This window comes from Cupressus sempervirens, chromosome 5, assembly GCF_028749045.1.
Source record: "Cupressus sempervirens isolate cs-2001-9-10 chromosome 5, ASM2874904v1, whole genome shotgun sequence".
In the NCBI taxonomy this organism is placed as follows: domain Eukaryota; kingdom Viridiplantae; phylum Streptophyta; class Pinopsida; order Cupressales; family Cupressaceae; genus Cupressus; species Cupressus sempervirens.
The window spans coordinates 523,308,104-523,380,192 of record NC_143122.1 but is presented as its reverse complement, the minus strand read 5'-3'; the positions used below and the strand labels follow the sequence as shown (position 1 = coordinate 523,380,192).

General features: G+C 35.6%; 1 protein-coding gene and 1 long non-coding RNA gene across 2 annotated transcripts; both read left to right on the top strand.

Annotated features, from left to right (window-relative positions):
- Positions 1 to 32,541: 32,541 nt before the first annotated feature.
- On the top strand, positions 32,542 to 69,834 carry LOC149557004 (ras-related protein Rab11A-like). Its single transcript, XM_089831657.1, has 2 exons — positions 32,542 to 32,869; positions 68,633 to 69,834. The coding sequence occupies exons 1-2, from the start codon at positions 32,637 to 32,639 to the stop codon at positions 69,078 to 69,080; spliced, it is 681 nt and encodes a 226-aa protein (XP_089687783.1). The 5' UTR covers positions 32,542 to 32,636; the 3' UTR covers positions 69,081 to 69,834.
- On the top strand, positions 33,807 to 36,305 carry LOC149557005 (uncharacterized). Its single transcript, XR_016364827.1, has 2 exons — positions 33,807 to 35,828; positions 36,080 to 36,305. It is a non-coding gene; the product is annotated as an uncharacterized LOC149557005 (long non-coding RNA).
- Positions 69,835 to 72,089: the final 2,255 nt, after the last annotated feature.

Here is a 72,089-nt window from a genome sequence, read left to right as displayed (position 1 = left end):
ACCTTGCTAATTTACAAATTACTACCCAGTTGACCTTCATGTCTTTATACACTTTACAAAATACAAAATTATCTTTTGTTGACTTAAGGTTAACATCTGGGATTTTATCCTTAATTATTTTAATTATTTTTTTCATATAAAAAAATTCCTTGACCTAAAATAACTATTTCTTTGTTATACCTTCTTCTACCTGTATATTGTTGTAACTAGTAATCTGCACATAACTCTATATGTACTGTCCATACTAACCTGCACTCATGCATACAACATCATCATAATGTTAGGTGTCTATACCTAACTTCACACATATTCATGATATTTATGTGAATCTCGCCAAACAAAACTCCATCTATTCTAGTAGATAAACTATATGATACTTAGGCAATTTTCTAAGTATACATGCCAATGCTTCATTGTCATGATCTGCCCACTTTATATGACTACTATGTTGCCATGAATGAAAATATCAAAATTTATAACCTAGCCAAATTATCAAAAATCACCCCCTTTGGCAGTAATGGTGGCATATGGGAAAATTGGCTAATGCCCAAAATGACAAACTTCAAAATTGGCCTTTACAAAATTTCAAAAATTCAAAACTATGGATCATTGTATATTAACCATATTTCCTTGTATCTCCTAATTACCATAACTCCCCCTTTGATTATGAATCCAACTATTACACATTACTCCCCTTACTTGTACTTTATCTTTCCTCTTATGTGTGTGTGTGTGTGTGTGTGTGTGTGTGTGTGTGTGTGTGTGTGTGTAGTTTTCCTTATAACTCTTGCTTTGACATCAATGACAAAGGTGTCAAAAATTACATGAAAGTCAAAATTTGATGCATTACCTTCAATTTTGCCACTGACTGGTAATTTTTGTGATGCAATCATCAAAATTATGCTTCCGACATGGTGAATTCCATGTCCCATTTGTCTTTTACTGCATCTTCTACACTCAAAATTGCACATAGAGCATAAGATACAATCTCTACTACCTCTAGGTTTTGTGTAGGAAAACTTATCATAAGATGCCTTAACTGCCAAGCATTCTTCTAGTTGTCTTTGTACTAGATAAATCTTCAATGCAAGGTGTTCCCTTAGCAATGAAAATCTCTTCAGCTTCATTTCCTTTTGGAGCTCTAAAATTATGATATCATCATTCACTTTGTTGACTCTATTTTCAAGATCTGCAATCTTGATTAAGGGATCTTGCACTTCATTCCTTAGTGCTTTCAGTTCTCTAATTTTTTAATTTAATTCATTTATGATATCCTTGATTTGTGTGTGTGCATACAAATATTTTCCATACACTATCTTTCCATCAATTAGATATTGTCTCAACTCCTTTATCTTCTCATCAAGGTTCTTCAAGTCATTTTTGATATCACCACATATCTTTCTGAATATCTCTTCATCATGCAAAGTTTGTGCCTTTGCTGCTACTATATCAGAAAAATTTGTGAACTCGACATCAAAATCTTGGATTATAGTTTTTTCTCTATCTTGAGGATCTACCTCTATCATATGTACGTATATTTTTTATGTATTCTATTAGTCATTTCTATCAGTGAAATCTACAAACTAACTTATATGTCCTTCTCAATTATTTTTTTGACTGTTGAGATCAATTCAATTTGATCCTCATCATCAGATCCTGTTAGTGTTGCTAGTGCAAGGGGTGTCCTAGAAGAACTAGGTACACTTGCCTTCTTCTCTTCTTCCTCTTTTCTCATCTTTTCTTCTGCTACCTTTCTATCCTCTTCTTCCTTCTTCTTCCTTTCTTCCTCCTTCTTCTTCATCTCTTCTTCTCTTCTTTTATTTTGTTCTTCTTCTTTCCTCTTTTTCTCCTCTTCTTCCAATTTCTTTTTCTTTTCATCTTCTTCTAACTTCTTAGATGCCTCTTCATTTATTTTCCTTTCTTCTTCTAGCTTCCTTTTCTTCTCTACTTATTTTCTTTTTTTTTAATTTTGTTGCACTCCTCTTCTCTTTCTCATCATTGGAAGTTGTATAGGTGACCAAATTGTCAAGATTTTTACCATAATCCTTAAATGGGTCTTCTATTGTATCAATTTTAACATTAATGTTGTCAATTTACATTAAATCAAGACCAATTGTTACCTATGGGGTCTTTGTTGCAACTGCTAGTACTACTATAGTCTCTTCTCTCACCTACTCATAGTTACCACCCATAATCAGAATAGCCCTAGTCTTCTACCTTAGGAAAGGTTCAAGACTCTATAACAATATTTTCAAATGTTCTTCACTCTCAACTAGACACACTTTTCTAATATGATTTTCTTTGATCTGCTTGACTTCTTCCTATACTCTATTTTTTTTATCAATCTCTCATACAGATCATTTGGAATCTATTCTTCAATATCCTAAAATTTCTTCTTATTTAAGATCATGTATCTAATTGTAGCTTTCTCTAATTGTGTCTTATCCATATTGTTGTATAGATCATAAAAATTATTCAGGTAAACAAAGTTACCTTCATTAGTGATTGTGATGTTCAATTTCTCAACCTTAGGCTTTCATGGTTTTCTACCTTTTCTCGCAGACTCTACTTCTCCTTTCTTTCCTAGCTTAGTGTCTTTGATCTTCTCAGGTGACTTTACCTAACCTCACATCTTTTTCCCTTCATAGGTCATCAAGGCCTTTTTTCTTTTACCCAACCCAACTGCCATTTGCTTTACTATTTTGTGTTTCTATGGTTCTTCTAGTTCTTGCTTGATCTCAACTAATCTAGTTGACTTCCTCTTTTTTTCCACAATTTTTATTTCTTCTTCCTCTTCATTAAACTCCACTAATTAAATAGTGAGATCTCTTTATGGTCGCTCTTGTGACATAACTGCATAGGGAATAGTCGATGTTGTTGCTTGAGGTTCTAGAATAGTTATGCCTTTCGATGGTCCTGCTACTACAAGTGGTGGCACATACATGATACCTTGATGACCACTTTTCTTCATTCCAAAAACTATTTTTCTAACTGTTGCTATGTCTTCTAGGGTCATTTGTGCTTCCTCCATGATCTTTCTCATGGTTGCATCTATCTTCTTCTTTGATGACTTCTCAAGCTGACCTTGATTAGTCATTTGCATAATCTCTTCATAGGTTCCAAACCTATTGAATTCTTCATCTTGGGCTGATTTTAGTATGACTTCTACACATCCTTCAATTCGCTCCTTAGTGACTTCATAACCAAGAGGTTCCACATACAACATTCTAGGTTCAACTGGCTCTATGTAAGTAAAGTCAATGTCCACCATAAAACATATGTCATTTATGTACTTCCTTCAAATCGTAGGTGGGATCATGTACCTCTATTTCATTTCACCTTGAAAGGTCTTCACAACTAGGTCCACACCACTCTCTTCTATATAAATCAGTTATCTTTTCAATAGTGCACTTATCATTGTTAAGTAATTCAGTCACAAATAAGAATGGAAATATTTTAATCAAGTGGAAAAAAGTGTAAGTTATTTTAGGAGTTGAGAATCTAACTCTGGAAATGTGCCAAGATCACCTGCAATGCAAATAGCTTGCCAAAGAGAAACACAAGGAGCAAGAGATTGAAGCAAGAACAACACAAGAAAATATTTCACAATAGGAAATTAGAATTGCTATGTGAATGGATTGAATTTACAAGGAGAGAGAGGTCACTTATAAAGACCTCAAGGAAGCTTGTAGAACAAGCTTGTAAGGTGGTAGAAGATAAGGTTGACAACCAAGCGCACTTTCCACAAAAAAGGTGGAACATGCTAGAAGGGAACAAACTCCCGTGTTGTCAACAACTTATCTCTACAATTATTAACTATATGCATTTACCTAAGTAAGCTTAAGTAATAGAATAAATAAATAATTAATTATTTACTCTAACACCCCCCCTTAAGTGCAACTTAGGGGAATGCCTTAAGCTCACAAAAACTAAGATGAAATGTAGGATGGGTCCCGATAGCAAGGCCATGTTAGGTACCCATGTACAATGCAAGAAAATGCAACCTCTAAAAATGGAGAAAGAGGGAAAACCTCATGGGAAAAACCCTCCTCCAAAAAGAGGTAAAAACAACATGCTAAAAAAAACATGAAGTAAAGGAAGGAAGGCCTCAACCAATCCCCCCAAGGACAACTTCTGTAACCCTGAGCATAGACTGTAGCTAAAGATAGCGTGGCGATGCAAAAGGTCTAGTGAAGATGTCTGCAACCTAATCGGTGGTAGGAATGTATTCCAATGCAATAACACCATCCTAGATCAACTAACAGATGAAATGCATATGCAACTCAATGTGCTTGGTATGTTGATGCTCCACTAGGTTGTGAGAAATGTAGATGGCACTCTAATTATCACACCACAAAATAGTGGGATGATCGAGAGGAAAGCCAAACTCAGTCATCAACTGACGAAGCCATAAAACCTCCTGACTAGCAAGAACTGCAACCTTGTACTCAGCCTCTATAGATGAAAGTGCTTGAGCATCCTACTACTTGCACCACCAAGTGATAGGACCTGAGCCAAGGCAAAACACAAAGCCAAAAGTAGAATTTCAATCATCAACATCACTAGACCAATTGGAGTCAATGTTGCCAACAATGTGTGGAGTCCCCAAAGTGTAGTGAATGCCATACATGAGTGTGCCTTGAATGTAGCATAGAATATTCCTGGCAGCTTGCTAATGACTCTCATGAGGGTCCTAAAAAAATTGAGAGACAAGGCCAACCACAAAAGAAAGATCAAGGCATGTGTTGTCAGGTACAACAAGCTGCCAAACAACTACCAATATAAAGTAGCATCCACTAAAGGTGAGGAGTAGGAGGTAGACAAAGTAACGCCTAACTAAAATGGTGTAGGAGTAGCCTTACAATCAAGCATGTGAAAGCAACAAAGCATGTCAAGAGCATACTTCTACTAATACACAAAAATCCCAGTAGGAGACTGATCATTCTGAAGACCAAGAAAGTAGTGTAGCAAACCAATGTCAATCATCTCGAACTAGTCCATCAGTGCACGCTTTACATCTTGGAGCATAGATGATGAGCTACCTATAAGGATAAGATCATCAACATACAAGACAAGAATCAAAATCTCATCACCAAGATGTTGTATGTACTCTTTGGGATCGGAATGGCAGCAAGTGAAGCTTGTAGATAGCAGAAAGGAGTTTATCTTCTCATACCAAGCTCGAGGGGCTTGTTTGAGACCATATAATGAATGTTGAAGCTTAAAAACCAAGGTAGGATCTTGCACAAAACCTGGAGGCTGCTCCATATAAATCTCCTCAATGATATCACTATGTAGGAAGGCATTTTTCACATCCATTTGATAAATTGGCCATCCCTGTGAAGCTGTGAGGGATAAGAAAAGGCAGACAGAATTCATCTTGGTAATAGGGGCAAAAGTCTTAGAGTAATCAACACCCTCAACCTATGAAAAGCCCTTTGCAACAAGACGAGCCTTATGCTTATCAATAGAACCATCAACAGCATACTTAGTACGATAAATCCACTTACATCGCACTAGCTTTCTCCCCTTGGGAAGAGGACAAAGATCCCATGTGTGATTGTTCATCAAAGAAGAATATGCCTCCTCCATTGCACTGTCCCATTCATAATGTCCTGTCACTTCCACAAATGTCTAAGGATTTGCACTAATAGCATGACTGAGAAGAGTAGAACCTGCAGTGTGAGAATGGGTGCGATGGGAAGTGGATGGGTCACCAGCTAGAGATCTTGCAGCCTCAACTATAGCTCGAGCCCATTTAGGCATCTGAGGAGGATCCTATGGCAGAGGTAAATGGGGATCACCATGATCATCATCCATGGAACAAACTGGAAATGAAGAGGGAGTAGTGGGAGCTGAAGGAGGTGCTAGAGGTGAGGAATGAACTACAAGAGGGCTTTCATCAAGCTGGACATCCCGTCGAAATAGAACCTCTCTAGAATTAGGATCAAATAACCTATAAGCCTTGACATCCTCACAGTAGCCAACAAAAATCAGTGGTCAGCTCTTCTATTCCATTGCTTTTCTATGAGCATCAGGTACAAATGCATATGCTATACTACCAAAAACTCTGAATGATGATACATCAAGCTTGACATGGGACCAAGCCTCCTCAGGAGTCATATGTCAAAGTGCCTTGTGGGGCATCCAATTCTAAATGTAGTTGGCACAATTGACTGCCTCTACCCAAAAACATGAATCCATGGACCTAGACTGAATCATGCAATTTGCCATCTCCCAAAGGGTTCTGTTCTTCCTCTCGGCCACACCATTCTACTAAGGAGTGTAGGGCACTAAAAGCTAATGTTGAAGACCATGCTTAGAATAGAAATCTCTAAAAACTTGGTTCACATACTCCCCCCCATTGTTCTTATGTATCCACCAAATAGAAAGCCAAGACTACTTCTCTACAAATGCCTTGAAAACTCCAAATGAGTCAAAGACATCAGACTTTCCTTAAGAAAGTACACCCACGGGCATCTGGAGAAGTCATCAATAAATGTAAACACATATCTAGCACCTGAAAAAGGAGTAGGAAATGACATGAGGTCACTATGAATCAACTCCAAAGGTGCTAAAGCACGAGTGGCTCGTCCATGTGGAAAAGAATCCCTATGTTGCTTGCCAAGTGCACATCTCTAACAAACACCATCTGGACAAGAAATTTGGGGAAGCCCAAGAACAAGTGCCTATGTGCTCATCTACTAAAGATATATGTAATTGGCATGCCAAAAATGTTCATGCCAAAGTCTACTTACTGAATCTGCATGTGCAACTAAGCATGAACCTGTGTCATCAGAAGACTCAAATCCATCAAATTTGTAAAGGCAAGATGTAGAGTCAACACTCTCAATGGCCACAATGATCTATGGATCATGTAAGTCCCAAATAACCACATCATGTTGTGAGAACTCGACTATCTTCCCAGAGCCAAAGTGAGAAATCTGATAGATAGAAAGAAGGTTCATCAAAATATCATGAACACAAAGTACATCCTATAGAGAGCCCCCAGCCAAAGCAATAGTACCAAAACCCAAAATTGAAAGTTGTGAAGAGTTCCCAACTACAATCTGTGTGGTGGCACAAGGAGCAAGTGAAGTAAGAAACTTAGGAGTGTTTGTGATGTGGTCAGAAGCCCTGAAATCAAGAATCCATGAAGGCACTAAGGTCGTAGCTCGTGCAAAAAGAGCATGACCTTTCTCTGCAAGTGGAGATGAAGTCTAAGGAGCCAAAATTTGATGCTCCTTCATGGCTTCCTCTAAAGCCTCCAATCATTTCCAACACCTAGAAACTAAATGTCCATCTTTCCCACAAAAATTGTAGTTCTCACTCGATTTCTTCTTCGCCTTGGAGGTAGACTCACCCGACTTCGAAGAATCTTTACCCTTGGGAGGGTTTTTTGGAGGATTAGCTAGAGGCTTACAATCAGATTTTGATGTGTCTTTCTTTGATTTTCCTTTCTTCTTTGATTTCCCCTTATAATTTTGAGCAACCAATGCTTGCCTGGAAGAGCTAGAGGCATCCACCTGTTCGATCTTTGCCTGTTCCCTAATCAACCTATCACAAAATGTCTCAAATGTAGGCATCCTATGTCTGTCTCCAAGGGCATCCATGGTGGAGTAGAAAGTAGAAGAAAAAAATTGATACTGCCCCTTCAGCTTTGAGAGTATCAAGAATATGCACTCATCATCAGTTTTGTTCTTCCCACATCCCTGTAAAACTGCACGTAGGGATTTGAACTTGATCAGAAAGTCCTCAATGGTGGGAAAGTTGCTTGGTGACAAAGAAGTCAACTTTGCATCCAACTGAAGTGCCCAAAACTCATTCACCTGAATAAACAAAGTCTAAAATTTCTGCCAATAAGCCCATGGAGTAGTCAAACCATCCAAATGAAATAGTAGATTGTCTGAAATGTTGAGTACAATCAATCCCATGGCTTCATCCATTTTGTTCCTGTGCTATAGAACCTCAAGAGGTCACATAAGAATAGGTTGATTCTCATCCAAACAAGACCATAGACCTCTTAACATGAGAAACCTAGTCATTTGTGCCTTTCAGGTGTGGTAGTTGTGTGGTGTGAGACGAGTCACAGATGGATCCACTATTGAGAGAAAGAAAAAAGACGGAAGTAGAAGGGTCTTATCTAAAACAAATTATAGAAAAGAAAATACCCCCCCACAAACGTACAAGTATATCCCTCAAATACCACAAAAAATAACTATGAAAAGCAAAAAACTGGAAAAGAACCTGGATTTGTTGATGTAGAGAAGGAGGAAACACGCCTCTACTTTGACAACAAAAATGGGAGCTCAAATTAACTATAAATCTAATGAAACTAGCACCATTATCTCCATCTCTGAGTTACCTTTTTGATGCTTCTTTCAAATCGAAAAAAAACCTCTGTATGCTTAAGTTATGGCCAAAAAACTGACTGCTGCTCCAAAAATGCACCTTGCTGGAAAATTATAGAGATTGTCTTGAATTTGACGGTCATACGGATGTCACCAAAAAAAATCTAGTACCAGATTGTTGATGTTAGCAGACAAAATGATGATGTCACCTTGCTGGGAAATGATGTCAACACAGGGTCTGGCAGTGATGATGTCATTCGCCGAAAAGATAATGTAATCTGTCAAAAAGATGATGTCAGTGCATACGGTCACCATTAAATGATGTCACTCTATCAAAATCTGGGATCAATAGGTTGGAGTGGCCGCAGAGTGGTAGAGGAGCTGAAACTACCAATGGTGGTGACGCCTAGGAGGAGAACTCAACGACGTCACTAGAGCTGGTGGTGGCTTGGTGGCTCCCTGGCAAAGTAGAGGCAGAGTGGGCTCCAAGTGGCGCTACGGCCGCAAAGAGGGAGCTTCCACCGGTGGAGCAGTGTGTTGGAGGTTGGCCGATGGCCGGGCACGCAGTGGTGCTTCGGTGCTACTACGGCGGGTGCCTTTTTTTTATTTTTTTAAGCTCCTACGTTTGTACAGTCCATACGACTACAACCAGGGAGGGCTAAAAAAATTTATAAAATGCCCTGTGTCCAAAAATGAAAAGTTTTATATGAATCTTTCTATAAATAGCCTTTCAAATCCAATGGCAACGTCCGTTTGGCCCCAAGATGCTCTAAAAAACTGCTCTACCCCTAAATTGAAGAAAAATTTGCACAAACAAACTAGGGTTTGTGACTCCAATTCACAGCTTCAAAAAAACCATGAACAAGAAGTAGCTTGACCAAGATCACCTGCAATGCAAATAGCTTGCCAAAGAGAAACCCAAGGAGCAAGAGCTTGAAGCAAGAACCACACAAGAAAATATTTCACAATAGGAAATTAGAATTGCTATGTGAATGGATTGAATTTACAATGAGAGAGAGGTCACTTATAAAGACCTCAAGGAAGCTTGTAGAACAAGCTTGGAAGGTGGTAGAAGATAAGGTTGACAACTAAGCGCACTTTCCATAAAAAAGGTGGAAGATGCTAGAAGGGAACAAACTCTCATGTTGTCAACAACTTATCTCTACAATTATTAACTACATGAATTTACCTAAGTAATCTTAAGCAATAAAATAAATAATTATTAATTAATTAATTAATTATTTACTCTAACAGTTATTAGTCACCTAAATCTGAATTGACTATTCTTAACTTCATTTATCCTCTCTAGGTTTTCTAACAACTACAATCTTAACTCACACATATTTACCTTTACTTTCTCTACACACATCTTATAAGCTACACGTATAAAACTTGGTGCCATGTCATCTTCTCTAAAGCTTACAAAAATCTTGGATGCCATGATTATTCAAATGAATCAAACATCATGCTTCTTAATTTTTCATCACAATTCCTCTCCCATTGTACTTGGATTTAGTGTTCTCCAACACAAGCTTCTTCACATTCTTTTCATTTATTGGAATTGAACCTTTATTATACAATCTAGTTACTTCATTAATTAAAGGACCTTAGGGTTGCCTTCAAGCCCTTGTCTAGGGTCCATAACTTTGTTCCCCCTCTTAAGGACTCCAAGGACGCTCTTCTAGACTCAAGAGTCTACAAGTTGTTTTCTCTTGTGGTGTAGCCTACATAAGAGAAATGGGTTTCTCATTCTAGACTACAATTAGGGAGCATGGTGCAGACATCAAACATGAAAGGGTCCAAAAATCTACTCTAGCAGAGCACTCATCTGCAACCAAACACCATATTTGTCTCGAGAGCACCCAAATCCTTATCAAGGAACATAACTACTTCAAGAGAAAGTTAATGGAAGCCATTGAAATTAACCACCATCCCCTTAATCTCAATCGAGAGGATGGATGGTCCTTGAGCCAGTCTTGGCAACCATTATTAAGTTCGCTAGATAGTCATCACCATCCTTGAGCATCCCCCCTCCCTATCCTTTCTCCTCTCTTCTTCCCTAGTGTTGCTTGCTCCGCTGCCTCTTGTGTATCCTATCCTTTGTGTCGTGGCTCTCCCCCCTTTTGTTCTCTGCCTCAACCTCCCCCTTCTTGTCCTTTCTTTTCTTGGTTCCTCATTTTTTCGCTTTTTCTTGCCTTTTTCTTCCTTGTTAATTTATTTTTTTGTTGTTCATTATGTTTGGTGTCCTTTTTCTTTATTTTTGCGTCGTGCTCCTTGTTTGTTTTCTTTTTTGCATATATATATATATACTTTGTTATAATAGTATATATATTAATTCTATGCTATATTAGCATTCTTGCTTCTTCTTCTTCTTTTTTTCTTCCTTGTTAGTTTTTTGTTATTATTCTTTTTGTGGTTCATTTTGATTGGTATTTTCATTTTCTTTGTCTTTGCTTCATGCCCCCTTTGCTTATATATATATATATATATATATATATATATATATATATATATATATATATATATATATATATATATATACTTATGCCATAATAGTGTTAATATATAGTATTAATATATTTTTTATTATTATAACGTTAGTATTAATATATAATTTTAATATTATTATTTTTATAGCTATAATAGTATTTTTATTTATTTATTTTATTTTTTATTTTTTAATTTATTATTACGGCTATAATAGGATTAATATATGGTATTAATATATATATATATATATATATATATACTATGCCATAATAGTATTTATATATATATATATATTAATACTATGCCATAATAGGATTAATATATATATTATTATTATAGCTATTGTATTAATATATAGTATCATTATTATTACCACAATAGTATTATTTTTATTGCTATAGATACAATAGCAATAATATTTTTTGTTTATTTATATTATTATTATTATGCTATATTTGTATCAATATATAGTATTAATTTGCTATAATGGTGTGTGTGTGTGTGTGTGTGTGTGTGTGTACATATATATATGTACATATATATATGTATATATACATACATATATATATATATACATACATATATATACATATATATATATACATACATATACATATATATATATACATACATATATATATATATATATATATATATATATATGTATATGTATGTATATATATATATGTATATATATGTATGTATATATATATATGTATATGTATGTATATATATGTATGTATATATGTATATACATATATATACATATATACATATATATACATACATGTACATATACATATATATATATATATATAGATGTATATGTACATATATATATATATATATATATATATATATATATATATATATATATATGTATATGTATATATATATATATATATATATATGTATATGTATATATATATATATATATATATATATGTATATGTATATATATATATATATATATATATGTATATGTATATATATATATATATATATATATATATATATATATATATGTATATGTATATACATATATATACATATATACATATATATACATACATGTATATATATATATGTAGATATATATATATACATGTATATATATATATATATATATATATATATATATGTATATATATATATATATATATGTATATATATGTATATATATATATATATATATATATATACTATTATTATTAATTTATATATAATATCTCCTTTCATTTTTAACGCATTTATTATTCATTTTTACATGCTTTTGCCTCTCGATTGCTTTGTTCTTTACTATTTAATATCTATAATTCATTGCATGGGAGGCTTTTGCACTTGCTCTCGTTTAGGCTCTTTTAATTTTGTCTCTTATTTTTAATTTCCTAGGGGTAATGTCAATTTTTACTCCTTATTTTTTTGTTTCTTCTTCATTTTCTCTCCCAGGGGTCCTACCCTTATAAGCTTTTTTTTTTTTTTTTAAAATTTTCTTCTCCTATGTCCACCTCACTTTCTGCCAACCTTTTTCCTTTATTAACCCCTGCACTGGCTTGATCTGCTCACATTTTTTCATTCTTGCATTCTCTCATCCTGATGATGGATCACAGAGTGTGATCCAAAACGTTGATGCTAAAAAATGAACACAATCAAATCCAAAAGCAAAAGATAAAAAAGTCTAATGGATTGTGGAAATCTAATCAGATTGATTCATTAATCAAGTTAACTGATATGTCCACTATGTTATCTCCCAACCAGAACTGCCCATCATGAATTTAGCTTAATATTATCTTCATTGAATCCTCATTGTCAAAGTCATGTGAAAACACGAACTTAACTAACTCATTATGTCCCAAATGCTCATAACCATTCTTAAAGCTCGTATCTTGGTTTTAAACATGATAAAATTCCTATTTTATATTTGCTTCTCCTACTATTTCAAACTTACTCTTAAGGAAATTGCCTATGTTTTCCAAATACATAACTCTATCTGGGATAAATGAAAGTGTTTTCGTATGGTCCTATTTCAAGGGTTGAATAGGGTTTACCTTAATCTTAGGTTTTGTCTCTTCCTCAACATTGTGAATCAAATTTTTATCCATGTCTACTACAAATTTTTATCCATGTCTACTACAAATTTTGAACTTGAAATCAGAGATTAAACTTTTGAAATTTGTAAAATACCTCAATTACACATAAATAAGGTTTACTAGAGAATTTTATTTAATGATGCTTGGATTTCCTTTGATTCACTCTTAATTTTCTCCTTAACTCTTCACACATTCAAATGATACTCAAAATCTTGATTTTGATCCTTTAATCCTCTCAATTTACCTACTCCATCAATTGCACAAGTATACAATCTTCAAAAAGTTGTTTCTACTAATGAGGAGACTTGTTTTCTTTTGTGTATCCTCATACAAACTCTAAAACCTTTGCACTCTTAACCATAGCTTCAAAACATCATACTCTACCTCATATTAACTCCATAAACCTTAACTCACTTTCTATCATCATTTCTACCTTCCTAATGCTCAATCTCTTATGAAAAGTACTTAATTCAAATAGGATGAATCAAATGCAATTGTTGATTTTAATATGCTTCCAGATTCTTCATTAGACTATTTTTCTAACACCTCATGTGAAATGGATGGATTTTTAGCTTTGACAAATACCTCTTTGAATTCTTCTACATATTTTTTTATGTTGTCTTTCTAACTGTCATTGTTGTTATTTGTTCTTTTGTCATTCCTATTCATATTTCTTCTGAAGTTTGGATTCCTTGTATTGATCCTCGTATCCATTCTACAAAATCTTTCTATATGGCCAAAGTTATTACACAACTAGCATATGGTACATTGTTTCCAAATCTCAATCTAGGTTGGTTTATAGGTTCTCTACAATATCTAGCAATATGTCCAAAGTTGTTGCATTTGTAACATAAAATGATATTCTTTGCTCCATTGTTTCCTTCTTCAAATCTTTGTCCTACAGGGTTAGTACCTCTAAACATTCTACTCTCTCTATAAAACTTAGGTTTTTTACAATTTACTGCTCTATGACCAAAACCATGACAATTATAACAAAAAATATTAGTAGCAAGCTTGAATGACTTACCTATGCAGTTTCTTTTCATATGACCAACTTCATTACATGCAGTTTCTTTTCATATGACCAACTTCATTACATGCATAACATCTATCTTTGAATTCATATCTTACTCCTTTAGGTGATTCATTTTTCTTAGATTGCTTAGATTCATCAATTTGTTTAGGTTGACTAACTTGTTCAATCTCCTTAGGTGCATCAATAAATTGATTTGACACAATCTTGTTTAGATCTTCTTTTTCTTGCATAAGCTAATGAATTTCAGGATTAGGTTCCTTTCTAGTTTTAGATTTATTAACTGACTTTTCTCCAATGAAATAACCAAGACTAGTCTGTTAGAGCACTTTCAGTTCCCCTATATTTTTCAAACTTCTAGGATTAGGGTTGAGTCAATGTGATGTCATGTCTCTGTTAATCCCTTAAGGAACTTCCCCTCTCATCTATCCCTTTGTGTGCACCTAGGTGAGCATTCAAAATCAATCTAATGCATTTGTTCATAGTAGGTGATTAGGAAAGGGAGGGTAAGTCTATGCATTTCCTAGATGAGAGGGAAATTATCTTGAAACTCTAATGCTTTGATCAAGTGTTCATGGCGAAGATAGGTTCAATTGGAGAAAAATCACATGAACACAAATGAATTATGAGCAATTTTAGTGAAGAAAGTGGGATGGATCGATCAGATATGCAATAGAGCTATGGATTTAGAAACCTCACTCTGTGACTTCCCTTTATTCCATGAGAAGAGTAAGGTCAGCTTGAATCTAAGTCTCATATCACTATAGCATATAGTGATTGGGTTAATCATTGTGTGAAGAAGGCTCAATTTTGATATGGTGACTATTGATAAAGGAAGGTATATCATTGTAACTTATGGTGATCATCAATAGCTGGGATATCATGGATTTGGATGTGGCAATGACCGATGAGGTTGTCAATAATAGTTATGATGATGGGTAAATGATGCAGGAGCATCTAGAGGTATAAGGGCAATCCTGTGTCACCCAAAAAAATGTACTTAGATTTAGTTTCTATTTCATGTCTTTACATTTTTGGATACCCATTTGGCTCAAATAAAGGTTATGAATTTTTTGTCATATGTTATGGCAAAATGAATCATCAGAGATCGGAAAAATGACATTCTATTATAGCGAATAGTGATGAGAAATCTTATGTCACTATAGGTTTTGGTGATGAGGAGTTCGGTGGTCGAATGAGCTAGGTGATCGAAGGAAGCAATATCTTGCTAATTCGATAAAGGAAAATTTACAAAGGTGGTGTGGTGGTGAAAGGTTCATTATCACATCTTCATAGGATCAAGTTTGTACTTAAGCTTTATAATTATGAAGATATGAAGACAACTTAACAGTTAAATAAAATAGCTATCATGCCATCACAATCAACTCGCTAAACTCTCAACTTTAAGTTGTGAAGTAGTGATAATCCCTAATTCACAACTTTGTAGCTTATATTCCATATAATTAAAGTTAAGTTATCAAGATGTGAAAAGTAGCTTGGGTGATTAAGTGTGAAGATATCACAACAATGTGAATGAAAGAAATATTAATCCTCATATCTTAACAAAGTTACAAGGTAGTAAATCAAATAGTGATCGTGTGGTCATGACTTGTTCTTGGTTTGAAGGTTTTTAAGTTGTGATGGTGCAAAAAGTATAAAATGACAATCAAAGCTAATGATCGCAGTGTCACAAGGTCTTAATGTTAACTCTTAAAGAAGGTTGCAATAGTGCAAGGGATTGTAGCAGTTAAGTCATAAGAGTTATTGCATAATCACAAATAATCAAAGTTAACTTTGAGTCAAGGCAGCGAAGCTGCGAAAGCTAAAGATTGCATTGTCATACGGTTAAGCCATAAACAAAGATTTTGAGTTGTGCAACTACGAGGAGTACACAATAGTTAAAATAGCCAATGATCACAATATCACACAAGTTAAAAGTATTGTGTGATGGACAATTGCAAAGAGGTGATAAGGATTAAGATGAAAGAATTGTTAGGTTTTAATCATGATCATTGATTCAAGATCGATGATAAGAATTCAAACTTGATGTGACTATTGAGATATAAATTACATGGATTTGGCACCAAGGTGACTATTATAGATTAGAGAGGAATATGAACCATTTTGAGGGTTTCTAACCATTTTTGTTTTCTTTCTTTGATGTATTGAATTGTAATAGATGATTGTTGGATTTTTGAGCAAAAGTGCTTTGTTAATGTAATTGATGAATCTATAATTAGCCAAGGACCCTAAAGTGGGGCCTATATATGTAATTTTCCAAGTTAGTAGAAAGGATCAAAAAATTACCCTGATATTCTTCCCCCATAGAAAAGACTATTGAGTGAGACTCAAAGTGTTGCAAGGAGGAATTTGATGATGTTTGGTTACTATTTTTCCTATCATTATCTCTTGTTTGTCGAGCTAACATGCATGTGTCTTTCTAGAATTATAGGACAAGTACTTGTGAAGCTATTAGTATTTGGGCTACTCAAAGTGTTAGTGCAGTGTTAATAGTATGGAGGGTTAGAGTGCTATCTTTCATAAGTATTTCTGCTCTTTTCCATAGCTACATAACATTCTACATTTGTAATGTGAAGCTAGGACTAAAGTGAGTTGGGAGTTTTTTGTTGGGCAACCTTGACTGGTCAGAGAGCTACTTAGGGCCATGAATGTTCTTCTTCCATTACATCCCCTTCCATCCATAGTCTTAGATGCATTTAGGAGTAGGATTAGAGTTAGTGCTAGTGTTAGACCTAAAACCTCACCTAGGTTGCTTATGCCTATGAGCATCCTAGTTATCCTCTTCTACTCTCAGGTTAAGAGCATACCCCTAGTCACCCTTTTGATCTACTAAAAACATAATTCGTTGCACATCTTGTATATAGGGGAGATGTACCCTTCAATTTAGGGGTTAGTGACATCAAAATGCACTAATCCAATCTATTGTTGATAGCTTGTTTCTCATCAAGTTGGGCATAAGGAGTCAAGGTAAAGCCAATTCAAGGTGAGGGACAAATTGTTTACCAACATAGTCTTATCATAAGAAGGTCTTTGTGAAGACATTTTTTCATCAATCTTCTCATTGCTAGAATATAACCACTTAAGTTGTTGCTTAGACTAAGTTAACTCTCCTTTCATAATAATATTGTACTTGTCAAGTTCTGCATATTGTAACTTAGTAGATTCAAATTTAGATGTAACTTTTATAAGGTTAGATCTTAAACTTCCATTTGCAGATTTGAGATTTGATTCAACTTTGCTATTATCTTTCTTTTGGCTCAATTTCATATCAGTAATCTTCAGTTCATGCTTCAATATTTCATTTTCTTTCCTTAATCCAGAAACTTCATCACTATCCTTGATTTGATCTTTAGGCTCTTTCTTGGATTTGAGATGGTCAATCTTATCTTTTGTCTTTCCAATGTAGTCATTTGCATCCTCATATCTTTCTTTCAAAGCATCTCTTTCTACAATAAGAATGTCAATCTTCTCAAGACCTTCTTCTAGATTTTTTTGTAACTATTCCATATCCATAATCATATAACTCAAGTTGTTAAGCCTCCTCTAAGTAATTGTACTCTAATACCAATTGTTAGGAATAGGAAATATTGAGAGGGGGGATCAGTATTTTACAAACTTTAGCCCAAAAATAGATATTATTAACAATCTTATAACTTTCATTTGAGAGTAAACTAACTATGCTAAAAAGTAAACATAACTATGTAATAAGAGAACTCATAACACCATTTTTTTTTAACTAGGGAAAACTTTGCCGAGGGAAAACCTCCATGGGGATGGCACCCATAAAATGATTCACTAATCAAAAGTATCTTATGAAAGATATTAATCTTGGTAGGAGTCTATTACATGTGTATAGTGTCTCAGTCCTTTCTAGAGGACTAGGCCTTGTTAGAAGCCTCAGCCCTATTAGAAGTTGGAATATACAAATACAAAATGTATGCAAGATGAGCCCATTTCCCAAATATGCAATATACAATGTAGTTCTTCAATACAAAGAGATAGATACAAAAATCTCTTTTACACTTTTGTTGATATCTTCAATATCTCATATTGCCTTTTCTGGTCACAAAATTTGCATTCTTCTAATTATACATCAGATTTCACATATCACATAATACATACATACTTCACAAAACTTTGCATTCGTAAACTTTCATTTATACCTTGCTAATTTACAAATTACTACCCAGTCGGCCTTTATGTCTTCATACACTTTACAAAATACAAAATTATCTTGTGCTGACTTAGGGTTAACATATAGTATGTCATCCCTAATTAGTTTAAGTATTTATTTTGTAAATAAAATAGTTCCATAACCCAAAACACTCATTTTTCCATTATACCCTATTCTACCTGTACATTGTTATAATTGGAAATCTCCCCATAACTCTATTTGTACCATCCATACCAACTTGCACTTGCACATATGACATCATCATAATGTCAAGTATTCATACCTAACTTCACACATGTTCATGATATTCTTGTGAACATCACCAACCAAAATTGTATTTGTTCTGCCAGATAAATTATATGATACTTAGACAATTTTCTAAGTATACATGCCAATACTTCATCTTCATGATCTACCCACTTTATATGACTGACATGTTTCCATAAATGATAACATATAAATGCCTAACCCCACAAAATTGTCAACTATTGTAGTTTACCACAAAGCTTGATTGGAGAGAGCGAAGGATGACTTGAAGAGTTGAAGAGTTGAATGCTTGATTGAATGCAAATAATTGAATATATATAGATGGATTCTTGTACCAAGATCTTATTCATTAATTGTGGACTCTGTTTTTTTTCCTTAAATGAGGGAAAGAAAACTGATCCATGAAGAATGCTAACTTGAAAACACCTTAGAATTGATTGGGATCATGCTTAGTATTGTCGAATACTTTGTAACTTAATTTAAAATGTACATTTGACTCCATAAAACCAAAAGGAGATGCAACAAAACACCCACAATAGATAGATGTGGAAAGTTATATCGATAATTCTCTAAATATTAGAGGTACAACTCCCTAATGTAAGATATATAATGAATAAAAAATCCATGTACTTTTAACTAGAAAGAACATGTATATGATTATGCATATAAAAACAAACAAACAAACTACTAGAAAAGTGGAAGACTAATCTAAATGAAACACAATTCACTTAAAGGAAACACAACCATAGTATGAACAAGGGGGAAGTAGACTTGCAGAACATGTAGTTTTTATTCAAAGATAACACATTACACAAAAATTAATAATATCTAAAAGTAATCCATAGAACATAGAGAAATAGAGGCCCAAAGAGTGACAACACAAAATTTCTATTATATTCATATGTAAAACAAAAAGATCATAGTCATTTAAAGTATATAAGACCCAAAAAAGTGCCTTTACAAAAAACTTCCTTCTTTTCTATTCACCTCCTTGTTCTCTTTTTTTCATAGAAATTACTTTCTTATATAACCCCAATTCCTATTTCCATGATGATGGTTACAAAAGAGAACCAAAAATGGTTCAGTTTTTGTTATTAAGAAGAGTAACAACTTTAGGATCCAACTGGTTCCACTTCTGCATGGCTTTGTCTATGTCAGCGCAGATTCTCTCTCTCTCTCTCTCTCTCTCTCTCTCTCTCTCTCTCTCTCTCTCTCTCTCTCTCTCTCTCTCTCTCTCTCTCTCTCACACACACACACACACACACACACACACTCACTCACTCACTCACTCACCATAGGGTTGTGCTAAAACACCAATTTAGTTTCTTCGTTATTATATTCTTCTAGAATAGGGATTCCCATCTTGACACACCAGAAATTATAGTTGGTGTGGGTTACAAGATGGTGGTCAGAGAACAAGGTGACCAAGAAATGATAATGTACTTTACTTATAATAACTCTAGTTAACTCATTAATGATGATGACACATGACATAATTAAATATTGTACTCCCCAACCTCATGACAAGACTTAATTCCACCAAATTCAAGAAAAAGTATCCCATTTGAGGGATTACACAAGCATTTCTTTATTTAATGCAAAGGTAATATAATGGGGACCATGCTTTAAGAAGATCATTGTCGGTTAGGAGCCCACTTCTTAAATCCTCAAAGTTTAGTTAGAGGTTGCCCATTTCCAAGAACAAATGACTGGGTGACTATGTTGCTAGGTAGTAGGCACATCAAAGTATGAAAATATACTTGTAGCTTCCAATTTTTGTAGATTTTACAATGCAAAAATAATGGGGAATTTGATTTTGGGGAAGACAACGACTAAGTGACATTAAAACTACATAGAGGAAAGTTTCAAAAAAGAGGGTACACATACACTAAGGCTAACACTAGCTCTGAATGGGGACAAGGATTTGGAAGAACAAAGAGAATCCATAACTTAAAGAGGAAAATTTTAGTGCCTTATCTGTCAAACCATAGAGTCGTGAAGGGGAATGATAGAACAAACCATTTACAGAACGCATAGGTACAACCGAACATACACACCAAAAGCACAACAAAACCTTATTTAGACCATTTATAGGGGTAAAACCCCTTACCTCTAGAAATCTTCAAATATTTCATGTCAAACCATTGACAAGATCAAAAAAATATGAGTCACTCCTCAACAACTGATTGTGATTATGAAGTACAACCAATAATAGTAGTTCTCTAGCAATTGCTTCACTTTTAAGTTTCAGTCCAATTTTCTCCAAAAGATTTTTAAAAATGTATTCTTACTCATGAAACCATTTTTCATTAAACATTTATGAGTTAATTTCATTCTTATTCTAGGCTCATGTAAGATCAATTGACCCATAACCTATAATGCCTGTACTAAATTCATCTAAACATGGCATTGTATTTTCAAGGGTCAAACTTTCTTCCTTCAAATTGCACAAGAAACTAATTTATTTGTACATAGATAGTGAATGCAATTTTTTAAGATTATTTTCTATAGGCATAGGATCATATTTGGCTAGAGAAACTTCTCTTTTCTCACAAATAAATTTATGTCACCTAAAATAACATTCTTTTCACCCATATCAACAAACTTCATCAAATTATCAAATTCCTCCTACACTGGATCAATTTTGGTTACTAAAAATTATTTCTTTTCTATGCAAACAATATCAATATCATGAGAACAACCTAAAGAAATAATGATATCAAGTCCTTTTTTGGATCCAGTCAAATCATAAAAATATTGAAGTGTAAACATTGGAATATGCTCATAATCCTCTTTGTGGAGGATATTTTCATAAATGTTAAGGTGTCTTTCTTTCCATTGAGTATCTTTTTCTCCATTTTCTTGATCAATAAAACTAAAAGATAAATATTCAAGTTGAGATATATAAAATTCTAATTGATTTATTTAATTTTCCTTTATAAGATTTTTAGTTGCATCTTAAATTTCATAAAAAGAAAAAGCCTACATTTCTGGATCACAATCTAAAAATTCTTTTATAGTCTCATGTATTTTATCATTTTTCCCTTGATATTTTTCATCTTGATTAAAAGTTTATTATTCAAGAGGAAAAGAAAATGTAGAGTTTGCACCTTTCTTTGGACCATTAGGGTTGCACTTAAATTCATTAATCCCAACTTTAGTGATATTACCAGTTGCATCTAATATTCCACATTAGAGCTCCTCATTTCAAGAAATGACAAGGAACATAAAAAATTATGTATTCTTGTGATGATGCTTCTTCCATAGGTGAAATGGATGGTTGATCTTTATTGTCTTCTTGAATGCACACAAAGATTTCTCAAATCTATTATTTTTACCTTGGTGCAAATATTGTCATAACCTAGCATTTATCCTACTCAAGATATAATATCTCTGATGTATATAGTACAACAACCATGATTTGTGATCTTCCCAAGGTTCCAAATTGTTCCTTTTAGCTTCACATATCCTTTCTTTTCCAACACTCCAAAATACATGAATTATATGATCATTTATAGCCAATATCTCTTCAATAGTTGGTGGATATATCTTTTTAAACTAATTCAATTCTTTTCCTATTCATGAACCATTATTTTGAAATCTCCTAATACACAAAGTCGCTAACCTTATTTCCTAAAAAGGCACTAATATAACCAAGAAAGCACTTGATCTTCTCACATGTCCCCATTAGACTCACTAGAAAGTCTATTGGTGATACATTTATTACTTTAATCTCAAATGTACAATTGACTCTATAAAACCCAAAAGGAGATGTAATAGAACACACACAACATATAGATGGAAAAAATTATATCTACTTGTCTATAATTTTTAGAGGTAGAACTCCCTTAGGTAAGATATATAATGAATGAAAAATCCACATGCTTTTAACAAGAGAGTGAAGGTATATGATTATGTGTTTAAAACAAACAAACTACCAGTAAAGTGGAAGACATATATAAATGAAACACAATTCACTCATAGAAAATAGAACCATAGTATGAATAGGGGGGAGTAGACTTGCAACACATATAGTCACTATTCAAAGATAACACATTGCACAAAATTGAATAATATCTTAATGTAATTCATAAAACACATAGAAACAAAGCCCCAAAGAGTCATAACATAAAAAAATTATTATACTCATATGTAAAACAAAAATATCATAGTCTTTTACATTACAGATATAATACCCAAAAAAGTGTTTTCCTTTACAAAAACTTCCTTCTTTTCTATCCCTCCCATTCTGTTTTTTGCATAGAAATTACTTTCATGTATAATCCTAATTCTTATTTCCATGATGTCAATAACAAAAGAGAACTGAATTTTTTTTTTCAACTATCAAGAATAGTAATAACTTCAAGCCCTTGCTGGCTCCACTTTATCATGATTTTTTGCCTATGTCAGCATGTAGCAGGTTGAGGTGGTCCTCCATAAAGTCTGAAGCTCTTTTTTTACACTAAGAAAGTGCACTCCTCTAAACCCTTCTATCCTAGATATCCCATGTATTGGAACACTCAAATGTCAGCTTAAAGCTCCCTATCCATGGAGTGCAAGGGGCATGAAAGGAGCTCTCAAATAAGCTTTAGAGTTACAACCCTTTCTAGTAAACCATGCAATGGGAGATTCCTTAGACAAGAAAGAGAATGTAAGTGTCAAAAGGAGTTCTCAAGCATGCAATGCAAGAAATGATCTAAGCTAGAATGAAATGCACAATGCAACTATGCTAACAATATGATAATGTCACCAAGCCATGCTAATTAAACTAGGTAATTTAAGCTATTGCAAAAGGAACAAAACTACTTTAAAATGAGTCTAAGATAGTATGAGAATGGTGATGAGAGAATTAGACAAGAGGTAAGAAGTTCTCCACAAAGCTCTAAGAAACCTGTCAAGAAACCTGCAGCATAACAATACTAAAAAATGGGATCCTTAGAGAGGGAGAGAGCGCTCTCTTTTAAAGGTAGAAAAATAATTGAGGTCAAGATCAAGATCAAGAAGTAGATGATCAAGAGTGAAGGTTGACTTCTGGCATGATCCATGTGTAAGAGCAAGTCAGCCAATGAAAAAGGAGTTGACTTTTCATAGGAGACAAAAGCCTTTTCTTTTAATTAGTAAATAGAAAAAGGATTTTATATGTGCACATTGAGTGGGTTAAAAGAATGGGGTCTTTTATTTAATTAAAAGGGGAACATGTTCTTTTAATCAAATATGGACTTATATTATAGTCAAACTATAGGTTAAAATCAAATAAATTGATTTTTAGAAATTTGGCCTAAGTAAATGATTAAATAATTTGGCCAAAATGTTGAGAAGGGGGATAATAGTCTAGATGACCATTTTTAGGTGATTACATTTTCCCCTCTTTGACTAATGTGCGATCAATCTAGGAACACATTATGCCAAAGAATAAAGAAGCCAAGTAGGCAGCAATAGACAAAGAGATCTGATTCTAAAGAACAAAAATAGAAAGAGATAGGGAGTCCTGAATGTATAGCCTAATAGCGATAGTACTGAATGCTAGGAAATATACTATATCAAAACTCAAGAAGAGTACTAACACCAAGAAACATAGATAGGTCAAGAGAAAATGAAAAGAGAAAACATATGCTCCTAAGAAATAGATAGTTGTAGCAAGCAATGATAGAGTATTTATACCCCCTTGAGATCAAAGTTGAAATGAGGTAAAGGGAGTGCAGAAATGAGAAAGATATGAATGAATAAAGATATAGCAAATTCCATGATGACAGATATGAGATTAGAACCAAAGAGTGACCATAAAGAAGTGATAGGATGCCCCAGTTTGACCAAAGTTGACCAAGAAAGATAAAGCCTAAAGATTAGGTCAAATCAAGTAGAAAGATTATTTAGAAGTGAAAGATGTGAATTGAAGTAGGTAAGAAGTGTGTAAATGGTGAAGACATGGAGAAATGAAGATGCCCCAATGAAGATTCAAAGATTAGACCTCGAAAGGTCAGCTAACTCCATAGAAGATGAAATTTTGAAATACAATTTTGACTATCAAGATGAACTCAAATTTTGATTTTGATCCCGAAAATGGATCTAGGATGTCAAAATTAACCAAGGGTGCATTTTTTGCAGAATTCAAAGGAGAGTTTGAAAAATGAGTCAAAATGAGGTTGGAGGACTATATAAGGGGTCCAAGGGTCATTTTCAATTCATTTTTCTTTTGTGATTTTGGAGAGCTTCTGATTGATTTTGAGAGAGATCATGGCTCTTGCTGGCATTACGACCCACATACACCATTTTGAGCACAATCGATTGTACAACCAACCACCTAAGTATGGGCCCCTAGTAAGTCTTCAAAAATTTTGCACTTTTTTGAAAATTTAACATGTTTTTAATGTTTTTAAAGGGTTTTTGAAAAAAATATCGCACAATACTATAAAAGTATCACATTGATACTTTGAGTAAGTATCGCACAATACTTTTATCACACAAATTGTGTCACATGCTTTGCAAATGTTTATTGAATCATGTATACCCAAATGTCACATGACATGTTGTGAACTATCACCCAATAGGAAAATATCACCTGGGTGGTATAAAAGATATCACACGATAGTTGTTCAACAAATTGTATCGCCTAGTTATTATGAAAAGTATCGCACAAGTTATTTTTTAGCTTTTTTAAATGTTTAGTGTTAAATTTTGCATGTGTGAGTACTATTTCATGATGTTTTGGTCTATTGATGATGTTCTTGATCTGTGTATAGCTGATACTAATTTTTTCAAAGTTTGTTTGACTCGATTTTGTAGATTTTCTTTCCTACCCTTTTGATCAAAGCCCCCAAGGTGGTGGGGTTGCGCATCCTTCATCATCTAGAGGATGATGAGAAGGCCTCCATAGCTAGTATAAGATTGAGGTGGTTTGTACATATGCCCCATATATGGGCAAACCATAGTTTGTTGACAACATTAGCTAAGTGGTGGCACAGTGAGCATAACACCTTCCATTTGCCCACTGGCAAGGCCACCATCACTTTAGAGGATGTATATTGCATCCTTTGTGTACCATGCCATAGAGACCCTATAATTATGATCATTAGTTTTTTTTATGTTCATTTGTTTTAATTTCTTATATCCATATGAGGTGTATTGATATGAGCTTTTGCATGTCACGAGTTTATTACGATCAGACCCTGATAGAGGGGAGGTTGGCAGTGCAACAATTATTTCAAGATGTGACCATCCTAAATTGACATCTTAGATGGGAGAGGTTGATAGATGAGTATGGAGACTAGTATCCATTACCCTACCTTCTCTTCTCATTGGTTGCCCAAGCTTTGGTCACTGATAGGGGCCAAAAGGGCTTCACTCTAGGTTAGGGAAAAATTGTTGCAGACTTGATTGGGTAGCCCAGGAGGATGGCATGGGGACCTTCCATCCTTGTAGATATGTACCATGAGCTGCATGAGATAGTGTACTAACATGCGTAGACTTGGGCATGCAGTACAATGTTGGTCCAGATATGGGCATGGGAGCATATCGCAATGATACAACCATAGGTTAGCCATGGGAGCAGAGTGAGCCATTCATTTTTAGATACACAAGGTTCATCTATCATAGTCACAATGGGGATGTGATGTACTACTAATACCTTTTTGATAAGCTTACCTCTTTTATCTAGTAGTTGTATCACTAGTGTCATAGATGGTAAAACGCATGGGAGCTCAAGTACATGTGATATAATAGGCCACTAGTTGGTAGGCACTCAAAGATTGTGGAGACATTTGTGATCAGCTAAGTATGGCAATAGTTTTCTCAGAGACAGGTGATCTCAATGGAGACCACCACTTATGTTTGGTTTCATGAGGAGGAGGCATAGGTATGGTTGCCCATGTTGGACTACAAGGCAACCTTGAGAGATACAACAACACTGATGTCAAAGACTTGGGATTATCACCCAAACTTAGCAGATGCAGGGGCAGATCCAACATATTTATATGAGATGCATAGATATCCTTTCCTATGATTTACATGGCCAGATGCACCACCTGTGACAACAAGATAGGGGGGAATGGTGGAGATGACAATAGAGGTGGAGGCAAAAGGGGGAGATGGATGGAGGTTGGGAGAAGTTCTTGATCTTTTGGGATGAGACAGATGCGGACCCAAGCCATAAGAGAGGAGAGTGAGGGGGAGGAGGAGGAGTGTCCATTAAGATGTAGGAGAGTGGAGCGAGTAGAGCCATGATAGGAGAAACCTACCAAGGGAGATGGAGAGGATGATCAAGATGCTTAGATTTGGTCTTTGAAAGTAGAGATACAGGGGTTGAGGATGACCATAGTGCTCAGAGACAATAGCAAGTGGATTTTCGAGTAGAGGTGAATAGGCAAGAGTGATTATTGAGGGATGATTTAGCATAGGATAGGTGGGAGGTGGAGTGACATACAACTAGGGCAGCCTATTACCATGGGGTGTATATTGTTATGGTTCTTGTGGATCGACGGGTACCTATGTACTCAAAGAGAGCTAGCATATTAGATCAACAACTATTGAGGGCACCTGTGACTCCTCCTCAGGCAAAACCTACTCATAAGGGGGGGGGGGGAGCTAGTCTTAGGTCTAGGTTAATGTCTTTGTGACATTTTGTTGTACTATATGTATTTTGAGACAATGATCTAGGTTTTGGGTTGTATATTGTATATGTATTGTGGCACACTTGATATATATGAGATATTGGATTAAATTGATGTATTTGTGTACTCGTCTCATTTTTTGCTCATGTCATGGTTCGATATCTCAACATTTTATGTTCATATTTCCATGTCATGTTTTAGTTTCTACTCATGTTATATGTATGCTCAATTTTGTGTTCGTGTTTATATGCTCATGTATCTCTCTCATGGATATGTTTAGCTCTCATATATGTGATGTAGACTCAAGTTTTGAAAAATATGGTACTTGGATAGATTAGATGTGATGAATTAGACTAACCCCTTGCGATGATAGGTATAGAAGAAGCAAGAAAGTAGACATGGTTGATAAGAAGCGAAAGACATGATCAAGAGAAAGATTAAAAAGGGATGAACACAATTAGCTGACATGTCCATGAAGGACAAAGAGAGAGCCCTCTCCATATGAAAAATGAAAGACTAAGCTAGAATGAGACTATAATGCAAAATAGTATGAAAAATGGTTTACTTGCAAGGGACACAAAAATATTTAGACTCTAATTTCATCATTAAGCGTTATTAGAGACACTGAACGAGCATACAATGTTCACTAGTATAACTATGAGGATATGAATATGATCTATATCAAATAGGTATGTGGGATTCCAACCTAAACATCAAAGACATGTAAGTCAAGATGACTAATGCAGATTCCCTAATTTTAGTATAGCAAGATTACACATGTATCAAAGCATAATTAAGCATCAGGATAACCTCCAAGTGTGGTCTTGCAAAAATAGACAAGGATGTTACATTGTCGGTCCAAAGTGTCAAGTAGGACAAGCATGAATATTATTGTAAGAATTTGGTATAGCTTTGATACCATTTAAGAATTTTCCTTAGGGCAAAATAACACCAAGGTCAAGAAGCTCAAGCACTAGCACAATATGGACCAATAATGGATGATCATAATAACAATAATGAGAATATCATATGTGTACATACACACTAGAAGTGCCTGTATATAAAGGCATCTAGAATGACTAGGAGTTAGCAAAGTGATAAGCCTCACAACTAAGTACATGTTCACCAAGAGTGGATTATCCTCCATTGAGCATAGAAGTTAGTATGATGATGAGAGGATAAGCTTACATAGGTGTATCTTGTAAAGAGATGTTGTAGACACCATGTGCTTAATTAGAGTGCGAACAACTCTATTGTCTACATGACAACTCAATTGATTCTGCAAATTCCTGTGTTGTCAACAAGATAACTCATTTAATTATGCATACTTCTAGGTGTCTATATGATAAATAATAAAATAATGCATTTAACCTAAGTAAACTTAAGTAAAGTGTAATAATAATTAACTATTTACACTAACACCCCCCTTAAGTGCAACTTAGGGGAATTCACTTAAGCTCACAAAAGCTATGATGAAAACATATGATGGGTCCTGGCTACTAGGCCATGTTAGGTACCTATGTACAAATGCAAGGTTCAACAAACAATACGATGAAATCTCTCTGAAAATGGAGAAAGAGGGAAAACCTCATGGGAAAAACCCTCCCCCAAAAAGAGAGATAAGTACAATAAAAAAGAGAAGAGTCATGTGACCCCCCTTGGTGAAATATCTCGCACCCTCAAAAGATCTTGCAAATGAAGATACTTGACCTCAGTGAAGGGTTTGGTGAAGATATTTGCAACTTGCTCTACTGTAGGACAATACTACAATGCCATGACCTACTCATGTATCAGCTCTCTGATGTAGTGCATATGAACCTCAATGTGTTTTGTCTGTTGATGTTGAACTGGATGTTTTGAGATTTCAATAGCACTCTAATTATCACAATGTACCATTGTAGGTTTAGGTATGTCAAATCCAAACTCCTTCAGAATATGATGTAACCAAATAGCTTTTGTAGCCACCGTGACACCTCCTTGATACTCAGCCTTAGTTGAAGAAAGAGCAATAGTATTTTTTTTTTTTACTCTACCAAAAAATGGGGCCAAATACAAGGTGAAACAAGTAACCTGAAGTAGACTTGCGAGAATCAAGATCTCTTGCATAGTCTGAGTCTATATAACCAACCAACTTGGAGTCCAATACCTACTGCATAGTGTATCTCATGTGTATACCTTGTATGCAGTGCAAGATGCATTTGGCGGCCTTCCAATGAAGCTCATGTGGCTCTTGCATGAAGTGAGAAACCATGCCAACTACAAAAGCTATGCCAAGGCATGTATGTGTCAAGTAGATGAGACTCCCAACCAATTGCCTTATAATGTAGCATCAACAAGTGAAGTGGAACACTTGGCCTCTAACTTAACATGTGAAAGAAAGGGAGTAGGAGTAGGCTTACAATCACTCATGCAAAATAGAGCAAGTAAATCAAGAGCATACTTGGGTTGAGAAAGTGTGATCCTAGCTAAAGACTATGTGATTTTAAGACCAAGGAAATAATGAAGTAAACCTAAATCTGTCATAGCAAATCATCCTACAAAGAAGTCTTGACACTAGCAATGATGGATGAAGTACTTCCTGTAATGATCAAGTCATCTACATAAAGCACGAGTATCAAGTGTGATTCATCCCTCTAAAGAATGTAGATATTCAAATCTAAATGACACCTAGTGCATCCTACTGAGAGAAGAAAGGAATTCATCTTGGCATACCAAGCCCAAGAAGCCTGCTTGAGGCCATAGATAGACTTTTTCAACCTGCAAACCAAAGTAGTATCTTGAATGAAACCATGTGGCTGCTCCATATAAATCTCTTCAAGAAGATCATCATTCAAGAATGCACTCTTCACATCCATCTGATGAACAACCCAACCATAAGTTGTAGCAATAGCTAGTGTCAAATGAATGGAGTTCATCTTAGCTACCGGTGCAAAGGTCTTAGTATAGTGAATACCAGGAACCTGTGAGAAACCTTTGGCAACAAGTCTAGCCATATACTTATCCACACTTTCATCTACTACAAACTTGGTCCAATAGATCCACTTACACTGAACCAACTTTCTTCCCTTAGGAAGAGGAACTAAGTCTTAAGTATTGGTTTTCATTAAAGAGTTATATTCTTCCTCCATGGCCTTGTCCCATTCAAGAATCCCTGATGCTTCCTTAAATGATTGTGGATCAAAATTAATGGCAATATATGCATGTGGAAATGATTTGTGTTGTACCCTTGTCCTCATAGCATCTGAAGGATTCCCCACCAATGAACTTGTTGAATCAAGTGTTTGTTGTGCCCAATGAGGTCTAGTGGAAGAAGAAGAAGGAATATCCTCAACTATTTGTGGACCCTGCGAAGGTAGTTTCCTACGAGTCAAAGTTGAAGGAATATCATCTTCCAAGTCACTATCATTACTTTCCATGACGGGGGAAGGAGGAGTTAAAGGAGCCAAACTTGGACAAGTTTCTTCAAAGTGAACACTCCTCTCAAAGAAGATTCCATGTGTCTCTAGATCCATGAGTTTGTATGCCTTAATGTGGTTAGGATATCCAACAAATATACAAGGTTTGCTTTGAGGTTCCAATGCCTTCTATTTTTGTGGAGGTATCCTTGCCCATGCTGGACAACCAAAATTTTTAAAGTGTTTTGCACTTGGTTTTCTTTCACACCAAGCCTCAAAAGGTGTAATTCCATCTTATTGAGTATAAGACTTGACATCATAAAATTACACTACTTATAAACTAACTATATACAAATTTTATTCTAGTTAGAAAAAAAACTCCTTAATCAATTTAGAATTAGACCTAATATAAGAAAAAATGTACTTTTGTTATAGGTAACAAATTCAATCGTTAAGAAATAAGAAGAATTAGATGGTTGAATATTAATGTATCCTATGTAAACCCAAAACCAAATTAAAAATTTCATAATTTTTTAAAGAAATCGAAAACTACATCAACATAAATTCTATTTTGAGGGCAACATTCTTGAGGAAGTTGCAGAGTATAAATACATTGGGATTGGTTTCAACAAAAAGCTAAGTTGGGAATGTTGTAGAAAGAAAAGAGTATTAGGAGGATGGAAGACATTTTATGTGCTTCAAAATAGGTGTCGTGAGGCAGAGCTTTGGGATTGGAAAACTACTCAAACTTTATTTGGGCTTCTTGTGCTAGCGATTGTTCTCTATGGTTGTGAAATATGGGCTAGTAGCACTTCAGCCTTATAGTGGAAACAAATCGAGGGGTTCTAGAAGCATTGGATCATAAACAAGTTTAAAATCAAAAACACTGTTTCATATGATATTATGTTAAGTGAAGTTGGGGCTACACTTATTAAGGCAATTGCTATGGTTCGCCTCATTAGTTATCTAAATAGAATTGAAAAAATGTGCGTAGGTAGATGGCCTAAAGTGGTCTTTCATGATAGTTTTTGCAAACGTAAAAAGACATGAATGTAGCAAAACATCAAGTGGATGAGCAAATGGAATATTCATTTGTGTCCCCCAAATAATAAAGAAATACAAATATTTTTTATAGAGAAATTCTATTAGAGAAATTGGAGAAACGTGCTTGGGAGGACAAAACCTATTATATCAACGAGTTCAACCCCACATGTGATCAACTCCAAAAGACTTACATTGGGGCCAACATTTCTTGGAGAGCTAAAAGTCTTATTGTACAACTAAAAATCAATTCTCATCAACTGCGATGTGAAATAGGGCAATGGAAGAGGCCAAAAGTGTCTTGGGAAGAAAGAGTTTGGAAGCTTTGCAAATCTGGAAAGGTGGAAACCGAGCAACACTTTGTGTTAGAGTGTGATGCATATAAGCATAGATAGATAGATAGATAAAATTTTAACGTCCACGAGGCTAAAAATAGCCTATGGGACAGCAAGACAACTCAAGTAGATTTAAGTAGCGCTGTTCGCCTCTTGTGTAGACTAATGATGAGCCCCCCCAATTGCTCAATGTACTCTTCGTTGAACAGGTTATGCCAAGAACTGTCACATATAGTATCCGCAAACTTATCCCTGCTATCCTTGTAGGCCTCACATTCTAGAATAAAGTGCTGTTCAGTTTCCACTTTCCCAGAATTGCAAAATCTACAAATTCTCTCTTCCCAAGCCTCCTTTGGCCTCTTCCAACGCCCGGTCTCACAACGAAGTTGGTGAGAGTTGGTTCTCAGCTGAGCAATAAGAATTTTAGCTCTCCAAAAAATGTTGGCTCCTATGTACACTTTTTCGAGTTGATCACAAGTGGGGTTGAACTCATTTATTAGATTCAAATTTGCTGATTATATCTGACAACTCTTGGCACAACTTATTCAGCAAGGAGAACATTTAGAACTTAGGTGGGCTCATCATTAGCTTGCGAAAAAAATAAAATAGTTGGTTTAGTTGGAAGGCTGTCCCATAAGTTCTGTTTTACCTAATAGACATCAAAAATCATCCATCTATCTATCTAATAAAATAAAATAATATGTTAAACTATAAAAGCGGCACAAACAAAGGGCACGTGAGCAGTTTTCCGCATTCGGAATGGAAAGCAATTAAATCGACTGGAGCTCTCTTCCTCTAGCAGAGGCGGGCATTGAGCGAGAAATCTGGGTGAGATGGCGAGTGGGAGCGGGTATGGTGGTCCGAATCAGAAAATTGACTATGTATTCAAGGTGGTGCTCATTGGAGACTCCGCAGTAGGAAAGTCACAGATCCTTTCCCGGTTTGCCAGGAACGAGTTCAGCTTAGATTCAAAAGCCACCATTGGAGTAGAGTTTCAAACCAGGACTCTTGTCATTGACCACAAGTCTGTGAAAGCGCAGATATGGGACACTGCTGGCCAAGAAAGGTACAACGACATTTTATTCTGTCAATGCTTTTATCCATTTAACTCTAGAGATGACTATAATATGCTACTCACGTAAGAAAGCTGCCCCTCTCCTTCAAAATGCTTATCCAGACTGTGGATCAGGACCAAGTCCTAATCTATGGATCCTGTCACAATACCCTGCTGCTCATGAACGGGATGCTGTATTATATCTATTTTAAGCATCATTCAGTCATTATCGTGGACCGTGGAAACTCCAATTTTGTAGTTATATAACGTTTCCTTTGACTTGAGGTTATCATTTTTAACTTTCTGTCCTCTTAATGTAAATTTATTCTTGAAGCCCAGAAAATAAGTGGATTATAACTTGCACAGGCTAGTGTATCTTTTGACGGTAATTTTTGTTGAAACTTGACTATCAGCTAACATCGAATTTGCAAAATACCTTTACCATTTGGCCAGCTGTGGAAAATACTTGATTAATGAAGGTTAAGAGTGATTTGGATTAAGGCATAGAGTGGTCAAGTCGTCATTTATTTATATTTAGAAGCAACTTGAAAATTGGGATTGCCTAATACGAGAATTTGTGTTTATCATTTAGATCCACTAAGGTTTGCCAACAATAGTAGTTCAGGACCAGAATAATAATAGCCAAATTGCGCAGATATGGCTCTATAATTAAATTCATCCTAAACCAACTAGGCTGCCATGTCCAACAAGCTGCATTAACTCAAAGGCCTCTTGACGTGAGGGCACACTTGCTAGGTTATTGCAGTAAGTGCTTTATCATTTTGCTCACTGCAAGAGCACACCACAAAAGACAATCAGTTGAGGAATTTAAGTTTAATATTAGATACCAGCTGATATATTAAAATATCTCTAAGGATTCTGAAAAGAAATAAATTTTGTTAATGCCCTTGACTGATTAGTGTAAGTAAATCCTATTTAAGCTGCATTTCCAGAATCTCTGACTGTTTAAGATTTTCCCAGTCAATGAAACTTTTTATGGACTATCCTGATCTCTCCAGCTTTTTTGGTAAGATTTTTTTATTTTGTTTAATATTTGTATTTTATTCGAGCAGTTTTCCACTTGTCTCCCAATTTTTTGTGATCATTAACATTTAATTTCACTTCATGATTTCAGTAATGTATTGTTGAAAAGTCCTATCAACAACTTTGCACTGAGCGACAAAGATTTTTTTTTGTCTACTTATCTTGGTTCATATGGCTTAAGGTATTATGCTAAGCCACTCTAATTGAGATGTTTGGTCGTAAAGCTCAGCCGTGGAGACTATGTATAAGGAGCACACACTGGTCACTAGGACTCAAACAATTCCTGCTGACTTAAACGGGGCCTACACTTACAGAGGTTTTGTATTGTAAACCCGAAGACGAAGTAGTTGTAGGTTGCTGAAAGGGAGATTTCTATCTTTAGCATTTCACAATTGATTAATGGTACTATGATATTTTCTTGATAGAAATCTATAGCAAGCACTTAACCAAGACCTCCTGGGTTAAGAGAAAAGAAAAATCAGAAGAGAAAATGATATCCCAGGAGTTCACAGGGTTATGATATTGAAAATAATGACAATATCCAGAGTTTAACAGGGTTCACAAGGATTTATTGACCTATTAGGACTTAAATAATTTCAAGATCTTGTAGGACAGGGTTCTATGTATCATTGTCTTCTTTGGTTAGGTTGTTTCATGACTTTCACCCTTCAAATATGTTGTAAACATGATTATGGGAGCTATAGTAAGTTCCAGGACTATCTTACATCCTCCCCAAGTACATAATAACAAGAATTTTTGCTAATGAGTAGTTGAGGAAACTGAACTTGGCCAATCAGGCATATGAAATGGAAAGAAATAAGAAGGCATTATATGATATACCTTATCCTTCTGATCTCATATATTTGAATAGTAATGAGAAAAGTTATTGGAATAAATGCTTCAACACTTCAAAACAAATCATAGCAAGAGCAACTGACCAAAAGACCTCGAAAGGACTTTGAACAAAACATATCTCCATCAGGTTCCATAGGAATTCTTTTGAGATGTTAATTCGTCAACTGGAAAAGTATCTTGTAGGCTTTCCATATTCAATGAGTGTTGGGCAGGAAGTCATTATTGCTGTGGGTAAACAACTAAAGCCCAATAATTCTTGGGAAGTTTTCCGCACACGAAATATGATTTTCAAAATGTAGGCTAGTCACAAGCCCAAATCAGACTAAAAGACAAACTCTACAAGCAAAAATGGTTTGAAGAAACAGTTGAAGCTTGGTGGGAATATAGAGTTAAGCTGGGTGGCCTATGATTACAACCATTCAATTGTGAGCAATTGATTTGACTCCCTCTTGATAAAGAACACAACCAAGAAGGCACCTTTGGCTCTTTTGTGTTGGATTTCACTTCTAATGCGCTGGCACTGAAAGTAATCCTGAAGGTGGTGCAGAAACAAGGGGCATATGGTTTTGGGGCAGCTGAAAAAATATGTTGTCGAGGAGAAATCAGACATAAAGGGCAAGACATATGAATGCCATTATTGTTATTGGACCAAAGGGAGCAACAGATTAAACCAAAATAGGAGCGATTAAAGTTGCAATGTGATGTCCCTTGTCGGAATTGCAAAAATTTAGTTCTCTTGGCACTCACTTCCATCATAAAATAATATGATTAACAGCCATGTTCGGTAATGTATCTTTCTCTAGTTTCATGCTTGGTACATATTAACACTCTTATGAGTAGATATGTAATACTTTGTTCGGAATATATCTCTGCCCAAGCCATGATGTAATATTTCATTTTGATTTATATCTGATCTGTTATCCCCTGGTTATATGTGTTCCACTCGCTGCCTTACTAATACCTCTGTTTATTATCTGCATCAAGCAATTGATGATTCTCAAGCTGCTACGTCAGTCTACAAGCCTCTTATTGATGTTTGAATTACTGAGTGGATCCCCACATCCCACTGACGGTAATATGTTTGAAATGTCTCTGACTTTGTAATTATATTTATTGAATTTCTCTTTCTAGATAGAAACGCTGCCTTTGGACTTTATCACAAGAATAATATGTAAAGATAGTGCTATTGACCAGTTATTGCTTTATGTTGGGGACTTGGATATTATCACTAATAATACTAATCAAAACTTTTCTTTGCATTATAAATATTCCCATTGATTCCAGTTTCAATTGGAGTATTGATTTCTATCATTGATCTGACAGATTATCTCCCTGAAGCATTTTCAGAAATGTTGATTTCCTATATCCATTCGATGGACCTGCGCCGATATTCTTATAGGGATATTATTTTTCAATGTGCGTTCAGACCTATACATAATTATTTCTGTATTTGCAGTGTGGTGATGTGTGCATCTTTAAATTAGCCTTTGTGATTTCTTCATTGTCAGCTTGTAATAATTATCAATGACAATTACTTTCTGTTCCAGTGTGATCTTTCGTTGGTCAAGTATTAGTATGGTTGACTATTTTAAATGCTAACTATATATTCCTTAATCCCATTGGCGTTCATCATTAGCTGTAAATTCTTCCATCTGATTCCTCTTCTATTTTATATATTGTCTGTATCTCTGTGTTCCTTTCTATCACTTGTATTATGTTCTATGTGATCTTATGTTGGTTCTATCTTTCTCCGCATAGCTGCTATGCTAATAGTTATGAGGAGTGAAGGGTGTTATGGAAGTGGAATATCCCATACTAAAAAGCTTACAAAATAACCCCCTCCCCACAACAAGACAAACTAACTCCTATGTAATTGTATAAGGCGAGAAATCACAAAATTAAGAAATAAACGAATCTGAGACCACCTAATGCAAAATCTGAAAAAATGGATGGCTAATCTAGATAGAGTGTAGAACCAATTTTTTTTACAATAGTTGGTTTTAAAAAAACTGAGTTTGTATGAGCAAGTCAGGGGTCCAAAGGTGCAAAATGGAATATTTGACTTCATAGACTTGGTATAGAAAATATGTGAAGAACTTGGCAAAATAATCACCTGTTACAAGCTACGGCTGTTGTTGCATCAAAGGTTGGCTTGTCAATGCCCGATACAACCACTAGACTTATAGAACGCAGAGGCAATTTAGCCATATCACAAACCCCGATGGGCAATGTTGGCGATTAGTCTAGCAATCCCCCCCTTAGTGTCACCCGAGGAAATTCAAACTTGTGACTAAGCTCTGATACCACTTGTTACAAGCTATGGTTGTTGTTGCACCAAAAGATCGACCTGCAAATGCCTGATACAATCACTAGGCTTATAGAACATAGGAAGCAGTTAAGCCATGTCACATATCTTGAAGGGGAACACTGGCAATTAGTCCAACATCACCACCAATGGATTGACATTGAAACTAGCTTTTTGACGATATCTTGTATGTACAATTTTGAGTTTGTATGCTTAAATTATGGCAAAAAACTATAAGTTTTTCAAAATGTAAACAAGAGACTTGAGAGGGCTTGATGAAGTGGCATTCGTACGATGATGTTAGCATGACATCAACAAATGTGTTCAAAATAATCTGCTTGCAAAAAAAGTTGCAAATTATTAGAATATTCTAGACAATATTCTCTTGGAAACTTGGTAGGAGCAATTACAATATTCCTTAGAGAATATTCCCTAAGGGTTGGTGCCAATGTCACATTGATAGGCTTGCACATGCAAGACTTCCATATTTTTTACAAACAATGTTGTTGATGCAAATGCAAGTTGTGTATGATTCTTTCATACTATATGAAATGTGTGTAGAGAGATGCGTGCCCACCAATTTTCTTCCTTCAAAATTCAATTTTCTTCCTTCAAAATTCATGCCACTTGATTTGATGATTTGACAAGCATTTTTAGGGTTTTTGGGCATTTTGAGCATGGCGGTGATGTTTGTTCAGCTCTATGGTGTGCATATTTTTTGCCTTCCCCTAAATTTTGCCTCAATTTGTGTGTCCTCTTTAATGTCCCACCAGGGAACGTTCAAGAAGATGAGCAAAACATACATAAGGTTACATGCAACAGTTTTTTATGAAAAAATTCATCACTCAATCTACAAGAAACTCTTTCGGTTTTCCCTAGTGGATTGCATTAGTATCAGGTTAGATTGAATGTGAACCCTTAATATTAAACACGGGGAACATACAAAGATATTGAGCTCAAATCTCAAGATTAGGTTAGAAAATCGTTACACAACTTTGGACTAGCGTAAGTCTAAAGACCACAAATTCAAACAAGCAAAGGGAAAGATCCACCAACACGTTAGGCATGGTACATGGGGTCCTTAGACCCATCCAAGACCCTCCCTAAAGTTTGGAACATAACGTGTAAAATTTGGACCTTTTCTTAGGCCCCAAGTGTCATAGATGAGCTTTTTAAGAACTAAATTGTAATCTAACACCCCATACAACATCTAAACTAGCTCTAAACCTTCCTAAACCTCCTATTAGAGTTTTGTGACTTTCTTAGCTTTGCCAAAGTCAAATAGACACTTTGAGCTCCCTAAAAAGCTTGTCGGAGTGCATTGTTGGACATGGGTGCCAATAGAGGTTTATGGCACCAAGAAAGGGCTAAGGCATGTTTTTGGGACACTAGTTTAGATGCACTGTAGTTTCATTTCCACACAAATCTCCTATTTTCATGCTAGTGTTCTATTTTTGCGTTGATATCCTTTGGGTTGATAGGCTCACATTGTTGTCCTTGAGATGTGCATTTGTCTGTTGGCTTCATGGCTTCACTCTAGAACCTCTTGAAAACCCTAAACACATTGAAGACACAAGATGAATTCGACACTTGAAATTAGGTTGTCCCAAATGTGCTTAGATTGGCATCGATTAGCTCAAGTATTCACCAAACCAGTCAATAATGCATGACCAAACAAGGAGATGACTAAATCAACCTCTAACACAATACGAAGCTCTTCTAAATTCATTTGAAAGCTTAGTTACTAGATGAATACCTCGAGCTTGTGTGCTGGGGTTTAGATGCTTACCGGATTGAATATGTAGTCCAATTGCACTCGGGATGTGTCTAAGATGCACATCCTAGACTGTGGATTTGTCTAGATGTGTATACGTTATGCACCCACAATCCAAGATGCACATCCTGGATGCATTTGGAGCGCATTGGGACATGCTTAGGCACATCCATGGGACAAAAAACTTTTTTAATGAAAAACATAAAAGATTGTATTTTTAATATTTTTTTTGCTGGAAACCCTTAAAAAAATGTTTGTGAGGCTATTCAACTTGAAAACATATCATTTTGGTTGCTCTTTTTGTTCAAATGACCATGAACTTGTAACAGCTAAAGATCCAATATTTGATTTTTTTTTGATAATTCTTTTGATGATTGTTGAACTACATTGGACAATGATGATAGAAGACAAATACCATTTCTTATTGTCAATTTTGTAATTGTAATGATTTTCACTATTTGAATTGTGAACCTAGACATATATGATATGGCTATTTAAATATTTTCGAACTACAAATGTCATTTAGTATTTATCTTTGGCATTTTGCATTGATCAATGATGGAGTATCATACTATCAAATGATTTAGTTTTACAAATTTGTATGTTTCCTTAACTTTTTGTATATAACACACACACACACACTCTTACCCGAACCCCCAAAAACATTTTTTATGTACCCACACAATGGATTCTTGTACCCTTGCTTGTACCCAAATCGGTAACTAAGTTGTAAATCACCAATGGAAATCTTCTTACGGTAACACCATGGTACATCATTAATCAAGAAGCATAAGAATGCATATCTCGTGCTCAATCCCAACACTAGGTCATGCAAAACTATTATTGACAAATTTGTTAGATTACGTGGTTTACATCATCCTCCACTTGGAGTGTTCAATATACATATCATCAATGCTTTCAATGCTTATTTAGTAATACATTTGGGTTACAACTTGTAAGAATGAATAGATGAAAGAGAAAATGTGTAGAGGAAGGGAAAAAGGTGTTCGAGGTCAATCTCAATCCATGTCCAGTAGTCCCCAATAGTAGTTTGCAATGCCAACCCACCATGTGGAACTTGTTGGTCCATCCCACCGTGTTCATGGAGTGAGTCGCATAACTCATACAATCACACAAAATACACGAGGGCGGAATGAATGGCTCACACTCACAAGAAATGAAGTACGCACATCAAACATGATCAACATCACTAACAAGAGAAGCCAATGGATTAACATCTCATGATGGGTCACTACTCAAGCCTATATAAGGCATTAGATTCTAGAATGTAGAGAGGGACTTAATTGTGTGTCCAAAAAAAAATGCACTATACAAAACCAAGCATTCTCACATATGACTGAGAATGATGATTGCACAAGAATTGATGCCACACAAGCAAGCACGACTCTTCAGACATGTCTCATCACTCCATGTGCTAGCATCCCTTCCCAAGTCACCCATAGCCTCGTGATAGTGCTCATGTTTTTTTTGAGGGATCTCATTATCTTATTAGCGTATATGCCAAGTTTATTAATAAGTTATCACTTAATTAAGACTGCCCAACATGATTGCCTACGAGACATTGATGGGTTGGGAATGCATTTGAAGCTCTCTAGACTCACTCTAGGACCTAACCCTTGGCTTATGCCAAAATCAAATGCAAAACATCTCAATGTCATTAATTATCTCATTTGCATAATGCCATTTCCAATCATATAAAAGGCATACTCAATTGATCATAATACTAAGAGAGCAAATTCAAAATGATCCCACAATGACCTTTCCATACATATTGCCAATATTCCACAATATAATATCATGTTAAAATCATTAAAATCTACTCTAAAATGCCAAGTTGGACTGAAACTGGTCATGGAGGCCATCCACCATTTGATGAACCTCCAAAATGCCTAAACATTCAAACAATAAATGAAAAATGAGGAAAACCCATTGGTCTTCTCTGCTTAACATTATAAATATACGTTCAAATCGATATTTCACCAATCTGTGAAAACTTGGGCAGCATATCCGCATATACACACTAATTTTTATTTTTCCAACTTAGAAAACAAATTTTGCATCAAATGCCATTCTATAAATTAAAAAAAAAAACGCTTTACATCACACTACATTTCATTTTCAATTTACATATACTAAATCAAATGAGAAACACAAGAGAAATCATGGTTCTTGCCTCAAAACGTGATGAAATATTCAAACTTTTTGAAAAATCCACACACAACAAGGGGAAGCAAAATCCGAACAGCTCCAAAAACTCACCCAATCAAATCCTTTAAGGGAATACCCATAAAAGTCTTTCCAAAATCGCTCCCTCTCAACAATTCAAATTCCATCATGTAGGTTTTTTGAGAGCCAAACATAGACAAAGATGACTAAGTGTTCAAAGAACAAATTGTATTGCTGAAGCCTGAAATGCTTTTGGAAATGATTGTATGCCTATTTTTTACATCAACACTTCAGATCATACTCCATGACCCATCATCAAGATGAGAGAGTTCAAGGATGCAAAAAAATAGCACACAACCATTTCAAGAAGCATATCAACATTGTCGTGGATTCTTTTGGATCATACTCCATGATCCATAATCCGGATGAGAGAATTGAAGAATGTAAAAAATTGGCATACAGTCATTTCCAAAAGCATATCAGCATTGTCATGGACTGTGGAAATATGCTATCTCTAATGAACCAAATTTTCAAATTATCAAATTTTCAATTTACATATACTAAATCAAATGAGAAACACGAGAGAAATCATGGTTCTTGCCTCAAAACGTGATGAAATCTTCAAACTTTTTGAAAAATCCACACACAACAAGGGGAAGCAAAATCCAAACAGCTCCAAAAATTCACCCAATCAAATCCTTTAAGCGAATACACACAAAAGTCTTTCCAAAATTGCTCCCTCTCAACAATTCAAATTCCATCATGTAGGTTTTTTGAGAGCCAAACATAGACAAAAATGACTAAGTGTTCAAAGAACAAATTGTATTGCTGAAGCCTGAAATGCTTTTGGAAATGATCGTGTGCCTATTTTTTACACCAACATTTGAGATCATACTCCATGACCCATCATCAAGATGAGAGAGTTCAAGGATGCAAAAAAATAGCACACGACCATTTCAAGATGCATATCAACATTGTTATGGATTCTTTTGGATCATACTCCATGATCCATAATCTGGATGAGAGAATTGAAGAATGTAAAAAATTGGCATACAGTCATTTCCAAAAGCATATTAGCATTGTCATGGACTGCGGAAATATGCTATCTCTAATGAACTATATTTTCAAGTTATAACTCACTCTTTGAGAGACAAATAATAATAAAACCAACTTAAAGCCCCAAATACAAATGAACTTCAGAAGACCCCGAAGTTTAAATCTTTCATTTTTCATAAAATTGAACATACTTAAGGCATATTTGACAATTGAATATTATATTGCCCTTGTAGTATATAAATATCATTAATATAAGTAACATAATAGCAAAAATTCATAAACGATTGACTATGGGCACACTTGTTATTGGTATTCGAGAATCATGCATGACGGTAACTGAATGTTACCTAAATGGTAACCAGGGGTATAAACATCTGCAGTTTAGGAATATCATCCAAGTTAGGAACAGCGGCTAGGTTGGATAGTATGAATGGCCAATGTGCTATCTCTTATAACCATTGTCGATGATAAGGGCACATTTAGTCTTGTGGAGCCAAGTGGAGTTGATTCCAATACCTTCATCACTCACCAAACATTGTCGATACCTATACATGTATGAAATAGCTAAAGCATATACATATCAACATTCCTCAATTTGGGTCACATGATAACATGGTTAGTGACATAACATCCCAACAGTCCAATATAACATCATAAATAAACCACAAAAAACTTAGTATAATCGAAATATCTTCATAATATAATCCAGATATCATCACACAACATCATGTCACATCATCATAGTCATCATCCATATATAATCATCACTAAAACTGCAATTATAACCTATGGTCCACATCAATAGTGAACATGATCGAAATAATATAATTGTAATAAAATGCACCACATGGATGCCAATACAAAAGAATAACATACACTTGGTTGCACAATATAGCATATACAAGTCAATATTGGATCAAAATAAAGCAATGATAGAATGCAAACATGGGAGGCACTACACCCTCAACCAAATCGACTTAAAACTTCAACTACTCGGATTTTGACAAAATGACAATGGATCTGTAGATTTTGGGATGCTGCGAATGCAATGGCAACCTATGCTTGAGCCTAATGTGCATGGGAAAATTGCCCAAGGTCGATCTCTCAAGAATGTGGACAGAAACTAAGCAGATCATGTTCCAATACCATGTCGGAACAAAGATTGAGCTTTGATACCATGTTGCAATTGATGATTTCAACCCACAAGTTAAGAATCTTCTGCAAGCACACCACCCGTCACAAAGAGAAGAGCAAGCAAGATAATTTGCACAACCTAAGAAGTCTACATTGATTGCGAAAATGAAATTTGGATACAAATGGGATTAAATTACAATGAATACAATTAAAAAAAAAAAAATTAAGCATGCCTCTAAAAATAGAGAAAAAAAGCTAGGATATGCAAACTAAAGGTGCATGATATATGCACGATATGCAAACTGGAACCCAACTAGAATAAGCTAAACTAAATTAGGCTCAACTGAGTGAACTTAAGTTAGACATTCATGTGCCAACACATGGGCATGAGGATATTCTTCGAACATGTGGGCAATTAATCATGCACCAATACCAAATGTACTTAAAGTAAACATATATGTGCACACTCTAACATTTTCCTTTATAGCTGCTTTAAGTGTATCACGTACAACAATGCAGAAACCAATTTACTTATTGTTGTACATTGGCCAATGATGACAATATCATCATGTAGATGGCATTCAAGTGTCATGAAAGATTTTTTTGTATTAGGATTTGAATAGATATGAGCAATACACAATGTTAAAATAATGCATAAATAAGAGAGGACAAAAAATACAATAACACAGAATTTAACATTCACTTATTTTATTACCCAACAAAGAGCAAATTAGAATCTGATAATTTTTCACATTGTAACCACTTATTTATCAAGACGTTTTTTGAGGCAGTTTACAAAGTCAGTCAGCAAAATAAAGCCTAACCCTAATTTATCCCTTGGGGGTTGCACCTCAAACTACTGCTTTTGAGGGTGACACTTAGAGCTTGGCCTAGCCCCGAACATTGGCAAGTATATATGGTGAGTGTATGGTACTTACTTGATTAGTCACCACAAGCCAACAATCTTCCACTTGGAAACTGACTAGGCTTCACACTAAACAATCTCCCACTTGGAGACTGATCTTGTAGCAACATTGCTACCCATGAAGCTCCTAGTGGTTTGAAGCTCACAAACTTGTCTGTTTCTTACTTATGCTACAATCAAGCTTGAAGACCAATAAAAACTAAGTAGGAAGTTAGTTTCTCTCGAGTCACTACCTTGGTCAACATATCTGCAGGATTCTTGCTATTATGTATCTTCTTCAGCTTCAACTTGCCTTCCTCTAAAGCTGAGCTTATAAAATGACACCCGTTGGATTTGTTTGGCCTCTAAGTGAAGGGCTGAGTTCTTTGCAAAATGAATCACATTCTCACTGTCACTGTACAACCTGCTATTCTCTTGTGTCTTGCACAATTCCACCTACAGTAAAAACATGACTTGTAGTGCTCCTGCTATTAATATTTTGCGCTAAATCTAAATCAACATAGCCTTGTAAAGTGAAATGGGAGCGTCCAAAACATAGAGACTGAGTTGTTGTACCTCTCAAATACCTTAGAATCCACTTTACTGCATTCTAATGCTCTTTTTTAGGATTGTTCATATATACCTGCTCACAATTCCTAGTGCATGTGCAATATTTGGCCTTGTACACACTATAACGTACATCAAGCTGCCAAATTTTGAAGAGTATGGAACCTTAGACATATACTCCATCTCCTCTTGTGTGTTAGGGCTCATCTCCTTAGATAATTTAAAATGACTGGGCAAAGTTGTAACAATTGGTTTTGCATCTTGCATCTGAAATCTTTTGAATGCCTTTTCTATGTAAGTACTCTTAGACAATGTCAATGCATGATTTTTCTTATCCCAAATTATTCTCATACCAAGGATTTTTTTTGCTACACCTAAATCCTTCATAGCAAATGACTATGCTAATTTCTGTTTAAGGTCATTTATATGCTGTATATGAGATCTAGCAACAAGCTTTATCAATATATAATAACAAGATTATATAGCTACCATTATCCAATCTCTTGAAATAAATACAATGATCAAAATGACATCTATTGTAACCTTATTCATCCATAAAGTGATCAAATTTCAAATGTCATTGTTAGGGTGCTTATTTCAGCTCAACAAGCTCTTCTTCAACTTGCACAATTTTTTTAATCTTACCTTTGATCTCATATCCTTGTGGTTGTTGCATACAGATCTCTTCAATTCTCCATGGAGCAAAGTTGTCTTGACATTTAATTGTTCTAGATGCAAATCTTATGTAGCCCTAGGACTTAGAATAGTTTGAATTGAAGTCATTTTAACAACAAAAGATAACATTTCATCAAAATCAAAACCATTTGTATGTGCAAAACCTCCTCTTATCACAAGTCTAGCCTTGCATCTTTTCTTGCCTCCATGTTCTTCCTTTAACTTGTAAACCCATTTGTTAGGCAATGCTCTTTTACCTTCAAGAAATTCAACTGACTCCCCCAGTTTGAGTTTGTATCAAGGAAACCATCTCCTCTTTCATCCCTTACTCCCATTTTTGTCTAGTGACAACCTGTATTGCTTCTGCATGGTTCACTAGAATTAGTCAATAATGCATAATATAATGAATGAGAATATCGTTCAAGCGGTCTACTCGTCATGGAAGATCTTCATATTGGAGTCTGAGGAACTTCTTGTGATTCTAGTTCAATATTTCCTGACATTTTTGGCATTACATTTATTGGGATTTCATCAAGCACCGCACATTCAGTGTGTTCCTCTTCTTGCTTCTTTCCTTGTATCTTATCCTTTTACATGGCTTTTTCATTGAATATTTCATCTCTATTCCTAATGATCTTGTGATTCTCAAATTCCTACGAATGATAACCAAAATCATTAACTCCGTACCTAATAAAAATACATTACTTGGATTTTGCCTCAAGTGTTGATCCATTTTCTATATCAATATGGACAAATGGTTCACAACCAAAAGCTTTCAGAAATGAATAGTTTATCTATTTGCTTGTCCATGCTTCCTTTGGAGTACCTCCATCCAAAGAACTAGAAAGTCCTCTGTTTATCAGGTAAATAGTAGTATCTATAGCATCTGGCCAAAACTATAATGGCAATCCTACATGCTATCTCATACTTCTTGCATGCTCCATGATAGTTATGTTCATTCATTCAAATACCATTTATTTGTGGGGTTCAAGGAATTGTCTTTAGTCTACAAATCCCATTGTGTGAACAATTGTTGTCAAACTCCCACTGCATGACTCACCTTCATTATCTGATCTGAGACACTTCGACTTGTTTCCTATCTCATTCTCAAGCTTTCCATATCTTAAAAACTTTAAATACATCAGATTTCCTGAGAATGAAATAAATCCAGTTTTCCTAGTTCCGTCATCAATAAAAGTAACATAATAATAGAACCTACCAAGAGATGGTACTTGAGCTGGTTCCTATATATCAGAAAACACAAGCTCTAACTTTTCACTTTTCTTTTCCTTCCCAATTCTAAGAAACCCAACTCTTTTGTTTTTCATAAACTCATTTTTCACAAAAATTCAAATCAACTTGTTTCATAACCTGACAATAAATTCTTAGAATGGAGAAGCTTTATCCCCTTCACTTATCTGCCCAAGTTGATTGTGCCATAGAGTTGTATCCATTCTTGTGGAAGCTAGGGAAATAGAATAATTAGTATTACCATTACAAAAATACAATGCACCTACCTTTGCCCCCTTTACTATTATCAATGAGCCTTTAGTAATATTCCATGAATTGTCTGTAAATATGACTGTGCAACCTTCACTTCCCAATCGTCCTCCTGATGTTAAATCTCTTCTTAAATCAGGTACACGTCTCACCTCTTTCAGCAGCCATTCATTTCCATCTTGTAAGTTTATCTGAATGTTTCCCTTTCTGACAATTTTGCATGACTCATCACCTAAATAAACCTGTCCAAAATCACCTTGAACATAGTCGGGAAAATATTTTCGAAATGCTGTAGCATGAAAAAAAGCCCTTGAATCTAACACCCAAGAATCAACGATATTATCCGAAACAAGGATCAAAGCATCTTGTAACACATCACCTGCTACATTTGCTTCCTTGTTATTTTATTTATTCTGTCCCCTTGTTTACTCTTTTAAGACCAAAATTCTTTCTTCAGGTGTCCTTTCTTTCCACATTGTCAACATTCCACATTTACCCTAGGCTTGGATTTGTCTTTTCTGAAATTCCCACTATTACCTACAGTCTTTCCTATCTCCCTCTCTCATTCTTTCTTCTCAACAGTCAAAGCATTACCGACTATCTCACTTGTGATTTTCCATTGAATTTTCTTGCTAAGGGTAACAACATCACCACCATCAAACTTTAAGGAGTTTGTACAAAGACAAAATTACTTACAACCATGACCAAGCCATTCCAACTTTCAAGCAATGAGCATAAAACAAGACAACTTCAGCTTCAATATCAAAATTTACTTTTACAAAACTTAGATGACTAGTAACCATGTTGATCTCTTCCAAATGATCACTAATAGACCCACCTTTTGACATTTTCATATTAGATAAATGTTTCATGAGAAATACCTTATTTGAGGCTGAGGATTTCTCATACAGCTTCTCTAAAGTCTAAATTAGACTCTCTGATGTTGTTTCTTTTGCTATATTGAAAGCCACCGATGATGCCAAACACAACTGTATTGCTCCTAGTGCCCTCCTATCAAGAACCTCCAATTGTTCATCCTTAGTAGTTGTCAACTTTTTTCTTTTCCACCCAATAGTAAGAAAATATCCTTTTCATATAGATAATCTTCCATTTGCATCTTCCATAATTGATAGTTTTGGTTGTTGAACTTGTCAACCCAAAGCCTTAGATCCGCCTTTTTTTGGATTTCCCACTATTACCTTGTTATGTCCCCTTCGAAGGGATGGTGCTCTATAGACCCCACTTGGCCTATTCACTTACATCTTGATAAGCTCAGCCACTTGGAAAGGGATGTGGAGGTGGCCCAAGTTGTAACTTCATCCCAAACTTAATTTCTTTGGTAATCTTTTCCAGAATTAGCCCCTATCCAACATGGAGAATTAGACTCTTTTTTTGCACGCCTTATGTTGAATGGTAATGTCAGCTATGTGGAGATTATGGTTTTGTAATATTCCCCTCTAGTATCGAAAATAGTTGATACCTCTATTTAATAATTAAGTAATCAATCAAAGAATAAAATGATTAAATAATTTCTAAATAGATATTGATTAAATGTTGGTTGAATAATAATAATCAATGTATATTCAAAGCCAAAATACACATTACCTAAATAATTGTTTAATAAAATTAAATAAATTCACTATGAACTATAACCTAAAACATAACTTGAGGATCATTATTAATTATAAGGTGACAACAATTTAACTTTGAGGGGCGTAAGATAGTGCGACCCTTATAAGGATTGCGCCCACAACATGCAATCCCATATTAAATGGACATTAGAAAATATAATAGGTGCACCAAAAAAGGTCTAACAATATCTACCCTCATCTTGCAGATGATAGTCCACATGGACCAATTAATCAGGACGAAAAAACAAATCATACTAAAAAATGACTTCCTATTTGGCTAAACCCTATTGTAAGACAATGCAGATATACAAGGGAATAAACAAAGGTATATGTCCATATAGAATGTTGCCCATGCATTCCACATCAGCAATGTACCCTCTTGTAACTATTCACATGTTCAGTGGGCAAGTGTGTTCCACTATATACAAAGAAGCATTAACGGAATGTAATATTAGCGTTGGTCGTTGAAATGATAAGACAGGTCAGAAAGCATATTCCAAGGAGAACCCTTGATTTGACCCTAAATATGTTTAAACATGACCCATGATGGGAACAAATTCATAATGTCCCTTCCTAAGTATCTTTATCTAGTATGTCAACCAATAAAGGTAATAAGAGAGCCTTACAATTATATTCGCATACATTTTTAATGGAAATAATTATAGGCTCATTATGTAGTATTGATCTAATTAATTATTTAAGAGTATTTCAAGGTATCATTATAAATGATTATTAAAATAAAGTTGACCTAATATATCTTTATAATTGATTAACAATATTATAAGAATAATGATTATCTCCAATATTATAAGATTTATTCTTCTGATTATCATGATTATCTTCAATCTTGTCAATATTCAATTTATGATCGGAAGGATGAAATGTTACCAAGGAGGAGCTTGTATAAATCCAATCTAGTGTATCTTTTCCCAGTAAAGGGTAGGGGTCAGCATCCTGTAAATGCTTATGAAACGGGCTGGGACCTATAAATTTTGAGGGAGTCCATAGATTGTGTCTAGGCAAATTGGATAACATGTTTACACTTCGATTGTAAATCTAAATAATGACATCATTTGATAATTGAAATGAGTATTATAAATATTAGAATTAATTTAACGATATCATTTATAATAGACCCAAGAAGGGGACATTACAAGTTTGCCACAATTATTGGTCATATGTGGTGACAAAATCTACAACTGCTGCATGACTGAGCTTTTAGTAATGCTTCTACTCTTCTCATGCATGCTCGACTTGTTGGTAATGTCAACTCCCCAAAGATGTCTCGAAAGGGAACGATGGGTAGCATTTGAAGGTCATTGAGAAATTTGAAGAAATCACAGAGGATTGTTTTATTGCAGGATGCATATTGTGGCAGAGAGTCAAGAGGATGAAACCCCTTATAGACTCATCTACTGGTGTATAACCCGTTGTTTGCAGAATAAGCTCATCCAGAGTTTATCATTGGGCTGAACAAATAGTTTGATAGGGCCAAATGTGCTATAGAGCTTCACATGTATGAGTTTGCACTAGAATCATTGTTTCAGAGACTTTGAGGTCATTAGGTGTGAATGAGACTGTGAATTGAAATGGTACAAAAACTAAGGTTGCATCTAGACTAGTATTGTGCGGATAACATCATATAGTCGACATGACATTACTGTGTTGTAAGGTCGTCATTTCCTGCAACTAACACTGTTAAGCCCCTCCAATATTGACATTCTTACCATCTATGTGATAGTTACGAGGTAAGAGGCAGTAGTACCTTCTTGTGTGCGAAGAGTCATAAATAACTAGAATAGCTTGCGGATTGTGACTCTCCTATCGTTGTTGTCTAAAATAGTGACTTTTACCTTGGGTGAAATTCTATGCACTAAGTGCTGCTATTGTACATTAGCTCTACTCCCTTGTTTTGACATGCTAGATAATATCATGAAGTTTGTGTAATGAATTTAAAGATGTTTCTGTAGTTGTATATATCTTTACTTCATGTCCTCTTATGTATGTTGAAGATGTTGAAGCAACATTAAGAAGCAATTTTTTGATTAATGATACTTTTGGAATGCAATATTTATGGTTCATGCTATAAATTGTAACTCGGAGTTTTCATAGCTGCGAGAAATCTCTACTACGGTAAACTAGGTTCCAAAACCAAACAATGATATCAAAGTGCTCATTATTAATTAAGAGAAATAAGATTTTATTCAAGAAAGAGTAGTCGTGATAGAAGAAAGTGATCAATAAATAGTAGCATACTTTAGGCTGTTAATCCACAAAGGGGTATCTTTTACATACATGTAGTCTTTCCTCTTTCCCTCTCTTGTTCTCTATTCTCAATAGTCAACACATTACCAAATGTCTCACCTGTGCTTTTTTGTTGAATTGCTTGCTAAGGGTAACGCAAACAACATCATTGAACTTTAAAGTGTTTGTACAAAGACAAAACTACTTACAACCATGATCATGCCATTCCAACTTTTAGGCAATGAGCATAAAATCAAGTCAACTTTAACTTCATTATCAAAATTTACTTTTACAAAACTTAGATGACTAGTAATTATGTTAAACTCATTCATCACTAATAAACCCACCTTTTGACATTTTCATATTGGATTAATGTTTCATGAGAAATACCTTATTTGAGGTCACGGAATTCTCATACAACTTGTCTAAAGCCTTTATTGAACCCTCCGTTGTTTCTTTTGCTATATTGAAAGCCATTGACGATGCCAAACACAAATGTATTGCTCCTAGTGCCTTTCTATCAAGAACCTACCATTGTTCATCCTAAGTAGTTGTCATCATTTTTGCTTTTCCACCCGGCAGTAAGAAAAGATCCTTTTGGTATAGATAATCTTCCATTTGTATCTTCCATAATTGATTGTTTAAGTCGTTGAACTTGTCAACCTCAAGCTTGCCTTTCTCTGCCATTGCTTCCACTCAAATCTAGGATTTCTTGTGAATTTGCTGAGAAATACATTGCTCTGATACCAATTGTTAGGGTTTCAACATTAATGAGAAATAAACAATATTAAAATACTGCAGAAACAAGAGAAGACAAAAATATGATAATGCATAGAATTTAATGTTGGTTCCCCCAATATGGGCTACATCCACCAAAGAAGCAATCGTCCACTTATTTTATTGTCCAGCAAAGAGAAAATTACTATATGATAATTTTCACATTGCAACCACTTATTAATCAAGCCTTTTTTAAGGTGGTCTACAAAGTTGGTTAGCAAAAAAAAACCCTAACCTTTAGAAAAATTTCCTTGAGGGTTTTGCCTCCGAACCCCCGCTTCTTGGGCACTATTGCCCGCAAACCCCTGCTTTTGAGGGCTGCACTAAGGGCTTGCCCCAACTTTAAACCCCCACGAGGATACATGATAAGGGTATAATACTTGCTTGATCAATCACCACAAACCAACAATTTCCCATTTGGAGATTGATTAGGTTCCACTATATACATCTTGTTGGTATTGTTCACTCATTTTATCTTGATATTTTAGTAATATGCAATCTTTTAACATGCATTTCTTTTGTGTTTAGTACCTATTCCACTATCTTTTTTTCTTTTCAACATGTATTTTTCCCTATTTTCTTCCGTTGTTTTTTTTATATTTATAAATGGCCTAAATGTTTATATTGATGAATGAAATTTCATTAGCTCGCCAACGAAGGTCAATTGGCGTGTCCCACCTCAAGCCTGTTTTCGGTGCATCAACTGTGTCTTTCTCTAGACCTACTACCTGCTGATGCATACTCTTTTCCTCTCTTCTTTTGCCTCTATTTCCAATCCTCTTTCATTCCATTTTGGACCCTAGGAGCGAGTGAACAACCAAGTGGAAATATATTTGATATTTATTTATTCGGAGTTTAGAAAGGAAGGCCTTATAATTTGTTCTATTTGGGGATAGCATCTTGGATGGCTAGTGCAAAATGTACTTCCCCTACTCAATCATTGTTCATGCACATGCATCCTAAATACAATAGAGAGTGGGAGGACCCTTTTATGACTTATTTCAAATACTAAATTTACATGGATACGGTAGTTTTAGCAATTCTAGTAGCTACATTCTACCTTGCTTGACCTCTTCAAAGTGTGGTGGCTATTGAAATGCCGGTCTTAGAAAGATCATTGAGTAGTGAACTGTCTCCATCATAGTTACACTACCTTTGGGGACAAGGGGGGTAATGGAAGTGGGGGACAAGTTTTTGGGACGAGGGGACAAAGGGGCCTAAATTTGGGGATGGCGGGGGGCAAGGGGGTAGTATATCCTATACATATGGTACTTAAAATTCTAGTTATGAAAATATGTAATGCAATATAAGATATAAAGATGTAAAAGAGTAAATACTTGAACATTGCATTGAATTGGAACATCGAACATTGGACATAAATAGTCAAATCAACAAATATTCAACACCAAGACATCCCCCCATCCTTGGGGGAGGTGGCAGAATCTGGTGGCACCGTTGGGGACAGGGGGACGAAGTTCCCACGTCCTCGGTGCGTCCACGTCTCTGAGACGTGGGGCAACAAGGGGGGTATGTGTCTCAGTGTTACTATGGTGTCCATCCTTCTTCATGACCATGTGCATAGAACATAGTGTATGTAGCCTTCCATTTACATAGTATGGCAAAAATAGAAATGGAAAGTTATTACATAGGTTTAATACTAGACCAGATGCTCTGCCACATACTTTCTCTGAAGAACTAGAATGGGCATGAATGGTTGCAGAACAAAAACATCCATCAGGGATTAAGCTATGTTATAGATACATTCAGATCAGTAGCCTCTGTCTATGGGGGTCCATTACCTATACAGATTAGAGACTCTCAACTGCTCCTCTTCCACCTCCCGCATGCCTCTTGTCCGTCCTCAAAGCAAGGGGTGGGTATGTGGGCTTTACCATTAGTTTGGAAGTGCACTTCTCATGGAAACGAAGCCAAGTTCTGCAAGGAATGGAAGGGACAGGGATTCACTAAACTAATGGGAACCCACCCAGGCCAGGTCAGACAAGCGGAGGTTGAGAGCCATACAACTACGAGGGGAGAGGAAGGGCTACAGATGTTATTATAACGCTCTCCTGCTTGTTAGGCTGGGCAGTTATGCATTGATTGAAAGCAAGGGTCCAGATTCACTTGTATTCAGACTGGATAAAAAAGAATATAATCTCTCCCCATAATAACAACTGTGTTATTCAAGCCAAAGAAGGGGAAGCATGTAATGTCCCATTTATTTTGACCTTTGAATATAAGTAAATGATTAAAAGTGAAGTTGTCAAAAATTAAATAAATTTAATGATGACTTAGTTTATAATTTAATAAGGTCATAAAAGTGAGTTATTTTATGTCAACAGAGAGTTGGTTTTTGTATTTATGTATGAGGGATCCCTGCAACCTAGCCCAGCATCCAGCGGCCCATATCTCGGGTACCTGTGCAAGCTAGGGCGAGACTAATCCTCCTTCTGGAGAGATCCTCTACCCGAGAGCCATTTCAGCTCTTTAAACCAGGAGTAGAATCAAACCTGAGATCAGTGGGGAGCAAACCCACAGCCCAAGCCAACTTTGCTACCCATTTGGGCTTATGTCAACAAAGAATTAAAAGAGGGCCACTTTTATTATTTTGCATTTGCTGAAGTTAAATTTAAAAAGTGAGGGAAATCTGAATAGTCTTTTTGGAAGTTCTTCAGAGTTATAAAAAGGCAGACTGAGGCTTATCACAGATATGCTTAGTTTTGTTATTTTCTATTAGAGAGTTTGAGAACTTTTGGCTTTTGGGTCAGCAACCCCTCAGATGGAAACCCTTGGGTTTTAGTGGATCGGATGAAAAACCATTTCCATCTTTTGGGTGAATCTAATCCAGGATTCACAGCTGTGCTACATTGATCCCCTCAAGGTTTTGTCAGATAATAAGAAAATTATTGAAGTCTCTTTCACAGGCAAATTTGTATAAACATTGAGTTTATTTTGTTTGGATGCTTTAGAGGAGCTTATATGCAATGTTATTATGGGAATAACAAGGATCTCATTGTGCTTCTAATCACTGGTGAAGTTTGGAATTGGATTTCATTAATTTAGAGGCAATATTGTTGTTAATGTTGTGGTTTTGAGAATTTTATGGGAATGTATTAAATAACTAAATAATGGGAGGAATTAAGAGGAAGCATTTGGGACATGAACTACGGATTATGTTAAAAGAATATCATATAAAAATATTCTCGCTTCAAACTTCAGTATATGGTCAGTTATTTGAAATTTTAGCTTTAGTGAATAGGGCACCTGCAGATTGTAAGAACTAGCAAATTTCTATAATAAAAGTCAGCTTATGTTTTTTTAATCTCTATTCCCCATTATGTCGCGGTTATAGTATTGTTTAGAAATTAGTTATGCACTTGGATGGTTATTAAGAATGATGTTTTGGAAACACAAAGTTGGGAAAATAACCCAGGAATTTCTTAAACAGTCAGCATACATTTATTACAGTTAATGGTTATCTTGTAAATATCTTAAGCTTTAGTTTGCTTTCGTTTTTTGCTTTATCTAGAATAGAATGTTTCTATTCTTTTCGATCATTCTTTTGTATAAATTGAGCTCTCGGTCTTTGTTAATAACAAGCAAGTATTTACCAATTACCTCATAATATGGTATCAGAGCGAATACTTAAATTTTTTTTGGAAAAATTTATAATTTCTTCTAGAAATTATTATTTGTTTAAATTTTTTTGAATTTTTTTCTAGGTTTTTTCTGCGTGGAGAAATTCAAATCAGACCCTCTGAACAAATCGCATGTTCTTTGCAAATCGCGTCTTTCACATCCTGTGCGGGTTGTCGTCTTCAACAAATCTGCAAATCACGTGTTTCTGCTGCTCGATTTCCCTGCAACTCGTGATTTTTGGAGAAACCTCGCGATTTGCTGCTGTATAACTTTTAAATCGCGTCCGTTCTTTGTTTGGCAACATGCTGGATTTTCCTAGGCATCTGGACTACATATCAACGTGATTTCCTCCCGTCGCATTTGAGCAGAGTTTTTTCAACGCGATTCAACTCACCTTTTTTTCGCCAATTGAAGCCCTAAAATCCAACTGGTTCTCTGCCTTTTTTTGGCGATGTCTCAGCCTATAGTCACGCTTTGGGCAACAAATCAGACATTTTTTTCACCAAATCTGCCTTTTTTTTGATCTCCAATCCAACGGCTAGGGTTTTGCCCGAAACCCTAATTTTTGGGGTTGAAAAAATATCTTGTCTGTAGATTCTTGGTGGGTTTTTCGAGAGCTCAATTGGGTTGTTCGATATTTCTGGGTGCCTCGATTTGTGAGCCAACGGATTCAAAAAACGACAGCATATTCCTTCTGGGTTTTTCGAGCTCTCTTTTGGGTCACTCTTTGATTCTTTTGGGTCTCCCATATTTTTGCCTCGAAGAATGTGCCTTCACAAAATTTCATTGAAAAACGTACCATGGCATCTTTGACGAATATTTTGCTCGAGCATAATTCCAAATTCAATGGCCACAATTATGGAACCTGGAAGCAGCGCATCATCACAATCTTTGAATATTGGAACACCAATCAACTTGTTTTGGGTGTTACAAAGCGTCTGACTTCTCCGAGTCTTGATCAAGATACATGAGATCTGAATAATCGAGAGGCAGTAATGCTTCTCAAATTATCTGTGGTTGATGATCAGCTTTCTCAGATTCCATCCGGCAAGACAGTTGCCAAAATCTGGACACACCTCAAAGGTCTTCATGAGACTTTCGACAAGAGCAGAGCCTTTTTTCCGAAAAACACTCCGTTTTCTATTGTCATGGATGAGCGCAGCATGCTCCAAGCACACTTGAATCGGATTCAGGAAATCCATGATCAGCTACTTGCCATCGGTTGCATCTGAAGTTCACTGATCTCTGCACCCTGTTGCTTCAGCAAGATCGGTGGAAACAATAGTTAAGTAGCAGCTCCAGTTCCACCTCCACTGAGCAAGCCTTTGCTGCAAAATCCTTTCAGAAGGATAAGGGCAAGTTTCAACAACCATCTTAGCAGAAGTCTTTTGCTCCAGCATCTAATGGTACTAGAAAGAAGAACATTCAATGCAACTACTACCACAAGTTTGGTCACATGAAGGTTGAATGTCGAAAACGCTTAGCTGCCTAATCTAAGCAATCAGGTTTGCAACCCAAAGCGAATAGTACCGAGCACTCTGAGCAGGCGGAATCTGCCTTTTACGCCTTTATGGCTAAAAGACCTATAGATCATGTGAAGTCATTTGCCCGGTACATTGATTCAGGTGCGTCTTGCCATTTCACTCACCGCAGAGATTGGTTTACTGACTACCAACCTTATTCAGATTCTGTTATTTTTGGTGGCGGAGAAGAGTACACGGTTGTTGGTAAAGGCAACATTCAGATTCAGTCTGTTGGGAGGAATCTCATATTCCTTGATGTGTACTATGTTCTAGAGATGGAACTAAATGTACTCTTAGTCAATCAGTTGCTGTGATATTCTCCACACTTGGCAGTCACCTTCAGTTCACATTAATGCACCATTACTGATCAGGCGACGAAGTCTACTGTTGCAGTAGGTCTTGAGGATCATGGTTTTTTCAGACTTATTGATTCTAGTGATTCTCAGGAATTAGCTATGGCTGCTCTGCGATCTTCTGTTAGCACACTTTGGCGTCAACGATATGGGCACTTAAATGTGCATTATCTCTTATAGCTTGCTCGGGATGAGCTTGTTTTTGGTTTGCCAGAGATTCAGACTCAACACCTTGGAGTTTGTGACACATGTCAGGTTGGGAAGCAACATCGCACACCTTTCCCCAGTGGCCATTCTTGGCAAGCTTCTTAGGTACTTCAGCTTGTTCATGCTGATGTCTGTAGCCCTATGGCCACTCCTTTTGTTCTTGGGTCCAGGTATTTTCTGTTGTTTGTAGATGATTTCAGTAGAAAAATGTGGGTGTATTTCCTTAAAAAGAAATCAGATGCATTTACTGTATTTCAAAAGTTTAAACCGTTAGTTGAAAAAGAGTTTAGGAAATCTATTATTACTCCTAGATCAGACAATGGGGGGGAATTTTGTTCTAATGTTTTCTCTAGCGTCTTGGATACACATGGCATCCAACGCCAGTTCACCACACCCCACACGCCACAACAAAAAAGTGTAGTTGAACGTCGGAACAAGACAATCATCGAGATGGCTCGTTCCATGCTCAAACACAGACTTGTTTCGAAGCAATTTTGGGCAGAAGTAGTTAAAACTGCAGTTTATCTGTTGAACCGGCCACCTACAATGGCGGTCAAAGGTAAAACTCCGAAAGAGGCCTGGTTAGGTCGTAAGCCTAGAATCAGTCACCTGAAGGTTTTTGGCTCTCTTGCTTTTGTTTGGATCCCTGATGCTTCACGCACCAATTGACTCTCTTGCCAAGAGTCAGAAATTAATGCTTGCTGGATATAGCAGTCTTCACAAAGCCTGCCGCCTAATTGATGTTGAGACATCTCGTCTCATATATAGTCGTGATGTAGTCTTTGATGAGCAGCGAGGACCATTCATGCCTGTTTCTCCTGTTCCTGATCCAACAGACCAGCCTATGTAGGCTCATGATTTGGGAGTTCGGCTTCCATTGGGTCCATTGGATGGGAGGGCTCCAATAGCTCTACAGCTCCAGTTCTTCCAATGATACTTGTACAGACTCCTCTGGCTTCTCCTGCAGGATCACCTCGCTTTGTAGATGCTTCACCTGAGTTTGATCCAGCTTCTTCTGATGAGTATCCTGCTGATCAAGCATCTCCTAGTACTATTGTTGGTCATTCTCCTATCCAGCCTAAGTGTTGGGCTAAGACACTTGCTGATCTTCGTGATGATGAGCTCATTGATGGGAGAACTGCTCGTAAAAAGAGCAAAACTACAGATTCTGTTAACTTTGCTCTTATGACCAACATTCACAATGTGTTTGAACCTCAAACATATTCCGAGGCTTGGATTTTCCCAAAATTTGGAGTCTCCATTTGAGAAGAGATGTTGGAGATCAATGTTCTATCTTCAAATCATAACAAGGATTACTCACTTCAAACAAGAGCTTGTATATGGATTCCTACATGAACACTTTGCAGATGTAAAATTTGCATGCGGCATTGGCATATACAGGGATTATTGAATGTTATCCTTGGTCAAGATTATCATAGATGAGGAAGATCATAAACCCGAGCAAACCCTTATCACCAGAGTTGATATATCAGCCTCAGGAGAATGTTTGAAGGTGGCCTTTATCTGGAGCTTGTTAATAATCTGCAGCCAATAGTTAAGGCATTTGTATAGAGGCAAAGATCTTGATAGACCAGGTCAAACTGCATGTCCAGAAATAATGGTCATTATATTACCTGTTGACAGCAAATTGTTCAAGTGTATAATCCACAATTCATATATATGATATTTATGAGTCAGTCAGACCTTCAGGTATACAAAAGAGGAATTGGTTGAATATGAAGTTAGAATGCATGACATGGCACATATAGAGTTATCAGACAGAAAATGTAGCAAAGGAAAGGTGGGAAAAATAAAGATATTGCACTATGGTGCGTTCAGTATCAGCAATCCAATTAAGGTTCATGACGGTCAGAACAATGAAAGTATATGACATTCAATCTTAGCACATCACCTTATTTACTAAAAGGTCCTGAATTCACTATGAGTTGACAGAGATTTGATACAACATCAGTTGCAGAGGTTAAGTAAAAGTTGTGCAATGTCAGCATGCCAAAGGTGTTATCATATTAAAAGTTAGTTATTATTGACATGATCGTTCAGTGGTATTTTCTACAGCTGTACACCACGAGGATGTTAGCCATGTTTGAAGTCCATCATACCTGTAACTGTGGCAATCATACACTATGTGAAACACATTTTCCACCATGTGGCATAACCAAGTGATTACTGTGACCCATCCTTTGCAGCAGTACAGAGGTTTGAGGATTAGAAGCAAAGGATAATCTACAATAGTATGGAGATACGTGTGGATTAATCTGATCCAAATTGACATGATAAATGCCGGCAGCGGAGCAAATTAATCTTGGAAGATGAGATAAAGCAAACAACGATAGTTTTCAGTGCCTGAGATATCTCTCGAGATGATATATGCAACTTTTGAGTCATTCATTATCCTTGGCATGTGAGATACAAGGCAGGGGCATGTGCGGAATTCCTCAAAGATCATCCGTATTTTTAGGACCCAAACTCGATGCCTCATCAAATGATCCCAACAGTTCCCTTGCAGTTTTATTTTATTCTTCAACCTTATAAGCGATGATGGGTATTTACCTGAACATGAAACTTATAAAATTTTATCTAATATTATGCATTCATTGCAGGTTTGGAGTATGAGGATAGAAAGGGATGCACAGATGTCTCGTCTCAAGAACATAAATTCATTGAATAAGCACTCACGATTATCAAGATGTTATGGACAGAGGCAGGAGTATCAGCGCCACAACACATATACCTAAGAATTGTTCAGGATGATTCACTTGCAGGCTGATGCATTTGCACAGGTTTCTTCAACGGCAGGAAATATGATATATGTGCCAGGAGTAACCTAGATGCTTCACTTGATAAAGAAGGACCCGTGTGAAGAGAGCTTCCACCATCACGATTCAGTGTTATTCACGATATCAAGACACCTGCACTTTGATATTGTTCAGAATGAAGCCGAACAAGAAGATGATTTCGGAGGAGCCGGCGGAAGATTTTTGAGCATAGTATGGAGAACATGTAACGTCGTCGGGAGTGAGAGAGGTTATATTCGATTCTGTGCAAGCACTTGTGAAGTTTGAACATGAATCTCATGAACCGGTGGAATATACAGGAGTTGTGGATCATCGTTGATGAATAATATAAGGCATAGGAATAATTAAACTGCAAGTTATATTTTGATATAACTATAATCATATTATAATTTAAACGTTGGTTAGTTTTTAAGTTATGAAGAGGCACGTTGTTTAGAAAACAACCGATGCCTTTCAAATGTTTATAAATATATGTAAAGTAAAGCCCAAGACACAATTCATATTCATATTTTAAATTTTTGCCAATCATATGCCCTATGATGTATTATATTTTCTAATTGGCAGAGAGATGGAATTTTGAACTAAGCTCGTGGATTTGAGTTAATGAGTGGATTTTGTGCGACTCGGATATGTTCGCAATAGATGGATCATCTGTAAGGAATGTCTTTATTGTGATTTTATTTCCGATATTATTATTTATTTTAAATATTAGAGTTTTAAATTATTAATAAGTTGTGTCCTTTATAAATGTTTTTAATTATTTTCTATAAATATTTTAATATTCGGATAAGTGGATTGGGTCGTTATTGCATTTTAAGTTAGATAAACATAAATATTGTGAAATATTTAATTATTTCCGTATTTATGTCTAATTTGTCTCTCAGGAGTTAAAGTGCATTTTAGACTAGTTTAGATTGCATTTATATAATTGATCTGTCGCGTCTGAATTATTAAATTTTTTTATAGTTAAAATATATTAAACTTTACAAAGTTGTATGTTTCAATTTATAATATCGACTCTGATTGCCCATTTAATTAAGCACTAGTCTTTTACTCTTGATTCATAATCCATATGCTGGCAACTGTTTCATTTCTTTCCATTTGAAGAAATAATATATTCATCTATTGCATTAATCTGTAATTATTCTTTATTTAAAAAATTATCACATTTATACAATCATTTATTCACAAATTTCAAAGTTTGAAGTTTTCAATAATTCTTGTCATTTTGAAAGCTTCCACCATATTCACGTTCTAATTAATTTGTTTTAAGCATCTTGGATCTAAGTGTTTCATCCAAGAGCAGGTACACCCGCTTCGGTTTTGCAAAGCCGGAAGTGTAGGGGATTCAAATCACATCGATCAATCCTGTCAAGTTGGCCTTAACCAGTTGGATATCCCTGCATCGAGCAAGCAAGGCTTGTAGGATTTCAATCTGCGGTTTTGGGAACCAACAAGATGGACGTAAAGAGTGCTTTCCTGAATGGTGATCTCCATGACGCAGCCTCTTGGTTTCAAGGTTGCTGGTAAAGACCATCAGGTTCTCAAATTGGTAAAGCTCTCCATGGTTTGAAGCAAGCCCCTTGGACATGGTACATCAAGATTGATAAGTACCTTAGTGATCAAGGCTTCAAGAGGAGTTCTTTAGACTCAAATCTATACATCAAGACTACTGATAGTGACATCATCTTTTTGGTTATCTATGTGGATGATCTGATCATCACTGGCAGTTCGGCATCTTTGATTCAAGGAATCAAACAGAACTTATGCCAGTCTTTTGATATGACTGACCTTGGTCTCATGCATTATTGCTTAGGTGTTAAAGTTTGGCAACAGTCTTTTGGTATAGTCGTGTCTGTCCAAATATGCCAGGGCTTTGTTAGACAAATTCAGAATGTAGGATTGCAAACCTGCATCTACATCTATGGAGAAAGGTCTCAAGTTATCAGCAAAGTTTGATTCTCCTTCCGTCGATGATACTACATATAGGCAACAAGTAGGCAGCCTCATCTACCTCTTTGCTACTAGGCTTGATATTAGCTTCGCAGTCAGCTATATTTCACGCTTTATGACAGCTCCTAAGGCTGATCATTGGATGGCAGCAAAGCGTGTGCTTCGTTATGTGAAGGGCACTTCAGATTATGGACTTCTGTACTCTTGGAGTTCTAATCCTAAACTCAGTGGGTTCACAGATTCAGATTGGGCAGGCTCTGTTGATGATAAAAAGTCAACCTCTGGATATGTGTTCAGTTTGGGATCCGGTGCAGTCACATGGACCAACAAGAAGCAGCAGGCAGTTTCTCTCTCTTCTATAAAGGCTGAATACAGAGGGACTGTTAAAGCAAGATGTGAAACTGTTTGGCTTCGTCAGATGCTTGGGGATATGCAGATGTCACCAGCAGGACCAACTGCTCTGTTTATTGATAACGAAGGCGTTATCAAGTTAGCACGGAATCCAGTCTTCCATGAATGAACCAAGCATGTGGATGTTCATTGTCATTACATACGACAGTTGGTCGAAGACGGGACTATAGATCTGCAGTATGTTCCTACCACAGATCAGACTACAGGCATTCTCACCAAGCCTCTTGGTCTTGATAAGTTTGTCAAATTCAGAGGATAGCTTGGTGTGTTTGATAGATTAACCATTAAGGGAGGGTATTACAATAATAGATAAGTCGTCTATTATTAGTTAATGGTTATCTTGTAAATATCTTAAGCTTTAGTTTGCTTTCGTTTTTTGCTTTCTCTAGAATAGAATGTTTCTATTCTTTTCGATCATTCTTTTGTATAAATTGACCTCTCGGTCTCTGTTAATAACAAGCAAGTATTTACCAATTACCTCGTAATAACATTAACCATTGCTATTAAAATAAGGGAAAATTTTGGGAGCTTTTAGTCAGGGATATTATAAAGCATGGCAAAAAAAATTGTGTAAAAAACAAAGTTCTGGTTGTAAAAATAGAGATAAAAACCTATTTTTTCTGTTTCATATCAATGTAGCATGTACAGACGAAATTGAGCATATAGCTTGTAGAACTGCTAATCATGAAAAATTGTAACAGGGTTTATATTAAATAAAATTTGGTAGTCCTAAATTAGGAGGAAATTTTGTCATGGAGTAAGGCGTATAATTCTTGGGGCTGTCCTATATTTTTAAAAACTAAATACATATCAAGGCATAATTTAAAAGAAAACATTCATATTTTAAAACTTAGCTTGTAAAAAATATATGTTCAAAGTGAAATTAAGGAAATTTTGAAATACCTATATGCTTAAAACATTGTTTAGTCTACGTTTGCTTTCTATTTTTTGGCCTGTCCCATTAACAAGATTCACCACTATTTTGCCACCAATGGTTCTTCAAATAATTTTGAGAAACCCAGATATAGGATACGAGCTAACCTGAAGAACCTGTTTTGAATAGGAGATCAGAGAAACACCCCTAACCTAATCTCATTGCAGAGGCATACACCAAGCCAGGCTCATTTACTACAGCAAACCTCTTCAAAATGAGTAAAAAAGAAGGCTGGTATGTGTAAAAAGTTCAAACATATTTGTACCACTTTTTAAAAAACTAGAGAGGCAGCATGGCAAATCGGGTGGTTCATAATTATTCAGGATCAATTGGGCATTTTTCAAGTGTAAGGTGTACTCTAGAACTATTGATCTTTGAAGACTAAATGACTCTGATTCCATGCCTTATAGCTCTTTTCCAGAGTAGAAACACTAGCTGTTGTTGTATTTGGATTACTTGGGACCAAATCTTGACAAACACCACCTGGAACATTTACTGTCCTTGCCTGCACCAGACCTCGCACCATGGATCTTCATCACTTCCCATCAAAATCAAATCCTCTTCGTCAGACCCAAAAAGTTTCGAAACTATGGCATCAATGATCTGCACAAAAGATCCCTCTCTAGAATTTTGGCCATTAAATTAGACAACAATCATCCTCGGAAGAAATTCACTTTCTTGGGAACCCATTCTTCTACCTTCAAAATATTCTTTATGTTAGGATAAAACCACAAACAGAAATAAAAAACTACATACGAATATAACCAATAACAGAAAATAATAGATCACATAGAAATGAACACAAGGCACCAAGATTTAACGTGGTTCACCCAATCCCTGGGCTACGTCCACCAAACAGCAAGTCCGATCTTATTACAATCCAGTGATTACAACTTGATTACAGTCCATAATCCCATACAGCTCAATACCGCCGCAAGAAGCAATTTCACATCACAACGTAAAACAATCCCTAACCCTAAGCCCCTTTATACAAGTATTAAACCGCGTTAGGGTTATAACATGTTGGCCATAAATTAGCCATAACTTTAGTGGCGAATCTACGAATGGCGAATCTACGAATAGTACCAAAAAATTTTCTTTCGGGGCAATGCCCCGAACCCTACTAATTATGAAGTATGTACAGTACTTTCTTGATCAGTCACCACAATCTAACACTTTATCGATTCCATGTTTGACTTGTCACCAATGAAAAATATCAAATGTAGCAGTTTGGTTGAGAAAATCCTTTGTGAACATGTCACCTTTTTTTCCTCAAAACTTTGTCACTGCTGCCATCTTTGACTTTACTTGCTGCCATTGCACCAAGCTGTTACTAACCCTATAGCCATCAATTGCCTTTCTGTCATTGCACTTAATTTATAATTTGTGGGAATATATATAAAGGCAGTGCACTGAAATCATAATCAACTCCTTAGAGAAAAAATGATCTATACAATGATGATACATATTTAGAAACGAAATGATCTATACAATGACGATACATGCAGTAAAGGGACCTCTCCAAAAGAAGTGATTTTCGGAGGCTTATGACATCTCTCAGCAAGGTTCTAGTCTACTAGATACTGACAAAAAGATCTATAGGTCGTTCCTAGAATTAGCTAGTAAGTCTATTGTTTTGTTTACTTTAACTTTCAACTAGATGTTTTTTGATGAGCTTAAGGGGCTTTCTAATGAATGGTTCATAAGGCACAACACTTGGCGAAGGTTTTGCAAATGGGGTTGCAAGCGGAGTGGGTTTAACCATGGAGGTAATGAAGTTAAGCGTGCTCAAGCTGGAGTAGTACTGGGATGGGTGACCTCCCAGGAAGTCCCGGTGCTTCACCTCCATGAGCATCACCTAGATCCAATGAGTGCTGAGTGTTCCATTTATTCTCATGAAAGATGGATTCATGTGTGAATCAGTACTCATGATATATGGGTCAATGAGTTTGACTTAAAAACTTCACAGTTAAATCCTGATAGCAATATCACAACTAGATGTTTTTTCTTTAACCATTGGATTGATTATTAACTAGAAGATTCTTTCTACAATGATTTATATTGTGCAAATACGCTCACTTAAGTCATTCAATCAGTGCAAAGTTTTTTGTTTCATTATTGGTGCCAAAGCCCACATAGCCAGTTAGGATCCCTAGTAGCCATTATCACTGTGTATCAAATACTGCACTTCCTATGGTTGCCTTTAACAGCTTTATCAAAATTCATTTTCCAAAACCCTCTTCAAGATGGAAGCAATATGGCCGCTCCCTATCTGTGGTTTCCCTTAATAGAAAATTGTTTTCTTATAGGCTCACTCTCCTTTTAATAGATATTCAAAGTTGAACAAAAGAAATGTACTTCAGACCCATAAACTGGGGTTCGAAACATTTAAGAAACAGACTTGAACTTCAATGGCAAGGATGTTGCAGAAGTTCCGTAGTTGATGAGGACAAATTCTCGAAGCTGCTGAGTTACACATGGTTTGCTGACCAAGATGTCAAGAGGCTGCAAAAGTGACTTGTGAGACACTGACAAAGTGAAACCAAGTTGCTGCAAAAAAATTTAATAGTTCAGGGTGACTTACATGTAGTTGACAAACATAAACCAAGTTGCTGTGAAAGATGTTGGTTGTTGCAAGAAACTTGAATGTACCGACAAAGAGAAAACTAAGACGCTGCTGATGATAGGACTTTACTCCTTTACAAAATTGAGGAAGCAGAGCCCTCTTTTTTGTTCCAAATGTTTTTCATCTATGTTACCCGGGGATGTGTCCCCAGCCTAAAAACCCCTGTCCCCGTACTGGAAATGTTTCAGGGACTCGGGAATGGCTAGGGGACATCCCCCTAGGGAATTCCTAGGAAACGTCCCAGAAACTTGGGGATGTTTGGAAAGTTTTTGGGGACATCCGTACGTCCCGGGGACGGTTGGGGATGCCTTGGAAGTCCTTGGGACGGATGGGCATCCTTGATTTTATAGACAACATCAGCACTTATAAAATTTTTTTTTTTACAAAACATTTTCTTTTTTAATTATAAAGTGGGCCCCTCCTCCCAAGTTCACCCTAACATGCTTATTACTGTGTGGTAGTTAATTTTTGCTATTTGGGGCCCTCTGCTTAGTATTTGACAACATTACGTTAAAAATCATGGAATTAATATTGCTGTTACAGTCACGCTACACATGCAAAATTATATAGTAGACTGTTTGCAAGGTGCTGGGAAAGTCTGAAAAGCACATTATAGACCTAGAACATGTATCCTCATATTATTTTTTAGCAATACATCCATGCTTGGTTGGCCTTGGGTTGATGTGGGTTCTTTTTGGAAGATATGGTGAATATTGGAAGTTGCATTAAGATACCGTCTTACTATAACAAACCTATATCATAATCAGAACTGTATAGAGGACCTTTTTGTATTAATATCAGTCCACTTACAATGAATTAGAAGTGTAGTTTCAGAATTAAATAGTAGTAGTGTGTTTCAATTTGAAAGTTGTGATATTGTTCTTGTTGCTATTGAAAATGAATTCTAAATTATGTTCTTGGATATATTTCAAATTTTTATTTTATTATTTTAATATTACATGCACATTGACAGTAATTCCAAATTATCAATGCATTAAAGCATATTTAGCATTGAGTTTGATTATTGAAATGTTATATGTTAAGGTTTTGTGATGTTTAAAAGGCATGGTTTATCCATGTCTTAATATGAAGGTAATGTATATATGCAAATATCCCTATATATTTTATATTTTCCCTATATTTATATAGCCATCCCTGTTTGCTGTACCCCCGCCTCCAAAATCGGTAATAATTTTTGCTGTTCCAGAAACCCATCCTGCTGTCCCCTGCCGTCCCTGTCCCGGAAACTCAGGGAAACATAGATTTTCATTGATTCCATTCCACTTAAAAATCTTATTTGTTATAATTTCATCTTCTAAATTGTTAATAGCATTGTTTGCCAGCCTGTCTGCTAATTTATTATTTTCCTTAGATGGGTGCCAAATGGTATACAATTTCATCAAATTTAATTTAGTCCAGGTCTGTTCCATGATATATTTGATCCTCTAGCTTGTGGTGTGTTTATTTTTGTTTGCAATTACAATCACCAAAGAGTTACCTAACACCTTCTATGGAAATGTCACTTATCCCTTTCTTCATGCATTTGTGTAGCCCAGGAAGTAAGTTTGGGTTTCTGCTTGACTGTCAGTCCCTTGCTATGTTTTCCTGAGGCAACTGAGACTTTCTTCCCTTTCCAACCTCTTTTTGTGTACTGTGCACTGGAAATACTTGGATTGTCATGGTCAGTTCCATCAGAGTTCATCTTAAGATTCCCCTTTGATGGGGGGTCCATCTTGTGTGTTGTTGGTGTTTCTCTTTTCTTTGATTGGACCCACAAGAGCCATGAACAGGGATGGGGCAAGAGGTGGGCAGAGGTGGATGGGAGCCCCCATTTGCTGAAGAGTTTGTTTTTTGGGACTTATTGTGGATTTTAATCCATCACCACTCACTGATGTCTATTTCCAGATTGAGAAGTAAAATTTCATTGAGGAGTGATTGTTATGAAAACATTCTGTAATTGTGCTCCCTTTGTGCTAGATTGCCATCGTTGAGCAGATAATCAATAATTAAGAGAAAATTGATTTTGATCAAAAGTAATGCCAGCACTTAAAAAATCCCCAATGCACTATTTCCAGTTTGAGAAGTGAAATTTAATTCAGAAGAGATTGCTATGAAAAAATACTGTAATTGTGCTCCTTCCAAGTGTGCCAGATTATCATTGATGAGCTGCTAACCAATAAGTAAGAAAAAATGAATTTTGATTTAATGATAAGCCAGCCCTTAAGAAAATCCTTAATGCTGTATGAGCGGGAAATCTAACAGCTACACAATTGAGATACTATTTGTCTTTCAAAGTCATCTTTTTCATGAAGATTTAAGTTCATGGCTGAAAATGGAGCTAAATTCCAAATTATGCTACTACATAGTCTTTCCCTTGTATGTCTGAGTAGATTTGCAATATAAAAATCTTTGTTGATTAATTGATATGCATGGACCTTCCTTTTCTCTACATCATTGACAAAATGCAATTATTGCTTTTGTTTGTGTTGTGCAACTGAAGTATAATCCTTTCATTGGTAGAGAGATTCAGATGGCTATTAGTTTAAGTGATAGTGATTGACTACATATTATGTATCCTTGATTGGGTGCTAGCATCATCATCTGATTGCCAGGTATCATTTTTTTGGGTCATAATTTTGTGTTTCATTGGCTGTATGCAGATACAGAGCAGTCACGAGTGCTTACTACAGAGGTGCTGTTGGGGCCTTGTTGGTATATGATATAACCAAACGACAAACTTTTGAGCATATCCCTCGATGGCTTGAAGAGTTGAGAAACCACGCTGACAATAATATTGTTATTATGCTGGTAGGCAACAAATGTGATCTTGGCAATCTTCGTGCAGTGCAGACAGAGGATGCTAAAGAATTTGCCCAAAAGGAAGGTTTGTTCTTTTTAGAAACATCAGCATTGGAAGCAACAAATGTTGAGAGTGCATTCTTAACTGTGTTGACAGAGATTTTCAGGGTAGTCAGTAAGAAGGCCCTTATTGCAAATCAAGCTCAAGGTAATGGAAATGCATCATCTTTATCAGGGACAAAAATAGTTGTTCCAGGGCCAGAACAGGAGACCGGTGCCAAAAAGAAAACCTGTTGTACATCAGCATAATTTGTTCAATATTCTTTTTACTGGTCTGAAGCTGTAGGTCATTGACTTTTTACCCACTTTTGCAAAATGCCGGTCTATAGTGTATTGTAGTTTCAGGCAGCTGTGAATGATAAATAGTTGGATTCATCTCTGTGTTATTACATATGCCACTTCCAGTTTAATGACACTGTTGTTAAAAATTTATAAACAAAAGAAATGGCTTCAGTCTCTATTTTGATTCCTAGGGCTATTTTTCTCACCTTTTTACGCTTTAGAATAGACTTTAACGTTTTTTTAATACTGATATTTAGCTCTCTTGTTGAAGAATAAGTAAGATAAATGCTCTTCACAAGTTCTTTAGAAGCAAAAAGTTCTCTTTGTTCAAAAGAAGAGTGCTTATTTAAAAAGCGAATACTCACGGGATCCCAAAGAAATCGACGAGCTAGACAGATTACTGGTGCATTTAAAGGTTTATACTCCATTGCATACTCTTCTGTGTCAAATTGATATATTCCCATCCTTTGAAACTTTTTGTATAGTAATTTTGCTTCCCAGAAAGCAGCTGTTATTTTGGTAAATGCTACAAAGAAGCTGCCTATTAACTCTGTTGGTATAGTTATGGCTAGATTTTAGATGCTTGTCATCTTCATTGGTAGATTCACAACAATGTAAATGGGATGACAACTATTTGAATGCTGGCTGGTACGGGTTTAAAATCTTTTTGTGTAGAAGGATCTTTGATAGAAATGGAATTGCCATTATTATCTTTACTGAATCAGGCATTAAAAATTTTATAGTTCTAGTTAGCGTTCTCCTTTAGCAAAAAATAATTAAAATTGGATGTTGAAACCTTAATCAGTTTAATTCATTAAATTTGTAAGATAAATTTTAGTTCAAGCACCGTCAGCTTTTATCTTATTCATTTTCTTATCCAATCTATGATTAACCTTATTTCTGGTAATTCAGTTATTGCTTGAGCAAGTTCCAGAAAGATAGTTTCCCTGCACATCATTGGAACAATAGATGCAATTTCAGTACATAAGTAAATAAGAATCCTCCCAATTGTGTACTCTGAAGTAGATACAATTATATGGACATTAGAAAGCTTCTATTTAAACAGTATATGGTTTTCTATATGAATGAATTTTGTTGTTGGTATGAAGTCATGTCCAGAAAGGAACGCCCATTGTATAGAAATATCAACCATAGTAGCATTTCATTTTTACACAGAAAACAAGAAATGTAAGTGTTAAGATGGTCAAAGCCCAACAAATTAGTACATGTTAAAATATTGGTAAATGTATGGAAAACAATCTGTTACTTATAATTCAATTTCAACTATAGTTTTTAGAAGGAAAGTTAAGTAGTCAGAAAAAAAAATATTTTTCAGTGTTGCTAGTTGCTGACAAATTCTTTCCAAATATCAAATTTGCAATCAAGTAACTATGTATAACTCATTTCCAATTATTCTAGCAGTCAACAGTGGAAATAATAACTTATTACTCAACACCAAATAAAGCCCAATAAAACACATGATCTTAGATAATCATCCTGCGACAATATCATGGTCAAACACTTGAGCAAACACTGCTGCGAGAACCTAGTCAAGTGCAACAAGACAAATAATACACAGTGCTGCCACTGTTCACATCTCGGGGTAATCAAGGAACAACATCGTGATACCACATCAATCTAGGTAACCACTGACACAAATATCAGTGAAACCATCAAGTACATCGTAATCTCATAAATCAGGCATAAGCATAATCAACCAGTGAATGTGATAATATAAATCAAAAGACCCCAAATGTCTAGATCACTCGCAGGTCCCAATCATGATCACTCTCAAAGAAAGATCATCAAGATTGCATCCATTTGGATGAATCATAGAAATCAAATCGGAGAGGCTCTACATTTGATCTACAAATTGGTTTCATTCTTCCTTTTAAAAAAACTATATATAAATTTGTGCATATCCACTATACAATTTTATTTAAAAAATTTAGAAATTTGTTCTTGCTAGAAAAATTCCTCTATTAGACCTGTATAACTTCAAAAGAAATTAAAAAATATGTAATTAGAAATTCTATTTTTAGAAAATGGTATTTGTTTTATAAAAATGTTTATATTCAAAAAATTTAATTAAAGAAACAAATATAATTTTATAGGGGTCGAGGGGGCCCAAGCCCCACCGCTGTCGCTGCCTCGGGTGGCATTGTCATTGCCTTCAGTAGGGATGTGATTGTCAAAGTGACACATAACTGCCTCGAGCAATGTCATCAGTATCAAACTTAGCACAATTGTCATGCGACAAGAACCCACAATGGGGTTACTTACCTTTAAAAAAAACAAAAAAAAAAGTCTTTTAAAGTTTTCATTATATTTTGTTTAAAAATTGTTACATTTAATTTATAGTTAATTAGCTTAGCCATTTATTTCACTTACAAGCTCCTACTCTCGAATTTTTAATAGAGTTTTTGTTATTTATTCAATAAACTTTTAATTTACTGATGAAGGTGAAAGTGCCTTTTTGCTAAACCCTTTCAATCATTAAATCACTACTTTGTTGTCCTTTTATCCAATGTTTGCGAAAGAGCAAAAAATCGTTGTTTCCCTAACTATTGTCTTCCTCCTTGAGACACAATGAAATATCTCCATTTTACCAACATCTCTTTTCATGATTGAGAAATGGTTTAAAACTTCCCTATTTGACATATATTCAATAGACTATTGTTTCTAAATGAGACACTTGCCGCCTTTATTTGACACTTCCAACATGACATTTTCAAACTCTATTTTTGACTTTTTTATGGAATCCACTAGTGCCTCTTTATGGGGACATATGCTTCTTGTGAGCATAGTGAGACCCCAGTTATCTCTGGTAAATTAGTCCAGGCATCCATACTTAATTTTGAGACAAAAGTGAAATCAGGTGGCCTCGGGCCTCCCAAAAGTGAGTATTAGTCTTTTCCTTTGTTAAAAACCTTATGTTGATCATGTAGTAATGTGCACGTTCTAAAAGTATCATAG

What these genes read in the sequence shown, in the direction of transcription:
- LOC149557004 (XM_089831657.1), top strand. Translation starts at nt 32,637, where the DNA reads ATGGCGAGTGGGAGCGGGTATGGTGGTCCGAATCAGAAAATTGACTAT. An exon ending in GACACTGCTGGCCAAGAAAG is followed by an intron (nt 32,870 to 68,632) that starts GTACAACGACAT and finishes GGCTGTATGCAG; the next exon opens with ATACAGAGCAGTCACGAGTG.